Consider the following 72,089-nt stretch of genomic DNA (forward strand, 5'->3'; position numbering starts at 1 on the left):
AGCTCAATCATCTTCTGATGAGGACGTTGGACTCACTAAAGGCGGGTTCTTCTCCTCCTCCTGTTGAACTGATGCCAAGCCTGGACTCTACTTCGCCATGTCCATAGGGACAGTCTGCCCATCTCCCTCCTGAGCCACGCCTAAAGGCTACCGTTCCTCTGAAGGGGCCTCTGTCTGCCCTACGCTGTCTTTGGAATTTACAACTGGCATTACAGTACGCGAGGGGCTTGCATCAGTATGGGAAGGAATCAAGCCTCTACTTTCCCCAGCCTGCCCCCCTTCCTCTCTGGAGTCTTCGCTGTCGCTCTGGGAAGGGACGTCCCTGACAATGGGCGTAGCGAGGATTTCTGTTAGGGGGCATCGCTCCCGAGGCACCTCCAACCCCCACCGCTGCAACTGCCCTTCCTGAGGTCAGTCGCCGGCAGCTCCATGGTGGAAATCCGAACTGTGGCTCCTTTTCCTGCTTCCCCACCCTGGAAGAAAATATTGCTATGCATGACGGACAGAGAAGGGGCTTGTCTCGAGTGTAAAAGGAATGGGGTTGCTTGTGCGTAAGTGGCCGCTGCTTTTGGCAACGTTCCCTGGCTAAACTTTTCCCCGGCTGAACAGCACTTTCTCCGTGGCTGTGTCAGTCACTGGCAGAATCCGTCAGTGGGCGTTTCCTGAACTTCTTCCAACATAAAAGCTCTTTGACACCAAGTCGTCGCCTAGCTTCTCTGCGTGGAAGTTTTCTGCGCAGAGTGGGTGTGGCCAGCGGAGGTCCTGGGCTCTCCCCGCTGGTCTCTGTGGAAGAGTCTTGGAGCCATCTCTCCGACGTCCCTTCCAGCTCTCTATTCTTCCTGGTGTCACGCTGATCTCCTTCCTCCGAGGAAGTGTTCCCTCTGTCCCAGCTAGGCCCTTCTCCTGCACTAGGGAGCCTCACCTCCACTCTTGGCTCCGATGGCAGTTCCCTGACATCGAGCATCTGCCCGCCTCACTTTTGACCCCGAAGCCTGGCTGAGTCGCAAAAACCATCGCCCCCGCATGCACTATGCCAGCTGCCTGGATTCCCGGACCGTCCGCGGGCCAGATCTAGAAGGCAATTGGACCTGATCCAGCCCGTGAGCCTTAGTGTGCCAACCCATGGTCTTAACCCATGAGGAGGATGTCAGAGTCATGACAGAGCACAACATTGTAGAGGAAGATCATTAGTGGTAGATTAGCAATCTTTCAGCTATTCCTTTCTTTGAGGTATACTTTCCAGGCTTCCAAACATCCCAGATTCCTTAAAAGACTTCTGCCAGTAGCATATAATATATGGCAATACCTGATGGTTGGCATGCAATAACATTTGCCCATATTTGAAGCTGACATTCTGTAGCATTTACTGTTTGACAACATTTGATAGATACCACGCAGCGATAATTCAGTTCACATTTATTTGTCTTGGACACAAACCACAACACGGTGGTAATTAACATTTGACAGTTGGCAGCTTATGAGATGTCATATTTGAAACCTGCCAGTGTAAAAAACAGTCAAGAGAAACAGCAAGTCTAACACATTCAAAATTTAAATTCTGAGGTATCGAGTTGCAAATTTGCCTCGACATTTCTCAGTTTAAAAATGCTGCACATACAAAATTAGGAAATTGTCCAGTCCTTGAATATTTACAAATATTTGTTTCAGCTATGAACAGGACAGGGGTCAGCAAACTTTTTCAGCACGGGGCCGGTCCATTGTCCCTCAGACCTTGTGGGGGGCCAGATTATATTTTGGAAAAGAAATTTAATGAATTTCTATGCCCCACAAATAACCCAGAGATGTATTTTAAATATTAATAATAAACGTTCTACTCATGTAAAAACACACTGATTCCCGGACCATCCACAGGCCGGATTTAGGAGGTGATTGGGCCAGATCCAGCCCCCAGGCCTTAGTTTGCCTACCCATGAGATATGAAGCTGACTAAGGCTCCATGTAGGCTCAAAAACCAGCAAGGGACCTTTGGAATTCAATGGGATTAACTTCTGAGTAGCCATGCACATCACTGTACTGTGAAACCATTACAGTATAATAGAATCTTACAGCTCACACTGGAAAATCTTTGAATTCACACTGTTTATGCTCTATGAATTTTTAGCTGCAACTCAAAAACCATACAGGACAACTTAGGGGATGCACATTAGTGGCACTGAGTTTCTTCCCCCCTCCCTTCCTCCACACTGTGTTTCAAGCCATGGTTTACATCGCTGTACAGATGGCGCTGTGGCGCTGTGGGTTAAAGCCTCAGCGCCTAGGACTTGCCGATCGAAAGGTCGGCGGTTCGAATCCCTGCAGCGGGGTGCGCTCCCGCTGCTCGGTCCCAGCGCCAGCCAACCTAGCAGTTCGAAAGCACCTCCGGGTGCAAGTAGATAAATAGGGACCGCTTACCAGCGGGAAGGTAAACGGCATTTCCGTGTGTGGCTCTGGCTCGCCAGAGCAGCGATGTCACGCTGGCCACGTGACCCGGAAGTGTCTCCGGACAGCGCTGGCCCCTGGCCTCTTGAGTGAGATGGGCGCACAACCCCAGAGTCTGTCAAGACTGGCCCGTACGGGCAGGGGTACCTTTACCTTTACCTTACAGATCATTACCTGACCTGTTTTCCTGCACTTGAAATAACGCCAAATGCCTATTCCATGCGTACTCCACTCCGAACACCAGTAGTGAGAGTGCACTGGAAAAGGAGTAAATGCACAGCCTTACAAGAATAGGCAGTTATGGGGGAAATGGTAGCACATCCATTTTGTTTTTTGACGATCTACAGTACACCCCAATGCATGCTTATGCAGAAACACCCGACAGGTAAGTGTTGTTAGGTCTGTAGCTTGTAAAACGACCAAATTAAGAGCAAGCTGTCGTGAATAACATAATTTAAAAGCAAAGAGCATATTTGTTCTTTTGATTAAATAAAATATATGCTAGAAAAATACAGATTGTCCCACAATATGCTGCCCTACTTATGAATTCAAAAGAACAAACCAGCTGCACTCTATGAAACACTGCCTTATTGTTCATGGCACTTGCATTTAGATGAACTAAAGTCAGGCTGAATCCAAGCCGTACTCAGAGACCTGGAGGATGGGGCTGGAAACTGAAGCTCTTGTCTATGCACATGAAACTGTGTGAAGCAATGTACAAAATCTCCCCTAACATACAGTAAGGACAAAACACAAAACGCTATTAGTCAAGGGAAGATCTCAGAAAACGGGAGTCTGGCCTTGGTAACATGAGGGCCATTGGTACACATGCTTGCTGTTTTCTTGCATTTGGGCACCTGCCAAACCTCAGATAGAATCCACACACAAAAATTAAGCTCCTTCCTCTAGTTCTGAAGACCCCACAGTGGGAGATTGCAGTCAAATACAACTAACAAGCATAGGGCTAGTTAGTACATGAAGGGGTTAAGAAAGTAGAGCTGTGTTCCTAGACTCCCAGGAAGGGAGGAAGTGAAGTCTTATCTTCCTGCTCCCTCTCTCTCCCTGCCATGTAACTGACCAATGAAAATGTCCCTAAGCAAGCTCCAAGCTTATTTACCACGTTTGACGCTATCTCTCTGCCTCTTCTATCCAAAGAGTAATCTGCCTGTGTTCTCCTTGCTGCAACTCTGGAAAAAACGCAGAGCAGAGACTTTAGGATGGCCATTGGGGATGATGTGCACTGGAGGAAAATAGTTGCAGGCTGCAAGTCTGGAGGCAGAGGGAAGAGCACGTTTATTTTCTGTTTGAATCTAATGCTTATGTGGCTATGGGAGAAGACTTTTGGGGTGTTAATCCTGTGAGCCCCTCCATCAGAGGCTCAAGTTATATATACAGTACAGTGGTACCTCGGGTTACAGATGCTTCAGGTTACAGACTCCGCTAACCCAGAAATAGTACCTCAGATTAAGAACTTTGCTTCAGGATGAGAACAGAAATCGTGCAGCAGCGGCACGGCGACAGCGGAAGGCCCCATTAGCTAAAGTGGTACCTCAGGTTAAGAACAGTTTCAGGTTAAGAACAGACCTCCAGAATGAATTAAGTTCTTAACTCGAGGTACCACTGTATGTGTAAGTGAACCATCTAGAAAGGTAAAGGGACCCCTGACCATTAGGTCCAGTCGTGGCCGACTCTGGGGTTGCGGCGCTCATCTCACTTTATTGGCCGAGGGAGCTGGCATACAGCTTCCGGGTCATGCGGCCAGCATGACTAAGCCGCTTCTGGCAAACCAGAGCAGCGCATGGAAACGCCGTTTACCTTTCCACCGGAGCGGTACCTATTTATCTACTTGTACTTTTACGTGCTTTCAAACTGCTAGGTGGGCAGGAGCAGGGACCGAGCAACGGGAGCTCACAGCACCAGGGGGATTCAAACCACCGACCTTCTGATCAGCAAGTCCTAGGCTCTGTGGTTTAACCCACAGTGCCACCGCGTCTCTCTAGAACCATCTATAGTGAACCATCAATCCAAAAGAAAACACAGGTATATGGAACTCCTGGAATCTCGCACCGCTGGGAGACTGCGGTGGCACATAAAAATATTATTCTCTCGCTCTGCACCCCACAGTGCAATCATTCAGGTCTCCTTACATATTCATTTAAAACATTTTTTAAAATATTGTTTTCCAACCAAAAACTTTTTCCAGTGCTGCAAGCCTACAAATGCCAGGGCAGAGTCCCTGCCTGCAGGCTCACTAATGAAAAGGCAGGACAGGAAGGAAAATGAGAGCCTGGGAGGAAGAACAAAGCAATCCGAATATAGTTTTACCACCTTCTGTTTGGCTTTTTTTGTTTTTTACTGTTACTACTGGTTTTGTTTTTACCGTATTTTTCACTCTATAAGATGCACCAGACCATAAGACGCTTCTAGTTTTTGGAGGAGGAAAACAAGAAAAAAAATATTCTGAATATCAGAAGCCAGAACAACAAGAGGGATCACTGCGCAGCGAAAGCAGCGATCCCTCTTGCTGTTCTGGCTTCTGGGATCGCTGCGCAGCCTGCATTCGCTCCATAAGACGCACACACATTTCCCCTTACTTTTTAGGAGGGGGAAAGTGAGTCTTATAGAGCAAAAAATACGGTAATTAACTTACTGTTCGGTTTTGACTGTATGCCACTTTGGAAGTTGGGAGCTGAGTAAGAATATTAATATATTAACTTCCTAATTGCTTTGTCAATACAGCGAATTTGTTTTCTATCTTATTAGCTGTGTGCTTGGAATTCTTAGGCTGAATTAATATTTTTTTATTTTGCCTTCAATGTGCGACATGGGAAGTTATTTAATACAGAGACAACATCAGAGGCCATAAAATTTGTAATAAGACTCAAGGAACAAAAGAATGTATTTAAATCGAGAAGATCATTAAAAGTAACTTCCATGATACCAGTACTTGTGATATCAAACACACTTTTTACATCAACAATTTTACGGGTAATTTGTATTTTGGAAATGAATAACCATTTGAGTGTATTTCAGGATTAGAACAGAAAGAAATCTGTCATTTAATATTGTTACAATGTTAAATGCAACAATAATTTGCTGTGCTTGGCTGTATGTGTTTCACAACCGCTCGATGGCAACAACTTTTTTATAGAATCCATGGGTTGCTTTCAACTAAGTCCTACACAAAGTAGACCCCCTGAAATTAATGGACTTGTTAGAACAAGTGAGAAAGAGCCATTTGTTTCCAGAAACTGTGAGAAGATTCTTGAAGATTCTCGAAGCATCAAGGTGCAAGATTGTTTAGTCTACAGCAGTTATGAATAGCTGTGGAGCACTTACGCGGGGACATGCGCGATTCCTACAAGGGAGAAACTGCTGAGTTGTGTGCATGAAGTACTGAAGTGTGTCTTACTATCTGTGTGGTAGTAAAGTTGTAAATAGTCTCCGACTGACAAGAATAGCTATTGCCTTTCAAGTAAACAATGCTTCACTGAGCTTTACCGCTGCCATGAGTGTTTCATTGGCATTGGCCATGCTCAACTTGATCCTTCAATGTGAAGCTGTGCGATTATTCTGTAAGCTAGGAAGTGTTGCTGTTGTTGTTGTTTAGTCATTTAGTCGTGTCCGACTCTTCGTGACCCCATGGACCAGAGCACGCCAGGCCCTCCTGTCTTCCACTGCCTCACACAGTTTGGTCAGACTCATGCTGGTAGCTTCATGATCTGTCCTTCCAGGGAGCACTCAGGGCTGATTTCCTTCAGAATGGATACGTTTGATCTTCTTGCAATCCATGGGACTCTCAAGAGTCTCCTCCAGCACCATAATTCAAAAACATCAATTCTTTGGCGATCAGCCTTCTTTATGGTCCAGCTCTCACTTCCATACATCACTGCTGGGAAAACCATGGCTTTAACTACACAGACCTTTGTTGGTAAGGTGATGTCTCTGCTTTTAATGATCCTGTCTTGGTTTGCCATCGCCTTTCTCCCAAGGAGCCGGCGTCTTTTAATTTTGTGGCTGCTGTCACCATCTGCAGTGATCATGGAGCCCAAGAAAGTAAAATCTTTCACTACCTCCATTTCTTCCCCTTCTATTTGCCAGGAGGTGATGGGACCAGTGGCCATGATCTTAGTTTTTTTTTTATGTTGAGCTTCAGACCATATTTTGCGTGCTCCTCTTTCACCCTCTTTAAAAGGTTCTTTAATTCCTCCTCACTTTCTGCCATCAAGGTTCTGCCATCAAGGAAGTGTTGCTAGACCACCTTCAAGATTTACGGTTGGAGATCATGAAATCTTCTTCAAGTTAGTCATGTGTCCATTAACTTCAATGGGTCTGCTCTGTACAGGGCTTGTAAGGAACACCACTCTGTCGGTGCAACCAAATCTGTTTCTGGCCCTGGGACCACCATCAGAACATTTGTGTTCCTGAGAAGAGAGCCATTGGCCACCCACAGTTTAAAACAGAAATACAGCGCCAATAAAACTCACTGAGCTAAATCTTTTTGAGTTAGTCATTTAGATGCTTGAGGCAAGGTCTCCATCTAAGACAGAATATTTCCCCTTGGATTTTTTTCTTTCACTTTGGTTTATGAACACTTCTGGCCTGAGACGTAAAGAACAAATTAATCAAGTTCAATTTCCTCCTTTGTTACTCTCTATGGAGCGCTTTCTGGCCGAAGCAGACATTTCAAGACTTTAAAAGGTGCCAGAAAAGAGTAGAGACATCACAAACATACCTGCACTATTCACCAGGGGAAAGCATATTATTTCCAATTACCTGTAAACTTACTAACAACATGCAGTCCTCATTTATTACAATTTGGTCCTAGTAAGATGATAGAGGGAGCAGTCTCAGCCAACGACGAAACCACTTGGCAACCACTACAGAATCACCCAGCCACATTCCTGCCTTCAGTCGTGAGAGCACCTGTCTCCTAAGATGGCCACATGTCCTAATTTACAGAGGACACATGTTTGAGGATGTCCTCTGATGTAAATAAAACACTGGTCCCAAGACTCAGGGTCCTGGGATCCTTAAAATAAAATCTGAGCAAAGTTGGTGAGGAAGCAAAGAGTTTATTAATTTTACATTCTTGCAAGGATGGGTGCCTGTCTGAATGTAGGCACACCCAAATCCAGTAAAACACAAGTTTATATCACCTTCCCCCGAGCACAAAATCCCCTCCCTTCCCTCCGTATAAGTTGGGGATGTGCAAGGTTCACAACCACCTAATTAAAATATTTAACTCACCGCTCCTAGTTACGTCTCCCATTCCCCTGAATTTAGGGACCATCACCCTCAATTAAAAGGTAAAGGGAACCCTGACCATTAGGTCCAGTCGTGACCGACTCTGGGGTTGCGGCGATCATCTCGCTTTATTGGCCGAGGGAGCCAGCGTACAACTTCTGGGTCATGTGGCCAGCAAGACTAAGCCGCTTCTGGTGAACCAGAGCAGCGCACGGAAACGCCGTTTACCTTCCCACCAGAGCAGTACCTATTTATCTACTTGCACTTTGACGTGCTTTCAAACTGCTAGGTTGGCAGGAGCAGGGACCGAGCAACGGGAGCTCACCCTGTCACGAGGAATCAAATCGCCAACCTTCTGATTGGCAAGCCCTAGGCTCTGTGGTTTAACCCACAGCGCCACCCGCGTCCTCACCCTCAGTTACTTTTGCCCAAATAAGGAAGCGTGTTCCTATGCTCTCACTCATTTACCCCAGCAATAAAGCCACACATACCGGAGTTCTACCCTGCTAAAGCATCTAGATAAACCACATTCTAGCAGCAAACTGCCCTGTTTTTCTGAGTCCTTAATGACAAGCCACCCTAAAAAGAAGCTCTGCGGTTTTACTTCTGTTGCAACCTTTTAACCTCTCATGAAAAAGCAACAATTTCATTCCTTATAGCCTCCATTTGAAGGGCTGTCTGGTCCAAGTCTGGCTTAAAGATAAAGAACTATGTAAAAAAAATTGTGAAGCATAACTTCAGGGGCCTTGAAACTACCCATAGTTATCATGAAGCATGAACCCTTCCCTTCCTCCGAAATACAGTCATGTTCTGCCCATTTAGTTGCAGAAGCAATCCAATATCTTTTTTATTTTTATTTTCAGTGCTTTGGTTATTATACTTCCACCTACAATCAAAAACAGTGCCAGTCTAACATCACAGACCCAGAAGTACTAAGAACCAGCAAGATAGAGTTGTGTGTTGTGTCCAGTGGTCTATAGCCTATGCAACAGGTTTTCAACCTTTTTGAGTCCACGGCTCACTTGACCAACCACATTCTTTCTGCAGCTCTTCTAAGCACACGACTAGCAGAGTCCAAGCAGCAGAAGCTGAGCCTTGAGGTGTAACATCTAACCCTAATTTATTGCGCGCAAAATCAAACATGGCTTCTCTCTCTGTCTTTCTTCCTCGGAAAGAGAACTGCAAAAGCTATACAGAACGGAACAGCGTGTCTCAGTTTCCGCTCACAAGACTCCAACAATCAGTGCTGTAATGTAAACACAGACATGTGACATGTAACAATCCCACACATCTGCAGCGTGGGAGGAATGGAATTCCCAACATAGGGGGGAAATTAATGAGCAGACGCTTAGACTTTATTTCATCGGAACTGTCGAAATGGCGCCTGCCGCTCAAATAGGATTTTTGGATCAGCGTGAAAGTCCACACAGAAACATAATAATGCTTACTTCAACTTGCCTGTGGAAACAACTCAGAGGTTATTAAGAAGAAAAGTGATAACAACAAGAAAATTGGAAGGTGGGACTTGTGAACATTAAAGCAGCAGAAATATGAGATGACTGGACCCTTAGTGAACTCCAGGCATGGGTACCCCCAACAAAAATTTAAAAAATTCGGCAAAATATTTGGATTTTATGATATGTATTGGTATACTTCGGATTAACTAATGTGATATGATTGGATTGCTAAATGGAAAACTTAATAAAAATTATTTAATAATACAAAAGGAATTCCCAACATAGGATACAAGGGATTATGCAGGGGTTCTGTTCTGGGCCACAGCATGAGCATAGCTGGGAACTCCCAGCTGGTGGGGGGAGTTTTGCCCTGGAGGGGCACCATTGAGGCTCCCAGCCTGCCAGCCATTACTGTCTGGGCTTCAGGCATTGGCTTGCATGCCCAGCCTTTGCCATTCCTTTCCCCGTGAAGCAGAAGAAGGGATGTCCCTAGATCATTTTCAATAGGGAGAGACCTTTGGAAAACCCACAATCTCTGACTAGTAACCATGCTGGCTGGGATTGATGGGAGTTGTAGTCTGAAGGGCACCATGTTGGCTGCCCCAGAAATATAGTACGGAAAGCTACACGCTGAGGTTCTTTCTCCCACAAAAGTATGAGAAGGTGCAGGAGCCCTGACTTCTTTTGCATGGTGCAGACAATGCCAACGTCGCAGGTTTGATCCCCTTTTGGGACAGCTACATATTGTGGCATTGCAGGGGGTTAGACAAGATCATGGGTAGGCAAACTAAGGCCCAGGGGCCAGATCCAGCCCAATCGCCTTCTAAATCCAGCCTGCAGACGATCTGGGAATCGGCATGTTTTTACATGAGTAGAAGGTGTGCTTTTACAGTGGCAAGTAAAGGTAAAGGGACCCCTGACCATTAGGTCCAGTTGTGGATGACTCTGGGGTTGCAGCACTCATCTCGCTTTATTGGCCAAAGGAGCCGGCATACAGCTTCTGGGTCATGTGGCCAGCATGACTAAGCCACTTCTGGCGAACCAGAACAGCACACGGAAACGCTGTCTACCTTCCCACCGGAGCGGTACCTATTTATCTACTTGCACTTTGATGTGCTTTCGAACTGCTAGGTTGGCAGGAGCAGGGACCAAGCAATGGGAGCTCACCCCGTCATGGGGATTCAAACCACCGACCTTCTGATCAGCAAGTCCTAGGCTCTGTGGTTTAACCCACAGCGCCACCCGGGTTAAATACTTAATTTGCTCCGGAGGTCCGTTCTTAACCTGAAACTGTTCTTAACCTGAAGACCACTTTAGCTAATGGGGCCTCCCGCTGCTGCTGTGCTGCGGCTGCATGATTTCTGTTCTCATCCTGAAGCAAAGTTCTTAACCTGAGGTACTATTTCTGGGTTAACGGAGTCTGTAACCTGAAGTGTATCTAACCTGAAGCGCCTGTATCCCAAGGTACCACTGTATTTAAAATGCATCTCTGGGTTATTTGTGGAGCATAAGAATTTGTTCTATTTTTTTTTCTTCCCAAAATATAGTCTGGCATCCCACAAGGTCTGAGGGACAGTGGACCGGCTCCCTGCTGATAAAGTTTGCTGGCCACTGGACTAGATGGTCCTCAAGATTTGCTTCCAGCTCTACAATTCCATGATTCTATGATTCATTATCGTACAAGCATCCATGAAACATTTCATTAACTGCTACTGTGAGAATAATCTGATGTTACTTGCTTAGTATAATAGATGCTGTCTCCCGTCCTTCCAGGAGATAGTCCTCTACGACTGCAAAGCTCTCATCTTCTCTCAGCAGCTCCACCGCACTCCACCCCCTAAAGATGCCAACAAAAATCTAAACAGTTTGAGTGTAACAGGGGAGGGTGGGGTAAAGAACTCAGAATCTATATATTTTTTTCTTTTTTTAATTCAGTCTAAGGCTCTAATTAAACACGCAACACTCTGGGAGTGTAGAGCGCCCGTGTCCTTGGCAAGAACAAAAGCTCTCTGAAAAACCAACCACTGCTCAGGCTTCCTTCTGCACTTCTTCCTTGCAGGCCTCATAATCCGCCGGGATTTCTAGCTGCTCTTTTCATGTCTGCCTCCTTCCCCAGTAGACTCCCATACTGTTCGCACAATTAATAATCACCATCATCATAACAAAGTTCTTATTTAACTGTGTGGAGCCGTCTAGGACACGTTCTCATTGCAATTGTTGCCGTTTGCCACAGTGACTCACAAGCCACAATATATGTCATTACTTAAATCGACCTACTAAGGCAATTATGAGATCATGCAAACATCATATTCAGCGGCACGCAAGAGTCAGGAGAACATTTTGGAGAGGCTAGAACAATAGGATCCCATAGAAACGGAAGCTCAGAGGGGTTTGTGCGGGGAGGAGCACATCTTTCTCTCAAACAAGGCTTTTTATTGTGCGCGAAGACATCTGTGAAAAGGCTCACCCTACTCCAAAGTCCCCTGCGCTTTTCATAAAAGGCTCACTAAAGGCCCATGCCTATCAAGTTTCAAGGGGCAGCGGGAGAGGCATTCACTTATATGGAACAAAAGTTCCATAAAAAGATAGCAGACTTTGTTCCATGTATCTCAATGAGGGAGCACTGGGAATGAAGGCAGAATCTCCCTTGAGAGTTGGGTTCACCAGCCTTTGGAGGCAGGTAAGCACTGTCAGGAGTTCAGCCTACACTTGAGTAGGACCCTGGCAGAGACACATGCCCGACTGGCATGTTCCCTCCCTCCTGGTCGATCGTTCGGGAGCTTCATAAGCTTTCTTCAGCCCGAACATCACAGCGACCGATGCCAACAGACACCGGCACACTTAGGGATCCGCAGAGTTTGCGCAGTTGTGTAACAGACCTCAGCAACTCAGCATTTTGGCTAATCTACTTTATTTACATATAAACACACACGGAGCACTGCAACATGGCTCCCTCTCTCTCTAGCATCAAACAGCAAAGAGAAAAAACAAAGGACAATAGTCCCACTTCATGGAACAGAGTAACAGAAACATCCTGTCTCTGTCACTTCCCACTCTGTAGAGTCAAAACATATCATGTGATAGACAACAATCTCATAACTGCAATCATGGAGCAGGGATTCTAACAGGCACATGCTTGTCTTATGATGGACAGAGAGTGGTCGTAGCAGAGGTAGGGTCTGTATCAGAGCCGACCCAAGACATTTTGTCACCCGAGGTGAAACACAAAATGGCACACCACCTCTCCACCAGGGAAGAACGGGTGAGCAAAGATCTCTATCAGGAACAAGTGGGGAATACATAGCTACATTGGGGACTGCTGCCCCTCTGGATACTGGGGCCTGAGGTGCCTCCCCTTGCTTCATGGGTGGTCCGACTCTGGTCTGTATACTGTATATCCCCGAGAGAGAAGAAGAAGAAGAGTTTGGATTTGATATCCCACTTTACCACTACACGAAGGAGTCTCAAAGCGGCTAACATTCTCCTTTCCCTTCCTTCCCCACAACAAACACTCTGTGAGGTGAGGGGGCCTGAGAGACTTCAGAGAAGTGTGACTAGCCCAAGGTCACCCAGCAGCTGCATGTGGGGGAGCGGAGACGCGAACCCAGTTCCCCAGATTACGAGACTACCTCTCTTAACCACTACACCACACTGGCTGTGGTGGTACGTGCACCCAAGGGCGGACAAAGACAGATTTTGCTCTCAATGCAAAAGGGTTCTCAAAGTACACGACTTTATCTCTTACCATAGGAGTGACTGGCAGATGGGTGTGAGGGAATTAATATACAGGGATGTGTACACAGGGATTCAGTTGGGGTGGGAAGCAAGTCTACTTTATTCTCCTGCTGAGTCCTGAAAAGACAGAGGGGAGGGCATTCTTTGTGGCAGCCCTTAAAGATAAAGGTAAATGACCCCTGAAAGTTAGGTCCAGTCGCTAACGACTCTGGGGTCGCGGCGCTCATCTCGCTTTACTGGCCGAGGGAGCCGACGTTTACCCTCAGTTTTTCCGGGTTATGTGGCCAGCATGACTAAGCCACTTCTGGCAAACCAGAGCAGCACATGGAAATGTCATTTACCTTCCCGCCGGAGTGGTACCTATTTATCTACTTGCACTTTGATGTGCTTTCGAAATGCTAAGTTGGCAGGAGCTGGGACCGAGCAATGGGAGCTCACCCCGTTGTGGGGATTCGAACCGCCGACCTTCCAATTGGCAAGCCCTAGGCTCTGTGGTTTAGACCACAGCACCACCCGCAACCCGTGGCAGCCCTTAAGCTGTGGAATTCCCTTCCCACAGAGTGTCTCATCTGGCTCTGGCAACTTCATTATACAACTTCCAGTGAATGCTGAAGATGCATCTCTATACAGTGGTACCTCGGGTTACATACGCTTCAGGTTACATACGCTTCAGGTTACAGACTCTGCTAACCCAGAAATAGTGCTTCAGGTTAATAACTTTGTTTCAGGATAAGAACAGAAATCGCACTCTGGCGGCGTGGAGGCAGCAGGAGGCCCCATTAGCTAAAGTGGTGCTTCAGGTTAAGAACAGTTTCAGGTTAAGAACGGACCTCCAGAACGAATTAAGTACTTAACCTGAGGTACCACTGTACTCTGGCTTTTGACACTTGAGATGTAGAGTTATAAGACTTGCTTTATTTTTGTGATTCATCCTGGGACCTTTGGGCGAAGGCTGGGTAAAATAATAATAATTACTATGAGTTATGACACCTTACTATTAGTTTTTCCAACAGAGAACGAACAGGCTATGATTTTCTATGCACAAATTATCTTGCTTTCTCCCTCCCTCACCCTGATTATATTTGTTAATTTTACCATACATGCCATGTCTCAAATTCTAACCAGCCACTTATCAATTAGAGACAGGAATGGGCATTAACAGGTTTGGCACCTTGCCATTTTAGAAGCGATCAACAGATGAGCTGTCATTTTACAGTCCTAATTTGATATCATGTGGGGTTTTTTAGATACCTGCACAATATTACAAGGGAATCTCTAGGAAGAATTTTCATTTATTTATTTCTAGGCTTACAAAGATTCACAGCATTTGCTGACCCCTGGACCAGCCCATAAAATACTGAAAAAATAGCTCTGGGTGCCTGGCATTGCCACTTATCCTCAACGAGATCTTTCTCCAACTGGTGTTAAATGCTACCTAGCTAATACGTTGTTTTTTAAAATCTGTAAAATTAATACAAGGAGTAGAATGGGAAAACTTTGTTGCTGTTGTTGTGAGGGAACATAAAAAGCTTTGCCTTAGAAGTCCAACTGGAACTGAAAACCAAAGTTATCTAGGGGAATTTGCTGCCAAGGAGTGTGGTGGAGTCTCCTTCTTTGGAGGTCTTTAAGCAGAGGCTTGACAACCATATGTCAGGAGTGCTCTGATGGTGTTTCCTGCTTGGCAGGGGGTTGGACTCGATGGCCCTTGTGGTCTCTTCCAACTCTAGGATTCTATGATTCTACAACAGACAGTGCTATTTTTCCAGGATGAGGTTCAGGAACTGAGTTCCAGCAAGTTCTGGCTGGGAAAAAAGCCCTGATGATAGTTAAATGAAAAGAGAGTATAATGGGAAAGGCAGAGAAATAGAGAAGCAAGGAAGGGATGGACTGATGAACAAGAAAGGGGTAGAGACAAAATAATGGCTGCTGGGGGGCCAAGAGGACCTGCAGTTGCAAGCCTAGTTTGCATATCAAGGGGAATTCAGCTGGTAAGTCTGGAATATGCAGAAATGGAGAAATTACCAGAAAAATAAGAAATCAAGATAAAAAAAACCATTTTTTAAAAAGAATGGAAATAGTTTATTGGATATTTGCAGACAAAGTGTAAACAGGTAAGAACATCAGTGTGATGTTAACATATATGAGAGAGTGCTGGAGGGGAAATAGTTAAATAGGTTGCACAGACAGGACCCAGGGGGTGGAGTCAGTGGGTCTATAAAACTAGTTCTAAGAGGAGTTCTGGGGGAGTTTGTTGGGAGTTGTGGGTGGGTAGTTAGTTGGATTTCATGGGTTGGCTGGTTGGGAAAGGCAGTTAGGGCAGTTGGTCCTTGAGTGTGGGGAAGATGGCAGAGATAGAGAGAGGAACACAGAACTAAGAAAGTAAAGAGGAACACCGTTTGGAATGCTGTACAAGTTTTGTTTTATATCTGAAATAAAATACACTCTTCTTTATTAATTGAAAAGCTGACTGAGACTGAAGTGATTTTACCAGGGAGGACCAGGGAGGACCTGGTTGGCGTCAGCGGACTAGTGGCAAGGTGGTCTAAGAGGTAGAGAAGGTCTGGCAAGACCTTGGGAAGCTGCAGAGGTGCTGGAACTAGCTGGCCCACTCCCTGGCTGGAGGCTTCAATTATTGTCCAAAGTCAGCTTGACCAGCCTGAATGCTGCTGAACATACAGTTCCAGAATTGCAACCATGAAAACTGCTGCGTTCCCCTAATTCTTGCCCTGGCCCTTCAAGGGATGGCTCCTGCTCTTGCCAGCCAGCTCTTCCATCTATCACCATGGAGCCTCATGCCCACAATTAGGCAACTCTGCTTCTCAAGTTTGCAGCTTTTATTTCCCTTCTCGCTCTCTTTGTTCCACCTCCTGTTGCGCTCCCTCCTGTCTCGGTGCAATTTGCCACTGATGAATAGGGGATTCTGTTCTTTCTGCTGACGCAGATACAAAAAGAGCTCGGGCTTTTGAAAAAGAAAAGAATCTTCAATCCCAGTTTTATCACATCCTCAGCTTTCTTCACTATGAAAATGGGGGGGCGGAGAGATAAATATGCATGAGAAGACAACATTTCAGCAATAATAATTCCGTTTAAACCAAAGCGTTTGTAGCTGCAGCAAAGGTAAAACACTAATGCCAATATCCAGAGTCCATATTCAGCACCTTCCGCTGCATCATGAATAATGAGACAATGCTGAGGTTCTTCTGAGGTAGCCACTCAATGATACACAATGTACTTAAGTGGAAGCTTCTTTGGTGCTGCCAGAATGGTTTGGAAGTTTCTGACTATGGATTCATAATAGCCAATGAGGTGCCCTCGAGAATTGTTGAACTACAATTCCCATCAGCCCCAGTCAGTGTTGCTAATGGTCAGGAATGACAGGAGTTGTAGTCTAACATGTTGGCTAACGCTGCTTAAAGGTAAATATTGCCCAGATTGAGAGACTGTTAATCCAAAACATATTCCATTATATCTCTCTCACCCCTGCAATAATCCTTTGCCAAGGCCTTTAGCCCCTCAGCAACTGATTATGTCAGAAATCTGCATGTGGCCTGGAGCAGCAGGCAGTGTACAAGCCATGTTTATCCACACACAGTCCTTCAATGTGCATGCATGTTATGTACTGAGTTGAATAGGATCCAAAAGGCAGCAGTCTGATTGGTCCTAGAACAATAGGATTAAGAATGCAGCGGTCTGATTGGTCCTAGAACAACAGGATTCAGAATGCAGCGGTCTGATTGGTCCTAGAACAACAGGATTCAGAATGCAGCGGTCTGATTGGTCCTAGAACAATAGGATTCAGAATGCAGTGGTCTGATTGGTCCTAGAACAACAGGATTCAGAATGCAGCGGTCTGATTGGTCCTAGAACAATAGGATTCAGAATGCAGCGGTCTGATTGGTCCTAGAACAATAGGATTCAGAATGCAGCAGTCTGATTGGTCCTAGAACAATAGGATTCAGAATGCAGCGGTCTGATTGGTACTAGAACAACAGGATTCAGAATGCAGCAGTCTGATTGGTCCTAGAACAACAAGATTCAGAATGCAGCAGTCTGATTGGTACTAGAACAATAGGATTCAGAATGCAGCAGTCTGATTGGAGCCACCCAATCCAGCTCCAGGTGGAAGTGAATCCGCAACCTGATTGGCCTACAGGTGAACCCTGGAAATAACCGATCATGTGGGGCCCTTGTGTAAATAATGTATATAAAGCAGACATTCTGGAGGAACTTCCATTCAACCTCACCACTCTGAGCTGAATAAAGAGCATGAAATCCACCCTCGACTCTGAGTATATTTCAATGCACTTTGATGCATTATGGGCATCAGGGAACTTTAGCCAGAACAAGCCCAAATACCCCAGACATCGTATCAATTCCCACTGTGCAGGACATAGCCATTGCAAAGGCCAACAAGACTCCATGTGTCAGGGACCAGTAAGATACTGATGGGTGTGCACCGGGAAAAGGGGAGCTGGAATCTGCCTCAGAAGAGATAGGCAGCAATTTGTGGGGACTTATACCAGCTGAAGGGGACACAGGTGGCGCTGTGAGTTAAACCACAGAGCCTAGGGCTTGCCAATCGGAAGGTCGGCGGTTCGAATCCCCGCAACGGGGTGAGCTCCTGTTGCTCGGTCCCTGCTCCTGCCAACCTAGCAGTTCAAAAGCACATCAGAGTGCAAGTAGAAAAATAGCTACCACTCCGGTGGGAAGGTAAACAGCGTTTCCGTGTGCTGCTCTGGTTTGCCAGAAGCGGTTTATTCATGCCGGCCTCATGACCCGAAAGCTGTACGCTGGCTCCCTCAGCCAATAAAGCGAGGTGAGCGCCGCAACCCCCAGAGTCGTCTGCTACTGGACCTAATGGTCAGGGGTCCCTTTGTCTTTATACCAGCCGAGAGACAAGATTTAGAGGCAGGGGAAGCTTCAAAGCTGGAGCACAGGATGGGCTGGAGGAAGAGGAAGGTCAGGTAAGTGAAGGGCAGGGTGCTTCCCAACCTTCTCCTGCCCCACTATCTCCCAGAACCAGGGGTGGAGGAAGGGGGGCGGTAGGGGCAGTCCGCCCCAGATGTCACCACTGAGGGGAGTGACAAAATGCCAGGCGGCACTTACCGGGGGACTGCAACACGCCCAAACTATGTGTCTCTCCTGTGAGTGAAGCGGTGGCTTGGGTGCCCGCAGGCTCCACGCTGCCCCAAACGGTCCGCCCACTGCCTCCCCCTCAGCTGTAGGGCGGCTGAGTGGGAGGAGGCAGGCAGACTCCTCAGAGGCCCCACGGAGCATCCTGCCCCGGCTGGCACCACCCCTGGGTGTAGGGCACACACGCCGCCCCAAGCGCCCAATTGGCTTTCTCTGCCACTGCCCAGAACCAGGAGGGGACTGAAGAGGGGTGAGCCCAGGACGCTTCCATGCAGGCATAGTCTCCAGTTGCACGTGCACAGCCTACCAGTGGAAGGTGCATGAACTGGTGGAGGGGAAGTGGTTCCTTGTTGCTGCAACTGCTCCATAGAGTGCAAACCTAGGAATAGCTGCCTAGACGCTAGATTGCTGAACGTAGGTATTCAGAGCTGTAGAAGCAATTGCAATCTTTGACAATAGGTTAACTATCTGCCATGTGCATTTATTTGGCCAGGAAACACACATGACATAGTGAGACCATGATATTGGTGCATGCCAACAATGCCCTGCACACGACAAACCATCTGAGTTTCCTCTAGTTACTTTAGCTACATTATCCGTTTTAAACTTATTTGGCATCAAACAGACCGTACATTTAAGGCACATCCCCCCATCCACAAGATTCAAGTAGCAAAATATAGGAACCGTGATTCACCAGGGAGAGGCACCAGAAAAATCAGAATTGTCCTAAGCAAAATAGAGACAACTGGAGAATAAGCTACAACAGATTATCTATCCTTAGTTTCCCCATTTATTCAGCTCTCTGAAAAGATAAACGGCCACCATATCTTAAAACATGCACAGTATTAATCTTTGGCCTGCCCTACTATTTTGCAAGGAGGTTACCGGTATTCTCCTCAAAATTTACAGAATTCAATCTTCAAGTAAGCAGTCAGTCGCTGATCCCAGGGGAATGTGCCATTGTGCACTCACAGGATAACAAAGAAGCAAGATATTTAGTTGGTATTTGCTTTAGCATAGAGACATTCCCTATCATTTCAAACACTTGGCAACCATCCCGGCAAAGCTCAGCTAGTTCTATTACAGCAGGAGTTTGCAACAAATAAGATTGCTCAGCACTGCAGAACTTTAAAGGGTAGAATCCTACAGTTTTTGTTTTGCCCTTCCTAAAATCAGGTCCACACAACTTGCAACTCTCCAAGTCAAACACACCTCACTGGCCATATATAATGTGCCACAGAGGGTTTAAATAACCGCCTGCCCAACACTGGAAAGGATTGTGTGTGTTTGTGTGTGTGTGTGTGTGTGTGTGAGAGAGAGAGAGAGAGAGAGGGAGGGAGAGAGAGAGCGCTGCCTTACATGGCTCAGGAGACCACAAGTTGTGTTGGTCTGCTCTCAAAATCAGCACTACCAATGGGCAACTCTGAGGCTTCAACTTGCAGCTTCTTGGCCTGAGGCTGGGACAGACCGAGAAACGTACCTGGAACTCTGTGTGCTCATAGCTTGATAACATGACAGCTCTTACTCTCTTCTCTATTTTGTTTCCCTTGAGCAGATAGGGGCTTTGGGCTCACTGCAAAGGATCAGCTGCCCTGTTTGACATTAGCAGCACAACATATGACATTAGCAAAGGGTGAGAGAGAAGGAGCAGGTGGATTGTTTGTGTAAAGAGGGCAGGAGCCTGGAGTAGCAGCATCTGTCCGTGTGCGTGTGTGTACTCAAATGCCTGATTTCTGCATTTAGCATCAGTAGGACATACAGTGGTTGCTGTCTTGTTGTTTAGTCATTTAGTCGAGTCCGACTCTTCTTGACCCCATGGACCAGAGCACGCCAGGCACTCCTGTCTTCCACTGTCTTCCCGCAGTTTGGTCAAACTCATGTTCATAGCTTCGAGAACACTATCCAACCATCTCGTCCTCTGTTGTCCCCTTCACCTTCTGCCCTCCATCTTTCCCAGCATCAGGGTCTTTTCCAGGGAGTCTTCTCTTCTCATGAGGTGGCCAAAGTATTGGAGCCTCAGCTTCACGATCCGTCCTTCCAGTGAGCACTCAGGGCTGATTTCCTTCAGAATGGACAGGTTTGATCTTCTTGCAGTCCATGGGCCTCTCAAGAGTCTCCTCCAGCACCATAATTCAAAAGCATCAATTCTTCGGCGATCAGCCTTCTTTATGGTCCAGCTCTCACTTCCATACATCACTACTGGGAAAACCATAGCTTTAACTATACGGGCCTTTGTTGGCAAGGTGATGTCTCTGCATTTTAAGATGCATACAGTGGTACCTTGGGTTAAAAACTTAATTCGTTCTGGAGGACTGTTCTTAACCTGAAGTACCACTTTGGAGGCTAATGGGGCCTCTCGCCGCTGCCCCACCACCCCACGATTTCTGTTCTCATCCTGAAGCAAAGTTCTTAACCTGAAGTACTATTTCTGGGTTGGCGGAGTCTGTAACTTGAAGCGTCTGTAACCTGAAGTGTCTGTAACCCGAGGTACCACTGCACCTGGCTTCCTTAGTAGCATGAAATGGGAAAGGGTGCACTGTGAGGCCTAGAATTTAAGAGACATACTTTTCTGCATGTTTCATTTAGTGGAGACAAGAGGGAGAGAGGTCTGAGGAGGAAAGAGACATCTACTCATAGGCAAACTGCAAGCTCAGCCATCCCACTAATACTTGCCAAAATGGATTAAACTAATAGAAATGTTCATGGATTTTATATCTAACACTGCCTGTGTAGCCTAAGCCATCCTGTAACCATAGCCATCCTTTCACACAATGCAAACTGACGCCTGTGCCCCATAGGCCTGTAATGTACAAGGCTAAAAATGCTAATTTTGCCTCTTAATGTCTCCCTGATTAAAGGATCCCTTTCTGTGGGCCAAAAGCTTGGATCCAAAGACTTTGAACATCACCAGGCACAGCCTGGCAGCAGTTGTTACCCAATTTCAAGATACTTCTGTTAGTGACTTCTTGGATTCTGACACCAAGCCAAAGTTGTCTGCTTAGAAATTTGCATTGTTCTTGAATCTGTTCAGCCCAGAGTCTGAACTGGTACTCATTAAACCTCTGGCCAATTCTGGGTGGGAAAACATCTCCCTTGAAGCAACAAGTTTATAGCTTGGCGGTACTCCTGCACCCTGCTCAAAGGTTGCAGCTGTGGCTAAGAGTGTTTTTCTCCAGCTTTGCTCAATGTGCTACCCAGGGCTATAAAGTACCAGCCAAGGTCATATGCGTCCTGCTAACCTCTCTAAATGTTGGGCTGATATAATGTGTTTTATGTGGAGTTGCCATGGAGACAAGTTCAGCTGCTGCAACCAGTGATGTTTGGGGAATAACACGTCCACTATGCGTTTCTATAGAAAGTTTTCAATAGATAAAAATGCATTGCCGCATAAAATTCATCGGCAACGTAACAAATGGACACAACACTAGTTAAACCAGGCAGGTTCAAAGTTGTGATTAACTGTATTGATGGGGGAGATTCATAGTGACCAAGCAGGCTTTCTCCCGAGAAGACATTTATCAGATAATGTAAGGAATATAATAGACATTTTGGAGATGTTAGAAGTTAATATAAACACAAAAGCTGTTTTGATATTTGTGGACGCGGAGAAAGCCTTTGACAATATTTCTTGGACCTTTATGAAGAAGAATCTCCAGGGTATGGGGGTAGGCCAGGGTATGGGGGTTGTCCTTTGTGTTTATATGTGTCTATTCAAAACTTTAATAAATATCATTTAAAAAAAAAAGTTGTGATTAACTTTTTCGGATGGCTGTCCCTAAATCACAAAACAGCATCTTTTCTCATTTATATAAAGATCTGAACCTGATAGTGCAGTCATACCTCCATCCATTTAGGATGCTGGAAAAAATCATCAGCAACCCAAGTGGCTGAAACTGGTCCAGAATGCAATAACCCAGTTTCAGAGTAGAATACGGCTGGGCTGACCATATGAAACCCACCTTAAAACCTGGACTAGTTGCCAGATGCTTCATGGGCCCATTTCAAAGTGCTGCTTTTGTCCTTTAAAGCTTTAAAAAACCAGCTTGGGTCCTGAATAGGAAGTCCTCTACGGTTATCTGTGGAGGTTGGATATCAGGGATTCCCCACTGTTATGTATTCAGTGGTCTGTGTTTGCCTGAGCTTGAGTCTGGACTAAGGATTCTGAGCCCCTGTGTTCTGATTCGATACATGATATCCAAACACAGAACACTTCAGGATTTCGGCCTCTGCCATTGGCCCTTAAACTCTGAGTCATGATTTGCAGCTTGGAAGTTTAGGCAGCCAATCACGTTGGGAGTGGGAACGGCCCAGGCCTTCAGAAATGTAGAAAAGCAGTTCCTTTGCCCCTGTTGTCCAGTTCTGTTAGTTCAATAAAGGTTCTTGCTGTGATGACTGTGTGTTGCCTCGTGAGAACCCACCTACATTTCACCCACCATCTGAGGTACAACCACAAAAACAAGGTTGAAGGCCTTCTGGGCGCTGGTACCTGCCTTGCTGAGGAAGAACTCATTTCTAAGGGAAGCACATCAGAACAGCACACCCCTTTGTCCCACCAATCTTCAGAAACCTAGTACAGATTTACCTGTTCAGGAAAGCATTTGCTGGACCAGGGAAGGTTTTGGCTGACCACCTGCTACTTAGCAAAATTGATGTTTTGTCGAGCAATTCTTGTTACTTTAATTAAAAAGGACCCAGCTTTACAATCTCTAATTAGACGGTTCAGCTGGGTTGCATTTGTTATTGCGCGTTAAAACCCTTGCAGGATGCTTAGAGGGCTTCAGCTGTAAAACCAGGTAGGAATTAAATAATAAGTGCAGGCAGTGATGCCACATCGTGTGAGGCAGGCATGGACTACAATACCCATCACCCCTGACCACTGGTCCTGTTAGCTAGGGATCATGGGAGTTGTAGGCCAAAACATCTGGAGGGCCAAAGGTTGCCTATGCCTGGTGTGAGGTTTTGTTCAGGCCCTGTTAAGGAACATAAAGGGCTTAGCTAGCTCAACATCTGACTTCCCTGGAAGGTCCTACTTGAAATCTTCCCACACTCAGCATACAGTCTGATCCTGCTTCTATAAGCCAAAATTTGTTCCCCCTATACAGGTGGAACAAATACAGCGCAGGTGGCACTGTGGGTTAAACCACAGAGCCTAGGACTTGCCGATCAGAAGGCCGGCGGTTCGAATCCCTGTGACAGGGTGAGCTCCCGTTGCTCGGTCCCTGCTCCTGCCAACCTAGCAGTTCGAAAGCACGTCAAAGTGCAAGTAGATAAATAGGTACCACTCCAGCGGGAAGGTAAACGGCGTGTCTGTGTGCTGCTCTGGTTCGCCAGAAGTGGCTAAGTCATACTGGCCACATGACCCGGAAGCTGTACGCCGGCTCCCTCAGCCAATAAAGCGAGATGAGCACCGCAACCCCAGAGTCGGTCACGACTGGACCTAATGGTCAGGGGTCCCTTTACCTTTACCTTTTTATACATTAAATGGAAACAGTTCCCTTTAAAGTGACTCCAGATGAGGCTCACTACTGGGTTTGTCTTGGCATCCCATAGCCTCATAGGACAACAGGAGGTCAAATATTTACTTGCTGTGTACCTGTCACCTGAATTGGCAGACTTCAAATGAGCCATAGGTGTTGGTATTGGGGGCTGGCCAAGGAGGTCAGCTTGCTTCCTCTTCGCCAATATGCCCCACTGCAAAATAGCCTCAACCGACACACCAACCTCCCACAGGTTAGAGTGGGAAAAGATTTCTACACAGTCGCACGACTCTGTTTTAATTGTAGCCTGGCAACCTGACTTTATAATAAGGTAGGAACAAGACCTAACAATGTAAACACCTAAATGAAAAGCTATGCCCTTTCAACAACTTGACAGCTGAAGGGCCATGAAATCATCCCAACCACCACCACCACCCCCCCCCAAACGAAGCAAGCTCAGAATACATTCGCCGCACCAGTTGCTAACCTAGTATCAGCCCCATTACGGAGCTAAGGGAACATGGATCCACCTGCCACACAGAGATCCATTCTCAGCAAGCCCTTTTAGGAAGGCTAGAAGCTGTCTAGATGCCTGCACTGACTGGCAGTGTCTCAGCAGGGTTCGTGGTAGGTGTCTCTCACAGCCCAGCAAACAGAGGATGCAGAAAAGGAGTGGTATTATTTATTTATTTATTTGTTTGTTTGTTTCTTTATTTGTTTGTTTGTTTGTTTGTACCCCACCCATCTGGTTTCCCCAGCCACTCCGGGCGGTTCCAACAAAGATTAAAAATACATTAAAATGTGACACATTAAAAACTTCCCTGAACAGGGCTACCTTTAGATGTCTTCTAAATGTCAGACAGTTGTTGTTCTCTTTGACATCTGGTGGGAGGGCGTTCCACAGGGCGGGTGCCACTACCGAGAAGGCCCTCTGCCTGGTTCCCTGTAACTTGGCTTCTCGCAGTGAGGGAACCACCAGAAGGCACTCTGCGCTGGACCTCAGTGTCCAGGCGGAATGACGGAGGTGGAGACGCTCCTTCAGATATACTGAACCGAGGCCGTTTAAAGGTCAGCACCAATACTTTGAATTGTGCTCAGAAACGTACTGGGAGCCAATGTAGGTCTTTCAAGACCGGTGTTATGTGGTCTCGGCGGCCGCCCCCAGTCACCAGTCTAGCTGCCACATTATGGAATAGTTGTAGTTTTCGGGTCACCTTCATAGGTAACCCCCCGTGGAGTGCATTGCAGTAGTCCAAGGGAGATATAACCAGAGCATGCACCACTCTGGTGAGACAGTCCGCAGGCAGGTAGGGTCTCAGCCTGTGTACCAGATGGAGCTGGTAGACAGCTGCCCTGGACACAGAATTGACCTGCGCCTCCATGGACAGCTGTGAGTCCAAAATGACTCCCAGGATGCGTACCTGGTCCTTCAGGGGCACAGTTACCATATTCAGGACCAGGGAGTCCTCCACACCAGCCCGCCCCCTGTCCCCCAAGAACAGTACTTCTGTCTTGTCAGGATTCAGCCTCAATTTTGGTACACCAGAATGTACTTAGTCTTCATTCCACATGCATCTTTCCCTCAGCAAAAGTGACTTCTGCTCAAAAACGGATCCCGTTTCTCTCCTTCAGCTTTTCGACAACCGTTTTCCAGCACAATGGGCTGTCAACCAATTAAAGAATGTTCAGTTAATCTCTAATCGCTGCCTTTCAGTGATATTAATTTTAATTTGCTTATCATCACAACCTAAATATAGGCACTTTGAGATATCGGAGATCAGCATTAAGCTGGCTTCCATTTATTAATTTTCAAGTTGCCAATCATCAGAAGGGAAATGATCAGAAATATTTTCTTTTTCATTCTCTCTTACGTTTTGTAGCAGCACTCGAGAACAGAAACAGACTCAGAAAACCACCTGTAGTCGACTCATCATCACAGCCCCACCAATTAAAATTGGGTCCAATTAATCATCTGAATACTACATTAAGGCAGTTTAGGGGCGTTAACTCATTGAACTAAGTGAGATTTACTTATGATTACACACATGTAGGATCAGGATGCAGAATAAACAATAGTATACCAAAGGGAGTAGGAGAGACGTTTAAGTCATCTGGGGATAGGGTGGGGTCTTTTGATCTCCTGCACCCAAGGCCTCACCCATCACACCCCAGAGGCCCCCCCCCCATTTTCACAGCTCAGCTGGTAGTACAGGAGTCTCTTAGGCTGGATCTAGACACATCAAAAGAGCGTTTCAGGAAAACACGTTCAAAATTTCATGAAGGGAAATCACGTTGGCAAAAGACAGAACCCATCTGGTGTCACAGTATTAATAACGCAGATGAAGCGCTTTTTCTTTGCCAGTGTAGCTGAGTCCTTAGTCTGAGGGTTATGGGTTCGAGCCCCACAGTGGGCAAAAGATTAATGCATAGCAGAGAGTTGGACTTTATGTTTCTCGTGGTCCCTTCCAACTCTACAATTCTGTGATTCTATGATTCTGAGAAAGGAAAGAGAGCTCACTCCAAACAACATCAGTTTCTGTATGAAGAGATGAGGATTCCCATTGTTTAGAAGTCTATATTGTATGCTACTCTGAAAAGGTAAGCTGTGGAGATGAAAATGTCAGGGACACCGTTTGTTTTTCTGCCATGTTGCTTGGTGCTTTGCTTGGTCTCTATTCATTCTGTACTGTCTGCTTCTCTTCTCCAGACCTACCCACCTCACAATTTTCTCATTTTCTTTCTGCTACTCAAGCTTTCTCAAGCTTCCCAAAGAGATGGATCCATGGGGCAGAACCAAAAAGGTTAGCAGAGGCGTGTTCCACCCTTTGACATCATACACCCAGTGCCGGATTTACATACAGTGGTACCTCGGGTTACAGACGCTTCAGGTTACAAACTCTGCTAACTCAGAAATAGTACCTCGGGTTAAGAACTTTGCTTCAGGATGAGAACAGAAATCGCACGACGGCAGCAATGCGAGGCCCCATTAGCTATATTGGTACCTCAGGTTAAGAACAGTTTCAGGTTAAAAACGGACCTCTGGAATGAATTAAGTTCTCAACCCGAGGTACCACTGTATAAGCTAAACAAGCTATAGCTTAGGAACCCACTCTCTTGCCCCCCCCCATATACTTCTTCTTAATTGTATTTCACTATTAATATACTTAGGTGGCACTGTGGGTTAAACCACAGAGCCTAGGACTTGCCGATCAGAAGGTCGGCGGTTCGAATCCACGCAACAGGGTGAGCTCCCATTGCTCGGTCCCTGCTCCTGCCAACCTAGCAGTTTGAAAGCACATCAAAGTGCAAGTAGACAAATAGGTACCGCTCCGGCGGGAAGGTAAACGACATTTCCGTGGGCTGCTCTGGTTTGCCAGAAGTGGCTTAGTCATGCTGGCCACATGACTCGGAAGCTGTACGCTGGCTCCCTCGGCCAATAAAACGAGATGAGCGCCGCAACCCCAGAGTCAGTCACGACTGGACCTAATGGTCAGGGATCCCTTTACCTTTATCTTTATTAATATACTTCTTCTTAATTGTATTTCAGTTCAACAATAACTTTGATAAAATACATATTTTGTTATGTGCAAGTGGCTTTGGATACCTATTAGGTCCATAAATTACCATATAGCATATATTCAACACAAAAAACAGCGGCAATTTGTTGTTGACCAAAGACAGCTGGACACATAAAGGGCCCCATTATCTTCAATAGCTTAGGGCCTCAGCAAACCTAAATCTGGCCCTGCATACACCCCAACTCAAAGACTTCCTGACGCGGAGTTACCTCCATCACATCCTCCTGTCAGTGTGGAATAAACCAGATGCTGGGTTGAAACCAAGGGTGCAGAGACCCCATTGTCAGGGTGAAGAGACATAGCAAGCCCCTCCAATTCGGAATAGGGTCTACTTGTTTGCCCAGTCCTGTGGCTAAGACTGCTTGCCCCACCAAGTGCAATGCCCACCCCATCCTTCAAACAGGTGGCACACAAGGAATGCCACTTGCTGGATCAATCCCTTCACTTGGACCTAGCCATGCATCGATTCATCTTGCACACCTGCCGAACCTTGCGCCCTACCTATGTACTTCTCTGATTTTGCACATTAAAAACTTTGGCAGAAACCAAGCTGAGAGTTTGAGTTCTTCATCCAGGAGTGAGGGCAGGGCAACATGTAGCAAAGCCAGCTCCATTTGAGCCCTCCACATGCTTTCAGGAGGGACTGTGTCCCTGGGGTTTTTGTTTTGTTTTCTCCACTAAAATAATATATTCTCTTTTTATCCTTGCCAAGTTCTGCACTTGGGGACCATAGGCAATTGCCTTGTGCTTAATTTAAGTTCCCTTCAAGGCAGGGTCTTACTCACCAGCCATCAATATTGATGCACCCGGACATTTCCACCCGTGATTTATTTCTGTTTCCCAATAAGAATCAGAATTCAATATTGCTTGGGAATAAGAGCTATAAAACTTCCATATGCTGCCTGTGGTTTCAGGAGACAAACATCCCCCTTATCTACTTAATCTTGTCTGCGGTAATAAAGGAGACAATGAATTATTAAAAGTAATGGATGGATAAGAGAGTTCAGATGACAACAGCTACAAGTAGCTGCTTATGCTATCAGTAAAGCTAAAAATGAAAACCTCGTGACACCTCGTCTCAGCTTGTGACCCACCTAGGCTACTGTCCAACTGTAGCCACAATGGACAGTGCACATCCACACACCTTCCTGGCTGCTTACGGCCACATTCATACATTTAAAGCACTATGATACCACTTTACCATAGCCATGCCTTCCTCACAAGAATTCTGGGAGCTGTAGTTTGCAAAGAGAGCCGAGAGTTGTTTGGAGACCACTATTCCCTCACAGAGCTGCTATTCGGAGACTTCCCTGTGAAGACTGTTAAACCACTCTGGGAATTCAAGCTCTGGAGAGGTCTCTGAATGACTCTCGGCAAGCTTATCAAACAACAGCTGAGAAAGGGTTGTTTTCGGAGGTCCTATCCCCTGTCCTTCCCTCATCAGAGGCTGGATTCATGGCTTTTGGGGAGGAGGTATTCTCAACCGCTAGGTCAGAACTTTCATCCCAGGGAAAGTTCCATTCCACCTTAAGGAGCAGACGTGTGGAATTGTTGCATGTCACATGTCTGTTTACATTCCAGCACAGCTTGCTGGGAGCTTCCATTGTGTATAGCTTTTGCTTTTGCTGTTCTGACGAGAGAGAGGGAGATGACATGTTTCATTGTCCTGATTTATGATTAATAAATCTGTAGTTGTAGTATGCTTCCACAAGCCTCACGCCTATTCTGTGGGCGCAGTTCAATCTGCTGATGGTGTGCCCTGGCTCAGAAGCCCAGGTCGCTGATATATGTCGGAGCAGAGGCAATGGTCTTCGCAGCAGGAAGGAGACGGCCCAGCCAGGGTTAGCCAGCTGGCCTCCCGGCCCTCTGCATGCCAACAAAGTGTGGGTGGCACCTTCACTTCTTCCTGTCTTTCAGGAAACAATGTGCAATGGTTCAGTTTCAGAATGCTTTTGAGGGATGAGTATTTTATATTGCTGTGTCCCATCCCTCCCAGCCTGCTTTCTCTCTCTCTGTGTGTACACATTTCCATTTACTTCAGCTCCACTTTGCTCATGCTGGTATTTGAAGCTGTGTGCACATGACATTAGCTACAGTCCACATACATCCTGTGGTTTCTTGAGAAACACTTGTGTTTGATGTTTCCTCCCTTCAAACCAGTTCTCACTGAATTTGAATATATAAGCTGCTGTTAATAATAATAATTATTATTATTTATACCCAGCCCATCTGGCTGGGTTTCCCCAGCCACTCTGGTCAGCTTCCAATAAAATATTTAAAATACATCAAACATTAAAAACTTCCCTAAACAGGGCTTCCTTCAGACGTCTTCTAAAAGTCAGATAGTTGTTTATTTTCTTGGCATCTGATAGGAGGGCTTTCCACACGGCGGGTGCCACTACCGAGAAGGCCCTCTACCTGGTTCCCTGTAACTTTGCTTCTCGCAGTGAGGGAACTGCCAGAAGGCACTTGGCGCTAGACCTCGGAGTCCGGGCTGAACGATGGGAGTAGAGACACTCCTTCAGATACACAGGACCGAGGCCATTTAGGGCTTTAAAGGTCAGCATCAACACTTTGAATTGTGCTTGGAAACGTACTGGGAGCCAATGTAGGTCTTTCAAGACCGGTGTTATGTATGTGGTCTCCCAGTTACCAGTTTAGCCGCCGCATTCTGGATTAGTTGTAGTTTCCAGGTCACCTTCAAAGGTAGCCCCATGTAGAGCACATTGCAGTAGTCCAAGCAGAAGATAACTAGAGCATGTACCACTCTGACGAGACAGTCCGCGGGCAGGTAGGGTCTCAGCCTACGTACCAGATGGAGCTGGTAGACAGCTGCCCTGGATACAGAATTGACCCGTTCCTCCATGGGCAGCTGTGAGTCCAAAATGACTCCCAGGCAGCGCACCTGGTCCTTCAGGGGCACAGTTACCCCATTCAGGACCAGGGAGTCCTTCACACCCGTCTGCCCCCTGTCCCGCCAAAGCAGTACTTCTGTCTTGTCAGGATTCAACCAATTGGAATCATTGATTAGATTTTAACTCTTGCTGGAGCCAGGGATTAGAAGAGTCCCAGCATACAGCCTACCCCCCCCCCACACCACCAAAAAACAACAACAAAACCTTCATAACAAGTGAATTGGAGTTCAGCAGCAGGAAACAAATCTGGTAGTGCACATCTGGTGAAAACAGCCCTGTGCCTTCACTGGTGCCTACAGCAACTTTAAAAAAGCCACTTTAAATGCAGCAAGTGGAAACTGCCTTGCTGCATTTTAAGCCACTGGAGTGTACATAACCTATCTTTATACTTCTTCTTCAGTTTTTTAAAATGTTGGGTTGGATTTATATTTTCCTGATGCCTGTGGTTTTCGTGGTTGCTAGCTGCCTTGTGCACCTTTTTAAAAGAAGAAGTGAAACCTAAATGATGATTATGATGTTTATTATAATATTAGGATATTTGCCACATTTGCTCTTCCTTCAGAGAGCTCAGAGCAGTGTGTCCTAGCAACCCCATGGTACAGCTTTAACGTTCTTATCCCACCTTTCCAAAATATCAAGGTGAGATACCACCCAATACAGTGGTGCCTCGCAAGACTTAAAGAATCCATTCCGCGACTCTCTTCGTCTAGCGGTTTTTTCGTCTTGCGAAGCAAGCCCATTGACGGCTTAGCGGATTAGCGCTATTAGCACTATTAGCGGCTTTTAGCGGCTTAGCGGATAAGCAGATAAGCGTCTTAGCAGCTTAGAAAAAGGGGGGGAAATGCAGGAACTCACAAGACATTTTCATCTTGCGAAGCAAGCCCATAGGAAATTCGTTTTGCGAAGCACCTCCAAAACAGAAAACCCTTTCGTCTAGCGGGTTTTCCGTCTTGCGAGGCATTCGTCTTGCGGGGCACCACTGTATTCAAAGAGGGTGTCCAAGTGTCCTGCTTTACCCAAGACAGTCCTCTATTTGAAGGGAGGTCTGGTCCATCACCAGTATAAAGAACCATACAACATCAACAGTGAGCACCTAGGCAACAGACTCAGCAGCCAGCACAGGTCATCTAGCCACAGCTTTCCTGACTATGGTGAAACACATTGTAGTGCTACTTAAATTACATTGATAGTCTAAATTTACAACCACGTATCTTTTGCTGATATCTAAGCAGCCACCCTATATTCAAACCAAAATAAAAACACAGAATTGTGCTCTATCACAGTATCAATAATAAAACCATTTCCAGTTACCCTATCAACTATGACTCAAGGCAGACCAACTAAAAAAAGTGGTGCTTTTTTCCCATAATCACCTACAAGTCCAAAGGGGGGTAGTATTCACAGTAATAGCCCATATGGTGGGGTGGAACTGCTCTCCCCACACCAGCATCACTGCAACGTACCTGGAAAGGGTGAATTTTGGAAGCGGCAAAGTCAATTCTGTATGGGCTCGCTGGAAGGAGTGCCAGATGGGCTCCGCAGGTGTGCTTGTGCAGCCCAGACCTTGCTCCTACCCTGGCTCCAGCCCTGTCCAGGTACACTGCAATGATGCCAATCAGGAGGCAGGCTCCGCCCCATAACACAAGCTCCTGTGGGTGGTACACAACCACATTTCGAAGCCCTAGAGATAACCTTTGCTGGAACCATCATGCCAAATAAGGACTTAACACAGGCGATTCTGGTCCAATGACATGGCATTGGCGGAGGAGGAGGAGGAGGAGGAGTAGTAGTTTGGACTTTATATCCCACCTTTCACTCCCCTTCAGGAGTCTCAAAGCAGCTAACATTCCCCTTTCCCTTCCTCCCTCACAACAAACACTCTATGAGGTAAATGAGGCTGAGAGACTTCAGAGAAGTGTGACTGGCCCAAGGTCACCCAGCAGCTGCATGTAGAAGAGTGGGGAAGCGAACCCGATTCACCAGATCACGAGCCCACCACTCTTAATCACTACATCACGCTGGCTGAAGACCACTAAGACTGAATTTGGTAAATTAGTACACATTACATAGCTACATGTGCAGCAGTGCCCTAAACAAGTTCTTAATCATTTCCCAGCCTGGAATTTCTCCACTACAAATTGTGGCTTGATGCCTCCCCTCCACACCACAGGGTTTCAAACGCTTGTCTTCAGACAAAAGTCAGGTGGGGAGGTCTCTAAGCACTCTTTCAACACCCTGCTGTTTCTCTGCTCTGTGTTCTGTCCTCCCCAAGTTGCTTTGCTTTTTAATCATAGGTGTCAGGACACGGTTGCACACATCAGTGTGGAGCATGAAGTTAAGCTCCTTGGAAAGTCGTTTTTTGAGGCGCTTACAGTGAAGCGTCCGCTGAGGCCTGCAGGTCAAGCAGCTGCATTGCAAGTTTAAAGAGGCTGAAACGTTCAAAACTATAAGCAGCAGCTGAAAGACATGCCCAGTTTGCTCTCTCAAGTAGCCAACTGGACAAAGATGATGTCCGAGAAGGCTGTTGCATAAATGATGTGCCAGCACCAAGAGGATGCTACTGCAAACAGCACCAACCCATCTCCAGGAACGGGGAGACATGTATCAAAGCTGTTCCTCCTAAACGCAGGATGAAGGCCACCTATTGTTTTAAAGGGCATAGCCACCAAGAAGATCTTTCAAAGGCAGGCTTAAATTTGAAGCTATCGCTTAATATGGAGGTAGGATCGCAAGTGCTGCATGCAGCCTAGAACCAGATTTAGGTTTGTTGATGCTCTGAGCTACTGAAGGTAATGGGGCCCTTTATATGTCCAGATGTCCTTTGTCAACAACAAATTGCCCCTGTTTTTTGTGTTGACTATATGCTATATGGTAATTTATGGACCTAATAGGTATATAAAGCCATTTGCTGATGACAAAATATGTATTTTATCAAAGTAATTGTTGAACTGAAATACAAATAAGAAGTAGTATATTAATAGTAAAATACAATTAAAAAGAAGTATACTGGGGGGGGGGCAAGAGAGTGGGGCCCTAAGCTATAGCTTGTTTAGCTTATACATAAATCCGGCACTCATGCAGCCAAGGGCATGGGACATGCCCAATGACATTTTTTTACTTGTTTCCTTTAATTGCAGGCCCCCGTGCTGTTTTTAAAATTTGTCTCCAATTTCAAAATAGGTTTTCTAGGTTGTGTGGTATTAGAGCAATTCAAATCCGAACCTCCCTTGAGCATAATTTCCATAATAGCCAATGAGGATTTGCCATTGCCCTAGTACCATGATGTTGATTGAAGGAGATCACCATTGTTGAAGCAATGGTTCTTCAACATCAACTTCGTTGGACTGGTCATGTTGTGTGGATGCCTGATGATCGTCTTCCAAAGCAACTACACTAATCCAAACTTTAAAAAGGAAAGCATAATGCTCATGGTCAACAAAGGAGGTTTAAAGACTATATCAAGGCAAATCTTTTAAAAAATGTAGTATAAACACCAACAATTGGGAAACACTGGCCTGCAAGCGCTCCAGTTGGAGAACAGCCTTTACCAAAGGTGTCACGGGCTTTGAAGACACCCAAACTCAGGACGCAAGGGAGAAATGTGCTAGGAAGAAGGCACGCTTGGCAAATCCACACCATGATCAGCTCCTGCCCGGAAACTAATGTCCCCACTGTGGAAGGACATGTGGATCCAGAATTGGCCTCCACAGTCATTTACGGACTCATCGTTAAAACCGTGTTTATGGAAGACAGTCTTACTTGGCTACAAGGGATCACCAAAGAAGAGTCAAGGAGTGGGTAGCTCATGAAAGCTTTTGGCAATGCAAAACTGCAAGCAACTGAATCATTCTATCAAACCAGGAGGCTTGTGTGTAAGACTGATGTAGTTGGGTGGAGTATAATAATAATCATTTATTATTTCTAATCCACCCATCTGGCTCGGTCTCCTCAGCCACTCTGGGTGGCTCCCAGCAGAATATTAAAAACACAAAACATCAAACATTAAAAACTTCCCTAAACAGGGCTGCCTTCAGATGTCTTCTAAAAGTCAGATAGTTGTTTATTTCCTTGACATCTGACGGCAGGACGTTCCACAGGATGGGGGCCACTACCAAGAAGGCCCTCTGCATGGTTCCCTGTAACCTCACTTCTCTTAGTGAGGGAACCGCCAGAAGGCCCTCGGAGCTGGACCTCAGTGTCCTGGCTGAACGATGGGGGTGGAGATGCTCCTTCAGGTATACTGGGCCGAGGCCGTTTAGGGCTTTAAAGGTCAGCAAAATGTATGCAAAATGTAGGAAATGGAAAGACGATCTGGATGTTGCAGCAACAGGAGAGAATCTGCAATTGTTGGTATATTTTGATGTGGCAGCAGAAGAATGAGGTGGCCTGGCCAATAAACACCACCACACATTGTGGGGCAAAGGAGAGACCTGTCATTCAGTGACCCAAGTGCCAGTTATCATTTGGCCTGGTTATTTTAGGCATAAATATCTATTATTATTATTATTATTATTATTATTATTATTATTATTATTATTATTATTATTATTATTATTTTATTTATTATCTACTGGGTACTTGCCTGGATTTGGGGAAGTAATTGGCTGGGCAGTAACACCATAGGAAAGGATTTACTTACGGTCTAGGAAGCAACATTTTGAAGCTATAGAACAAAAAGCTAACACCATTTTAAGAACTTTCCGTCCAAGATGAAGGAAATAACCATTTGGCCTGATTTTGATCTTTGAAACAAAATAATGGTTTGCTTGTCTTTTTTTGGGTTCTTTAAGCATGACTACCTGGAGTGATGTTTTAATTTATTTTTTAAGAACCAAAGTATTTTTACTGGCCATCCCAATCTCTGCCAAGAGGTTCATGAGATCCCAAGGGGTCTTGGCACTCAACTAGGGTCTGTTTTCCTTTGGGGAAAATGAGGCACGGCAGAGCCTAAAGTCTTTGAAATACGATTTCTCTGTACATGTTTACACCAGAAGCTTTCAGTGGAGAGAGATTTCGCCGCATTCCCATCTCAGGAGGAGTCTGTCCTTCGTGGCAGACCAGCACTGGATTCCCAGATGTCTCCCAGCTTTGCCTTCAGCCATCCTGCCAAGATGGCCTCTGCCTGGAGTTCTGGATCTACTTATTCTCTTCTCGCTCCAAGCAATTCCTCATCTGTCTGCTCACCTCGCTTACCCAGACCTCTGTTTTTCAAAAGGGGCACGTTTTTCCTGTGTGACATCCCGCCTCCTGTAATTCTTCCCCTCCCAATTCTGCTATTGATCTACCCAACACACACATTGCTATTTTTCTAGAAAAAGAGGTGCTGCAACTGAACATGAGCCATCTCCCTTGTTCTCTTATAATGCCAATGGCGCCCACCTGAGAGGTGCCGGAACTGAGTTCCAGTGAGTTCCAGCTGGAAAAAAGCCCTGAACACACAGCACCTGCATGGTCAATTGTTCTTTAATGTCCCAGCACTTAGTTCTCCTTGTGTTCTTAATGGCATTGCCATCAGTGATCTCCTGAACAGGAGAACTGGTTCGGCACATATTTTAAGTCAGGGGTCAGCAACCTTTTTCAGCCATGGGCTGGTCCACCGCCCCTCAGACTATGGTTACCAGATTTTTTCAATGAATCTGGGGACACTTTTTTGTTTGTTTGTTTTGTTTTTTGAAGCTGAGTAGCAACAGGGAATCAGTAGTGGGGGTGGTGAGGCAAAAAGCCCTGGGCCCAAGCAGACATGCATATTGTATAAAGGTGCAATGCCCTTCTTTCGCACCTTGTGAAACATAAATGCACAGGGTTTTTAAAAAACTGGGCAACAGCTGCCTGCCCACAACTCCTGGGCCTTGCCTGATCAGTCAAAACAAAGGGGGAAGGGGGCAGGAGATCTGTACCACCGGACGTCCCTGATTCCCATTTGGCAGTGGCAGCAGCAGCGGCAGTCAGAAAGTCCAGAGCCGGCCTGGAAGCGCAGTTGGCTCTGGCTGGCTTCAGGAGCTGCTCGCTGCCGTGGCGCCTGCCATTTTTCCTCGCTGCAAGTTCCGGCAAGGAAAAATGGCGGGCACCATGGCAGTGGGCAGCAAGCAGCTCCTGGAGCCAGGCAGAGCCAACTGCACTACCAGGCTGGTTCTGGGCTGCTGAGGATGTCGCTGCCACGTTTCCCAGGGACAGATTTGCAAATCCGGGGACTATCCCTGGGAACCGGGGACGTCTGGTAACCCTACCTCAGACCATGTGGTGGGCCAGACTATATTGGGGGGGAGGGAATGAACGAATTCCTATACCCCACAAATAACCCAGAGTTGCATTTTAAATAAAAGCACACATTCTACTCATGTAAAAACACTCTGATTCCCGGACCATCCGTGGGTCGAATTGATCCGGCCCCCGGGCCTTAGTTTGCCTACCCCTGTTTTAAATCTAACGTCTGGCATCTTCGCATAGTATCGAAAGTCCATCATTTATTAATTTCTAACATTCACTAACTCTTAGCTGTTATGGGTTCCCTTGCACCCCCATACTCTGTTGCCCCAGATCCGTAACAGTATTTAACACTCAGGATTTTTCTTCACCATCTGTATGTGATGAGGGATACTAACAATTCCTGATAATTATATTGCGCCAAGTACAAAGTGAGAGGCTGCATTGAAAATCACAGATTTCATTGGGGGAATTTTGTGGCTGTCTGCAGCCCTGGCCTGCTCCAAGCAAGGCTGGGGTGTGAATTAATGCTTTAATTATCTAAGAATCTTCCCCAAAGGCCACATTCTCCATTTTAATTTGGACTGCGGTGGAATACACCAGCTCTTTCCCCTTCTTGATCTTGTCATCTGTAACGCTGGAAACATCCCTGAGGGAGGACACAAACGAATGAAGCCCTTTTATAAATGCTGAGAAATGTTACAAAATGCGAGAGAGAGAGAGAGAATGGGGAAGAAGGAGCGATTTCTGATGTGACATGTCCACATAGTGGTGTCATTTGGTAATTTTAGCCTCTGGACTTGATAAGTCTTATGCAGCTGTCACCTCCCACACCTTTGGGGCACCAAGCGCCAGGATACTTGGGCTGAATAAATTTAGGGTGAGAGAGTGCTAATGGGTATTGTGGGATTGGGCAGATGGAAGGGCTTGAGGCATGGACGTAGCCAACATTTTTTGTTAGTTACTTATTGAAGCCACAGATAGCTAGGCTTTGTTTTTACAGTGGGCACTAAAACACTGCCAAGAAGGAGGAAATGCGTCACCAGGAAAGAGGGCCAAAGGTGGTACAAATTTGCATATGCAAATTTAGATGTCTAGAAGCAAATTTAGAAATTATTAAAATACATCTCATAGTGGGGACGACCACTAATGTGCCTGCTTTAGTTGCACTGTACCCTGAAAGCACATTTGAAGTACATTTCTCCTATAGTTTGTTAAGTGTTTTGGGGAACTGTAATTTTGTGAGTGGAAATGAGAGCTGGACCATAAAGAAGGCTGATCGCCGAAGAATTGATACTTTTGAATTATGGCGCTGGAGGAGACTCTTGAGAGTCCCATGGACTGCAAGAAGATCAAAGCTATCCATTCTGAAGAAAATCAGCCCTGAGTGCTAACTGGCAGGACAGATCGTGAAACTTTAGCCACCTCATGAGAAGAGAAGACTCCCTGGAAAAGACCCTGATGCTGGGAAAGATGGAGGACACAAGGAGAAGGGGACAACAGAGGACGAGATGGATGGACAGTGTTCTCGAAGCTACCAGCATGAGTTTGACCAAACTGTGGGAGGCAGTGGAAGACAGGAGTGCCTGGCGTGCTCTGGTCCATGGGGTCACGAAGAGTCGGACACAACTAAAGAACAACAACAATTTTGTGAGTGGGAAACTACCGTGACCAGCATACTTTGAGTTTGGGTATGTGCTTCAAATGTGCTTTACTGGTATTGTACAAAAACAGCCTCAGGGTGCTGTCCGGGTGCTAACCATTAACCGGCCACTTCAAGGCCCCTGTTTTCTCTTCTTACAGTTCTTCATCCTGAATAGCTTTGACAGCACTTTGAAAAGAAGACTGTCCTGTGTAGTAAAGTAGGGCACATGATGGCTGCCCTACCTGCATTCTTTTCAAAAGGTCAGCAAAGAGGAAAACTGATTAACCACCTCTGCAAGACTATGGAGAACTTCGGGGCCACCACCAAAAAGGTTCTTTCCTTTCCCACAGAGATTTTCAGCACTGTAGAAAACTGTAGGCAGAGCAGAGCCTTTCCTGATGTTCTGAACAGGTGATGAGGTTACATATCTGACACACAGAATATGCTTTATATAAATTTGCCTGTTTCTACATGCACAAAAATTAAGTTCTTAAAAGGTTGGTCATCCATTTTATACATTTATTTTCTCCGCAACAGTAATCTCTGCATTTTTGCACCACTTTCCACCATCTCAGACAAAACAGCTCTTCCGTTATCTAATCAACAAACAGTATTAAGCGATTCATCTTCTATTTAATTGTATTCATCAAACAATATACAAAACTGCCTGCTTAATAAATCAGTCTTCCCCATTCCCCAAAATAAGATATTAACCAGTTTTATGTTGTGCTTATTTAATATTTGGCCAAAGGGACTGCCTGCTTTATTGGTAATGTTCCTGTGATGTTCAATTAGTAGCATTTTTGCTTCCTGGCTTCTGTGATATATAATTACACAATACACAAAAAGGTGCCAGGCATGTAGCAAATTTTCCGTAACAGTATTTATACCCATCTGGTGATGGATTCAGAGGGGAAGTTGGATTTTGGTGCACAGGCAATTCCATTGCTACATGATCATTTTTCTCTCTTTGCAGTTGTGTGGAGCATAGCACAAGCTTGCATTTTATACAGGTTTTATTTAGGCTTACCCAGATTTCCCAGGCTGTACAGTACTGCCAGTCACTGCTCCCTGAAAAGGACAGGTGGTTTAAACCACTGTGCTGCTTGCAGTTGCCGGTCGGAAGGTCGGCAGTTTGAATCCCCACGACAGGGTGTGCTCCCGTTGTTCGGTCCCTGCTCCTGCCAACCTAGCAGTTCGAAAGCACACCAATGCAAGTAGATAAATAGGTACCGCTCCGGCGGGAAGGTAAACAGCGTTTCCGTGAGCTGCTCTGGTTCGCCAGAAGTAGCTTAGTCATGCTGGCCACATGACCTGGAAAAACTGTCTGTGGAAGCGGACAAACGCCGGCTCCCTTGGCGAGATGAGCACTGCAATCCCAGAGTCGTTCGTGACTGGACTTAACTGTCAGGGGTCCTTTACCTTTTTACCTAGATTTCCCAGACTGCACAGTACTGCCAGTCACTGCTCCCTGAAAAGTATACCTGTAAGATACACATGTCTGCAAATTTGTCCTTTCAAACACTATAACCAATATCCATAAGGGGCCAAGCTTATAGCAGGCTCTGTTCTCGACCTATGCACACTTGTGTATTTTATAAATGTATATACTGCATATCGGGACGTGGGTGGTGCTGTGGGTTAAACCACAGAGCCTAGGACTTGCCGATCAGAAGCTCGGCAGTTCAAATCCCCGCAACTGGGTGAGCTCCCGTTGCTCAGTCCCTGCTCCTGCCAACCTAGCAGTTCGAAAGCACGTCAGAGTACAAGTAGATAAATAGGTACTGCTCTGGTGGGAAGGTAAACAGCGTTTCCGTGCGCTGCTCTGGTTCGCCAGAAGCGGCTTAGTCATGCTGGCCACATGACCCGGAAGCTGTACGCCGGCTCCCTTGGCCAATAAAGCGAGATGAGTGCCGCAACCCCAGAGTCGGTCACGACTGGACCTAATGGTCAGGGGTCCCTTTACCTTTACCTTTTACTGCATATCAAGGGAGAACTCTTTTTTATATAAATTTTGTTTATCATTTTCAATTTTACAACATTTGTAGACACACACACACACACACACACACACACACACATATTTTAAAATCCCTACATTTAACACTGACTTCCCTTCCCCACCTTCCATGGTTCGTTTCAGTTTTCCTTTGCTGCTGCATATTCTAATTGTTCCTTATTCTTTCTCTTCCCATTCTTTCTCAGTTTATTTTTACTGCTAAATTTATTCCGATCCTATGGATGTTTTGAGTTATTTACAATAATTTTTCAAATATTCCATACTTTCCCCCCCAGTCTTCTTTAAAGAAGGGGGGGTTTAAAAAAAAAAGGTAAAGGACCCCTGGACGGTTAAATCCAGTGAAAGGCAAATATGGGGTTGCAGCACTCATCTCACTTTCAGGCCGAGGGAGCCGGTGTTTGTCCACAGACAGCTTTCCAGGTTATGTGGCCAGCATGACTAAATGCTGCTTGCCTTCCCACCACAGCAGTACCTATTTGTCTACTTACACTGGTGTGCTTTCGAACTGCTAGGTTGGCAGGAGCTGGGACAGAGCAACAGAAGCTCACCCCGTCACGGGGATTCGAACTGCCAACCTTCTGATCGGGGGTTTAGACCGCAGCACCAAACCTTATCTAAGTGTTGTCATTAATAAAATCAGTGTAATATTATAAGATGAAAAATAAGAACTTCTGAAAGGGGCACTGTGCATACAGGCATATGCATAGGATTCTCTCTCCGTATAAAAGTCAAGGTCGCATCTATCTGGAAAGAGATCTCAACTTTGTGTGTACAATTGTACACATAGGGGTTCTCTACAGTTCTGACAAATATATTTAGGCTGGGGTAGTGCCTGCCACCACCGCATTATGCCCACCCCTTCCACCCTACACAAACATTCACTATGATAATGGGTCATCTGAAAGAGGACACCTTCCATTTTTTAGGTAAACACCTAACGTAGAAAGTGGTCTGATACCTGTGGTAATTTGCTGACAGCAGTTTGCTGGATAGAGTGTGAAAACACTCATTGTGTGGATTCCAACATCATCCCTGTATGCCTTCAAAAACAGGAGAAAGATTGAATACAGTCCTACGTTGGTTTTCGAACGGCTTAGTTCATGGACAACTTGGAACTCGGACGGCGCAAACCCAGAAGTAGGTGTTCCGGTTTGTGAACTTTGCCTCGGAAGCTGAACATCCAGTGCGGCAGAGGCGGCGGACGTGCTGTGCATGTGGGGGCAGGCCGAGCTGCCCCTGGGGGCAGGCCAAGCATCCCAGGGGCACAGCTTCTGTGACGAGCATCCCAGGGGGGCACCACAGCAATGTCACACACACACACCCTCAGGGATGACACCCGGGGCAGGCCGCACACACCCCTTCCTCCACCAGTTTCTGCAGCTTCCTTTTATATATATGAGGTAAAGGGACCCCTGGCCATTAGGTCCAGTCACGGACAACTCTGGGGTTGCGGCGCTCATCTTGCTTTGCTGGCTGAGGGAGCCAGTGTACAGCTTCCGGGTCATGTGGCCAGCATGACTAAGCCGCTTCTGGCAAACCAGAGCAGCGCACGGAAACGCCATTTACCTTCCCGCCGGAGCGGTACATATTTATCTACTTGCACTTTGCACTTTGCTTTCGAACTGGTAGGTGGGCAGGAGCAGGGACCGAGCAACGGGAGCTCACCCCACTGCGGGGATTCGAACTGCCGACCTTCTGATCGGCAAGTCCTAGGCTCTGTGGTTTAACACACAGTGCCACCCATGTCCATATATATATATATATATGTGTGTGTGTGTGTGTGTGTGTATATACACACACATATATATTAAACATTCAACACATATTTACACAATAATTTGTCATATTACAGTTTATGCACAAACACTACACAAGAAAAAGAAATATACAACAAAAAATAAATAAAAAGGAAAAGGAAATACAAAATGAAAGTAAGAAGGATTGTTCTCAAAAAAGTAAATCTCATTTGTTATTTTTTACACAATATCATAGTATTATACTTTGTTTCCTTAATTTCCTTCAGAAAAATATTCTTTAGTTTGTTGTCTATGCATTACCAGAATCATTTAAGGTCTGCCAGGTGGTTTTTGCTATCATAATAGGTTTTCAAATATTCTTTAAATACTGCCACACATCCCTTCCTCCACCAGGAAGCTCCTGCAGCCAATCAGAAGCCGTGCCTTGGTTTCCGAACATTTCGGAAGTGGAACAGACTTCCAGAATGCATTCTGTTAGAAAACCAAGATATGACTGTAGAGGGAATGGGAAAGAAATCAGAATTTGGCTAAGCATTGAGATAAGTGATAAAAACACACATACAACTTATGTATGACAGAGTTGTTCCGCCTGGCCTTTGGCTTGGAGCCAATTTGATTCCCTCCCTCCCTCTCTTTTTTTCTTTCTTTTCCTTCTCCTCCTGCGATGAGGCTACATTTTAATATTTTAATGTTCCATTATTTTAATGTTGGATTTTATTTTTGTTTTTAAGTTGTAATCATTCATCTTGTTTTTATTATTGCTTGTAAGCCGCTCTGAGCCCGGCCTTGGCTGGGGAGGGTGGGGTATAAATAAATAATTATTATTATTATTATTATTATTATTATTATTATTATTATTATTATGTGTTTCACTGTTTACGGTAATCTGCCAATTGATCTTGATATAAGTGTTGCCTCACTGGGTGATGACATTATTGTAACGAACCAGTGTGGCTTCCTACACTTTGTGTAGATCTAAGCCATTGCTAACCAATTAATTTAACACATGCAAAACACACAAACACACAAAGACTAGGCACTCCAGCCCCACTGCTTCCCACAATTCCTTCCCAGATTTATCTCTCCCTAGCCATCCTCACAGCTGACTGACAGCCGTGATGACTCTTGTTGCAGGCAGCTTCTCTAGGTTCAGAGGGAAAAGTCTTGCTTCACGCAGTATACGCTGGGCTTTGGGGCTCTCTTCCTGGCCTCCATTTCCCTGCAGGTTCAGCAGACAAGAGATCTCCTTCCAGGTAGGGTCTTCTGTCACAGAGCTTTTGCAGGTTTCAGACAGAGCCCTTCCCAGCTGACTGTTTTCAACCATCACTTTACACTTTCCCTGCTCAGGGGTCTCTCTCCCAGTTGACCTCTCCTCCTCCGATTTCTTCTGTTCCCGTGGCAACCAGAACCCAGCCAGCAGCCTGCCTTTCATCCTGGATTAATTTGTAGCCAGCCAATCCTTGCACAAGGTTCACCACAGCCCTAAACATTCGTAATTAGAAGCCTGACTCCCTAGACGCAATACTTGGGACCTCAAACTTGTCTCTTCCCTAAAATGCCCCACCTACCCACACAGGTACACAGGTACAAAATTCCATTGCAGGCAAAGAGAATTGGATGGGTTCTCAGCAACAATGATAGCAATTATTACGATGATCTTTGCCCTGCTCTTAGAGCACCCAAGCCGGTTATATTAAAAGGAACGCAATACATTTAAAATCAAAACTCATAATTTCAAAACAATACAAATGAATCTGAAGGCAACAATCAAATTAAAAAACAGTTTAAAACAGGGGTCAGCAAACTTTTTCAGCAGGGGGCCAGTCCACTGTCCCTCAGACCTTGCGGGGGGGGGGGGACTGGACTATATTTGGGGGGGGGAATAATGAACGAATTCCTATGACCGACAAATAACCCAGAGATGCATTTTAAATAAAAGCACACATTCTACTCATGTAAAAACATGCTGATTCCTGGACCATTCGTGGGCTGGATTTAGAAGCCCCTGGGTCTTAGTTTGCCTACCCATGGTTTAAAACAACAGCAGAAATTGCCCGTCAAAAGCTTGTCAAAAATAAACATGTTTTCGGTTTCAGTCATAAAGAGATCAGGAACCCAGCAAACCTCCTCCGGGAAGCTATTCTAGAGTCACCAGTAAAAAGGCCCTGTATCTTTCTCACTTGCCCAGCAGTCTGAAATAATTACACCATGAGCAGGCTCTCTGAGGCATATCTTGAAGTTGGTCTGTGTGGAAGCAGACAACCTTTCAGATGCCCACATCCAAGGTGGATCTTTAGAGTTGAAAACCAGCACTTTAAAATTGAGCCTAGAAATGAATAGCAGCCAATGGAGATGAAATAAAATTGGAGCTTTATGCTCCAGTTGGTCAGGCACCCAACAAAAATCTAACCACCACGTCTCAGAACAAATGATTTTTTTCTGAGCCGTTTGCAAGGGCACTGCCCCATAGAGAACATTGTAGCAGCCCAATCTGGAAGTAACTTAAGCACTCGATACGATACGATAATTTTTATTGTCACTGTCTCATACAGAACAACGAAATTGAAAAAAATCTACATCAGACATTCAAAAACCAACAAGCCTGCTATCTCAGCTATCCCAGCCTGGTTAGCCCCCTAAAAACTCTGATACCCCATAATTAAACACAATATACTCCCATAGAGACTACCTTACACTGCGTTTAAAACCAAAATCACATTTGAATAGAAACTGTTTCTCAGGCGGCTAGTCCTAGTCTTTATAACCCTGTACCTTCTTCCAGAAGGCAGAAGCTGAAAGAAATCATTTCCGGGGTACGCACTGTCCTGCAATATCTCTGCAGCTTTCCTATGGCACCTGGAAGCATAGATTTGCCCGTGCAGCTCCCAAACCACACACAGGCCATACACATTCAGGGCTGTCTTAAGCATATGTGGCACTGGGGTGCAAACATCCACCCAGTGCCCCCCCAGGTTGCCCAGAATTGTCAACCTTTTTTAGGGGGGCAGCACATTATGGGCTGGCCATCGAGGTGCGCAGGCAGGGCAGAGCAGGGCACAGAGGAGCGCGAGGAGGTGGCGCTAGGCCGGGAGCCTTGTCGGGTGGGCCCTACGCCAATCCCAGGTGCACAGGAGGGCGGAGTCGGCCGGCCACCTCAGCGCCTCGCTGGCTCGCTCACCCCTGAACTTGCTGTGTAGAGCTGCCCATAGCAGAAGAGCCTGTTGCGGCGCTCTAATGGGCGGGCTCTTCCCCAGACTCCAACTCTCGGGCCTCGGACTCTCAGCCTGGCGCCCCTGAGAGCCCACGCCCGGGTGCCCAGCACCCCTAAGACCTATGGTTAAGACGGCCCTGTAAGCACCGATAGTTTACACCAGGCCCATCTTCTCTGAGAAAGCGTGTTCTCCAATAAATGAGAGCACGTGTTGCGGTGTGGGCCACCAGCCAGGCCTTTTGTTGCCAGGCAGGTTAATAATTGTTGCCTGGCATCATGATTGGGTAACCGGGTTGCTGGGGCAAATTGTATGTTGCAAATTGGGTGGGTGGGACCATAGTCTTTAAATATTGGTGCACTCTGGTTTCTCTTTCTCTTTGCAGAGTGCATCGGATCACCCGCCCGCCCGCCCGCCCTCTTTTCCGGTTGACCTTGCTTTGCCTGTCATGGGGTCATCTGCTTTGGAGCAGGGGCCTAGTAGGAATTTTGCCATTTGGTGATTGGCTGTGCCATTTGGTTTTTGCCTACTACTCAGCAATTCGTCACAACTTGTAAGGTTGCGGTTAGGCATTGGTTATAATATGCTGGTGGTGGAGGGGTCAGGCTGGGCCGGCCCCTCCTATTGCGCTGAAGAGAATTCCGTTAAAGGAATCCTGGGGCTTGCCATGATTTCATCCAATCCCTGTTATGGGACCAGGGCCGCCCAATCCCTGTTATGGGAATCCTTGTTATAGGACCGGGCAGGCAAGCTTTCGGGGAGCTGCTGGGGTGAGCGGTGTGGGTCCGACGCGTAGCTCAAATGACCCCCAAGTTTAACTTTCTCTTCTACTGGCTACCGATCAGACCTCGGGATGTCAGTTCTGTCCCAGGCAGGGGGACAGATAGTCATAACCAATGTCTAAACAACCACTCACTGATTTTGTATTTTAATAAAGTTGTGGCCAAAATAGTGCCCAAAAACCAAAACTAAAATTACGTGTTATGTGTGAAGTTATTTGAGGGGTGGCCTGGGGACCTACACACGCAAAGGTCACAACTAATGAATCAGCTGAGCAGCCAAGGGAAAAGTCAGACCCCAAGAAGCTTACACAGTTGAGCCTTCAGAGGGAGTGCAACTGAAGCCAAAAGAGGCTGTCAGAACACAAGAACCCCCTCATCAACAGTGCCTCTGTTTTGCTTGATTTAAGTTCCACCTTGTTCACACTCATCCACTCCACATTCCCGACACGGATTTATCACTTCCATTACCTCCCTGGAATCAAATGATGAACATGAGACACAAAACTGTACACGTCATGGGCTGGGACCTCCTAGGAGGGTGCTGACTCTTTGCTTGAGACCCACCCAATGAGTCCTTGCACAGTCATCTTCCACCCACATGGATGAGTTATTTAAAACAATATTCCAGCCACGTCATGTCACTGCAGCTCTTAGGCAAGGGCTGGGGACTCGAATACAGCTAGGAAAACATTTTGAGGGTCCCACAGGTGGGTCGGCTAATGAAGCTTGATACATCATCCTCTTCCTCTTAGCCAGATTTGGTTAAAAGGCTGAGGGCAAAGGGCGTCTCAGCATTGGCAGGAAGGCATACATGCATGTGACTGCCTAGCAGTGAGCCCAGAGAATGGGAACAGGGGCAGGAATTCTGAATGTATGTTCATCTCTGAAGCAGCCAGGCCAGTCTGGACTTAAGATCAAAATTAGACCTGGCACTTGCACTGAAAACTCAGTTTTGGAAAATGCAAATAGCTGCTGTTGGGGGTGGAGTAATTAGCCAGATTGCAGCTGGCAGGGAGAAGGAGTTTAACCCTTCCCCTTTCCTGCTGTGTTAACTGGTTAGAATTGCTTCTTCAAGTATGCTTTTAGAATTGGGAGGAGAGCTTCAACTGATGTCAGTGAGACCTTTCCTTCCAGTAGATAGAGCAGCTTTGGTGGAGCTATTTTAGTCAGTTACACAGCAGGAGAAGGAAGGGGTTAAACCCTCCCTGCCTTCCTGCCTGCCTGCCTGCCTGCCTGCCTGCCTGCCTTACATGCAAGGAAGGAAACATTAAACTGTCAGATGTAGCTTGGCCCTTAGCCAGCACCTGGATGGGATGCCTCTGCTCCTTGAGGAAAGGGTGAGATATAAATGCAACAAAAATTAACAGCTCCCTCCATGCTGAGATTGTCAATGGAAGGAAATTTAGTTAGGACAACTGTGAGCAGGGAATTGAAAGAAGGAAATGTCTTAGGAAATGTCAGGGAACTGCCATCAGGGCCGGAGGGAGAGAACGGGCTCTGGAGGGGTCCCAGAGAGCGTCCCGGGATGGGGAGAGGCAGTCCATCTTCTGGGGAAGAGAATCAGTGTAGCACCAGTGGAGAAGGGGGGCAGATGGGGGAATCGGCGATGCGGTCCCATGACTCTTCGCCGGGGACCAGCGGGGAGAGTAAGGGTCCTCTGCTGCCTACACCCTCCCTGCGCAGAAGGCTTCCACGCAGGGAGAGTAGGAGGAGACTAGGCGTCAAAGAGCTTCTTTGCTGGAAGAAGTTCAAGAAACGCCCACTGACGGATTCTGCCAGCGATTGAGACAGCCACGGGTGAGTGGCTGTCCGGACAGAAAAGGTTCACTCAGGCAACCCAGCCAGCTGTTGCACCGGTTTACACATGAGCAACCCCTAGACCCATTACAGGAAACAACAAGGTAGGATGCCTGTTTTTGCCAGTTTGACAGCGGCTAGGCTTCCTTCTTTGATATCTTGTCTGCATTGCTTCTTTGTCCAAGTATCCTTTGGTGGCAGCACCTGGAGCACTGGGCACAAACCGGAGAAGTCCTCAAAGGGCTTCCTTAATCTTCCTCTGAGACCTTTCTGCCTCTTGCAGCAAAACCAACTGAGAGCATTGTGGCACCTTAAAAGGCATTTTATTGTGGCATAATACCTTTTGTTAGTCTGGAAGGACGCGGGTGGCGCTGTGGGTTAAACCACTGTGCCGCTTGGGCTTGCCGATCAGAAGGTTGGCGGTTCAAATCTCCATGACGGGGTGAGCTCCGGTCGCTCAGTCCCTGCTCCTGCCAACCTAGCAGTTCAAAAGCATGTCAAAGTGCAAGCAGATAAATAGGTACCACCCCAGTGGGAAGCTAAACGACATTTCCGTGCATTGCTCTGGTTTCGCCAGAAGCAGCTTAGTCATGCTGGCCATATTGTTGGTTTCTGCTTCCTTCACTGAGCAGCGAAGTGCTTGTCACAAGACAATGTTTACATTCCACAGTCAAGTGCTGTTGGGTTTTCTCACGGGAAAGGAGACTGGATGTGACGTACACTGGTTTCCTGTTTTCACTGTTCTTTGCAGTTCAGTTGTGATTCTCTCCGTGCTTTAGAGGAGAGAGGATGCCTTTCTCTGCTCCGGCAGAGGGAAAATGTTTTTCTGTAAATTACCAGTTTTGAAGTGTAAATAAAGTAATATAGAGCATGTTGGCACGTACTTTTCATCATTCCGCTGTGCACTGGACACTGCTTATCTCCAAAATTTGGTTCCGGGCCCAGAAAAACGCAGTGTTTTGAGAATGGACTCCAGAAGTCGGGCTCCTGGCAAAGGAACAAAGGAGCAAAGAATTGGAGTGCCGGCAAAGGATCGGAATGCAGAGGGCCGGATCGGACGATATCTCTGCGCGTCAAGATGATTGATGAGGTATGTGCTACAGCTCCGGGCAGCCTGCCAGCTTCTAATTAATGGCTTTATGGCTGGACTTTGAACTTTTATAGCCGGTTTTGCCGTGGCACAGGCAAAAGGCTAGAAGGATAAATTTTTCCTATGCTGGGGGAAATCGAAAGTAAAGCAGCTGCAGCAGTGTCGCAGCATGAATTTAAGACAGCAGAGAGAACTTTCACTTTTGAACTTGCCTTTCGAATGCGGTTTGAAGCAGCTGCAGATAAGCAAAGCAGTTAAGCAGAAAGGCACAGGCTCACAGGCAGAAGCTGGAAATCGAAAGTACTTTTGAATTTGCTTTTGGATTGAAGCAGCTGTACACAGACGCAGCTTGTATAAAGCAGCCTGATTTAAAGCAGCAGAGATGACGCAGAAGGCTAATGCCATAGTCATGATGGCTAGCTGCAGAAGGCTGGATGAGGCAAGTGGGGAATCTGATGCCAATCAGCCACATGCTCAGCTCAGAGTAGCCTGTGATACTGCCATGATTCAGAATGAAGCAGACCGCCAGGGTGATAGCTGCATGGGCAAGGGGGAGTCTTCACAGACGTCATCCCATAGTGCAGTGGAACCACCAGATGGCGCCAAAGCTTTGAAGGCAGTGAAATGCTACTCGTGTGGACGTCTAGGCCATATGAAGAGGGAATGCAGATATCCCAGGGCCAAGACAGAGCAGCGCAGCGAAAGCTCATCGCGTGGAAAAGGCCGAGGCAAAGGCAAAGGTCCGGTGTCCAGGACAACGCAGCACAAGGCAATGGTCTCACGCTTCACTCCAAAGGTTGCAGAGGTCCAGAAGACGTCTAGATCTTTCTTCGTTGTTGATTCAGCGGCGACCCACCACATGTGCAACGATAAGCGACTGTTCGTGTCTTTTACACCGCAGGAAGGTGCGATTCACCAGGCGGATGACCACACAATTCCCAGTAAAGGCTACGGAACTGTTGTTCTTCACAGTTTGGACTTATCGATACAGGATGTGCTTTATGTGCCAGATGCCAAGCATAATCTGCTCAGCGTTGGACAGCTGAATGAGCGGAAAATTGACATTTCCTTTAAGAACAAAAGGTGCATCATCACAAAGAAAAATGATTATGTATTGCATGCTGAATATGTTGATCGTTTGTATGTTTTGTATTTTGATGATGTTGTGCAGGATGACACTTGTTGCATTGCAGGTTCTAACAAAAGTTTGCATGCAGAATGTATTCACGATTTTCATCGAAAATTTGGTCATTTGCATTTTGAGGCAGTATCTAAAATGCCTGCCTTGGTTGAAGGTATGACTATTAAACCCTGCAGGTACCACATGAAGTGCAAGGCATGCGCAGCAAACAAGGTAAAAATGGCTGCGAAAGGTAAGGTGTCTAGTAGGCAAGCTACAGAACCATACCAGGTTGTTCATGCTGATTTGGTTGGACCACTAGCGCCCTCTTTGGGTGGAAACAGGTACTTCATGGTTCTCATTGATGCATTTCCCAGGTATATTTATGTGTACAATCTCAAGCAGAAATCAGAGGCTTTTCCAAGGTTCAAGGAATTCTGTGCTTGGTTGGAAAATGTGCATGGTAAGAAGGTAAAGACTCTTTTCAGTGATCGCGGGGGAGAATTCACTTCTCAGCAGTTTGAAGCTTTTCTGACTGAGAAAGGAATTCAACACGATTTGTCTAGTCCTCGCTCGCCATGGCAGAATGGACTTGCGGAACGAGCAAATCAGACATTGCTTCAAGGGTTAAAAACCTTGCTGCATGATGCCAATCTTCCAGAGAGTTATTGGGCCGAAGCTCTCTCATGTTTCACTTACAGTTATAATCGCAGGTTATCTTCAGCGATTGGTTGTACCCCCTATGAGAAGATGTTTGGCAAGAAGCCATACATCAAACACATGAAAATTTTTGGTTCTGACATGTGGGTTCACTCACCACAAAACTCCAAGTTAGACAAGCGTGGATTGCATGGTATCTTTCTAGGTTATCAGAAAGGGTCTTACAGAATAATGATGACTGACTCTAAGGCAATTAAGCTCACAAGAAGTGTTGAGTACAATGCCAAGTGGGGGGAGAATGTGGGAATTTTCCAATGTTATCCTGATGACAGTGATGAGACTGAGGATAGTCAAAAGCAACCACAACAACCCACACCCACTGATGAAGGTTCTGATTCTGAGTCTGAAACTGAATCGGGTGATTCAGAGGATTTCAAGAGTGCGAAAGCCTCTATGCGACCCTCTGAAAGCTCTGATCAAGAATTGGAGGAACCATTGTTCACAATAGGTCACTTTTCTCCTAAGAAGGAAGAGGAGAGTGTTGAAGACTTAAGGCTAATTCGCAGGTCACAGAGAGCAACAAAAGGCAGACCTCCAAAGAGATTTGCTGATGAGTTTGCTAAGATAGCAGTAACAGCTGTTAAAAGCTCCAAGAAGGTGTTTGAACCTTCAAGTTTCCAAGAAATCCAGGATTTGGATTCAAAGGAAGCTGAGCCATGGTTAAATGCCATGAAGGCTGAGCTTGATTCCTTGGAAAGGAACAAAACATGGGACCTTGTTCCAGTAGTTCCAGGAATGAAACTGCTTGGAAGCAAATGGGTCTTCAAAGCGAAGACAGATCAAAATGGCAAGATAGTCAGACACAAAGCCAGATTGGTAGCCAGAGGTTTTGCACAGGTACCAGGTGAAGACTATCACGAGACCTACTCACCCACCGTGAGGTATGAGAGCATTAGGCTTATGCTCAAGCTAGCTGCAGAAGAGAATCTACACATTAGTCACCATGATGTGAATACAGCTTTTCTGTACGGATCTCTAGATGAATCACTTTATATGCTTCCACCTGATGGCGTACAGGTAAAACAGGGATTTGTTTGTGCTCTGAAGAAGTCCCTTTATGGTCTCAAACAAAGTGCACGGTGTTGGCACACAAAACTCACTGAAGTATTGTTTTCTCTAGGTTTTAAGCAAGGGAAAGCTGATCCATGTGTATTTGTCAAAGAGGAGGGGCAAAAGAAACTGTATTGTTTGTTTTATGTTGATGATCTTTTATTCTTTTGGAAGGATATCACAATGTACAATAATGCCCTAGCTCAATTGAAAGAGCACTTTGACATGAAAGATCTTGGTGAGGTAAACAACTACCTATCTCTGGAAATAGAGAGAGATCAAGATGGTAACATTCTAATACACCAGTCACGTAAAATTGCTGATGTGTTAAGCAAACTAAACCTGATGGATGCTAACCCTGTAGACACACCGATGACAACAGGTTATCAGGTAGATGACACTGGAGAAGCATTTTCTGATACTACACTGTACAGAAGTGTGCTAGGCAAGCTAAACTTCATTGCCAGATGTTCAAGACCTGACATTGCTGTTAGCTGTAATTTGCTAAGCAGACAAGTCAACAATCCTACTGTTAAGGATTGGAAAGCTCTGAAACGCATAGCGCGGTATTTGAAAGGCACTATGCATTACAGACTGAGATTTAACAATCAGAAGTCTGGTGGTCTTGAGATATTTGCAGATGCAAGTTTTGGAAGTGACACTACAGACAGGAAAAGTACGTCTGGAGTTTGCTATAAGTACAATCAGGGTCTATTTGATTGGTCATGCAAGAAGCAAACAACAGTTAGCTTAAGTACTTGTGAAGCTGAACTGAATGCACTGTCTTATTCACTTAAGGATTGTGAATGGTTGTTACAATTGTGCAAAGACATGAAAATTCCTGTCAAATGTCCAATCCAGGTTTACCAGGACAACAAAGCATGTTTGGCTTTGCTGAATTCTGAAGGTTGTAAGCAAAGCACGAAGCACTTGCAATTGAAGTTGCAACATGCTAGGGAACGTATTCAAAAGGGACTCGTAACGGTGTCCTATATGCCAGGTAGTGAAATCCCTGCTGATGTATTGTCCAAGATTGTATCAAGGGATCAACACTGTACCTATGTGCAGAAGTTGGGTTTGTACTGATATTGTACGAACACGCTGCCCAGTGATGTTCACAGAAAGGGGGAGGATGTTGGTTTCTGCTTCCTTCACTGAGCAGCGAAGTGCTTGTCACAAGACAATGTTTACATTCCACAGTCAAGTGCTGTTGGGTTTTCTCACGGGAAAGGAGACTGGATGTGACGTACACTGGTTTCCTGTTTTCACTGTTCTTTGCAGTTCAGTTGTGATTCTCTCCGTGCTTTAGAGGAGAGAGGATGCCTTTCTCTGCTCCGGCAGAGGGAAAATGTTTTTCTGTAAATTACCAGTTTTGAAGTGTAAATAAAGTAATATAGAGCATGTTGGCACGTACTTTTCATCATTCCGCTGTGCACTGGACACTGCTTATCTCCAACACGGGTGAGTGGCTGTCCGGACAGAAAAGGTTCACTCAGGCAACCCAGCCAGCTGTTGCACCGGTTTACACATGAGCAACCCCTAGACCCATTACAGGAAACAACAAGGTAGGATGCCTGTTTTTGCCAGTTTGACAGCGGCTAGGCTTCCTTCTTTGATATCTTGTCTGCATTGCTTCTTTGTCCAAGTATCCTTTGGTGGCAGCACCTGGAGCACTGGGCACAAACCGGAGAAGTCCTCAAAGGGCTTCCTTAATCTTCCTCTGAGACCTTTCTGCCTCTTGCAGCAAAACCAACTGAGAGCATTGTGGCACCTTAAAAGGCATTTTATTGTGGCATAATACCTTTTGTTAGTCTGGAAGGACGCGGGTGGCGCTGTGGGTTAAACCACTGTGCCGCTTGGGCTTGCCGATCAGAAGGTTGGCGGTTCAAATCTCCATGACGGGGTGAGCTCCGGTCGCTCAGTCCCTGCTCCTGCCAACCTAGCAGTTCAAAAGCATGTCAAAGTGCAAGCAGATAAATAGGTACCACCCCAGTGGGAAGCTAAACGACATTTCCGTGCATTGCTCTGGTTTCGCCAGAAGCAGCTTAGTCATGCTGGCCATATGACCCGGAAAAACTTTCTGCGGAAGCGGACAAATGCCGGCTCCCTCGGCCTGTAAAGCTAGATGAGCGCCACAGCTCCAGAGTCTTTCATGACTGGATTTAATTGTCAGGGGTCCCTTTACCTTTACCTTTACGCTTAAGGTGCCACAAGACTTCTGTTGTTCTTCCCCCTTAAGATTGTCCCCTGCTGCAGTCAAGTGAGTGTCCGGTCCTTTAGCATAGATACCACTCTTTCTCTTCTCCCCATGCCCCCTTTTCTTTTGTTTAATGCTGAAAAAGAGTTCTGTGAAAGCAAACTCACTACTAGGGAGCTTTCAGTTAGCCCTGGTTAAGTTGAGTGCTGCTGTTTGAGTGTATCTATAGTATAGCTCAATTTGTAGAGCATCAAACTCTTAAAACTCAGGGTTGTGTTTTTTGCCCTTCGTTGGGCAAGAGATTCCTGCAGGGCAGAGGGTTGGACTCGATAACTCTTGGGGTCTCTTCCAACTTTACAATTCTGTGATTCATATGATGGATTCAAAAAATAATAATTCACATTGTTATTATATGCTATATCTCACTTTTCCTCCCAAAAGCTGTTGCCAAGCTTCTCCAAGGAGGATATTGATGAGCTGGAACATGTGCAGAGGAGGGTGACCAAGATGATCAAGGGTATGGAAATTAAGCCTAATGAAGAACAGTTGAGGGAGCTCGGTGTGTTTAGATTTAGATTTTAGATAATTTATTACGGTCAAAGACCAGCTCACATAACACAATCAAAACAGCGTTCATAAAGATAAAATATACAATCAGAGCAGATTGCAGCAATAGCTCAAGAGTTAAAATTGAGATATATACATACACCCGTACAACTGAGATTTGGGCTACCATAAAAATTGACCCTGAGGCACCCCAAAGGGTGACTTCAGCATTTCCCTAGTCAGTTATTTTATTCTAGAGGATGATCTGTGCCTACAAAATCTGGGCGCAGAAACTGGCTACCAGCCAGGTGGTCTTGTGATCTTTGCCTAAGAGGAGAGAATTAAGTTTAGACTTGTCTGAAAGACTGGCGAGCCTCTTCAGCAAAGGATCAGTGGTGTCTCTACGAATCTCAACATGAAAAGTGTTGAATAGTGGAAAAGATGGACAAAGGACACAGCTCTGTTGGATTCACAGCTCTTTATTGCAGCAGTTAGAACTGCTCCTGGAATCAGACTGACTGCAACCTAGCTAGCTGCTTTATATAATACTAAGTAACTTGAAACAGTAACAACTCACAACAAGCTAACCAATCAGGAGCGACAGTTTTCAATCCTTCATTTACATACTGGTGGCCCTGAGTGAGAACTGCCACTAATCTTAATACATAACAAAAAGGACATCTGAAAAATATGTGTTTGGGGCTTCCTATTTCCCCTAATGGGCAGGCTCAAAGTCTCTGTGCGTACGGGACTCTTCTATAGGAGCCTTCCAGAACCGGTGAGGGCAAGGCCGAGCTTCTAGCAAGAGTGAAAGCCCTTCCTGCGTTTCTGGATGCGAGGAAATAGAGATATGTTGATGGAGCGGCTACGTATCTCCCCTTTTCTATGATTTTATAATCCTGTTGTCTCTCTATGTCCAAGATTCTTTGCCTAACCACGGATCTAGCTTGCCCCGGGCCCATAGCTATGAAGGTTTGGGGAGAAGGCCCAGTTTCTGAAGAGTGTTTAAGACTGCTGTCTGCCAGCCAGACTGAAACTGGTTGCTCAGAACCAGTGGAGCTATTCCTCGGGGGAGCAGTTTCAGAGTTAGCCACTTCTATATTGATGTTAGACTAATATGAACTTCATGGGTGTGTTTAGCCTGGATGAGAGGAGACTGAGAGGAAATATGATAGTCATCCTCAGATATCTTCACGGCTGCCACATGGAAGATGGAGCAAGCTTGTTTTGCGTTGCTCCAGAGGGTAGGCCCCAAACCAATGGATTCAAATTTCGACTAAATATCGGGAAGAACAGTTGAACAAAGTTCCCCGTGTAAGGTGGTGGACTATATCCAACGTTTCAACTTTGCTGTGAAATCTTGCCTCCCGCCTCTCAAGCCTGAAATGGTACCCTGACTCAAAAACATTTGCTTAGCCTGCAACTCAAGTTTCCTTTCTAGATCAGTCATCACCACCCTGACTTGGGCAATTCTGCATGGTAAAAGACCCTGAGAAAACACCCAACCTGGTATGATAAGAAACGAGTGCATAAAGGTTTTGAAAACCACATTATTCGAAGATCTCTCATTGAAGTATGAGACAGGTATAAAAACCTACTGGAGCCAAAAATTCCACATTGGTTATCTCCTTTGGAGGTGATGAGTGTTAAGAAGATCAATATGAGGGGGAGGTGGATAACATATGGGAATTTAATAATTAAAGAAGGAAGTAAATGGAAATTGAAACCATATGAGGAAGTAAAAGAATATGTAAATGATTGGCTGCATTATTTTCAGATTAATGAGATGTTTAAAAAAGAAGTATAAGAAAGAGGTTTTTCTGATAAAGAATCTAAGTATCAACAGGAAATTTTGAACAATGATGCTAAAATTTTATCTAAGAGGTTAAATCGGTTATGATTAATTGGGCCAAAGATTTTGGATATAATATGCAACTAAATGATTGGATAAAACTGTGGAAAGAAGGAATGAAATTAACTGCGTGTACTACAATATAAAGAAAATGTGATGAAAATGATATATAGATGGTATGTAACACCAGTAAAATTAGCAAAAATGTATAAAGTAAGTAATAAATGCTGGAAATGTAAAGAAAAAGAAGGAACGTTTTATCATATGTGGTGGGAGTGTAAAAAAGTGAAATGTTTCTGGGAAATGATATATAATGAGTTAAGAAAGATGCTGAAATATACGTTTGTTAAAAAACCAGAAGCATTTTTGTTAGGAATAATAGGAAATGAAATTAATAAAAAAGAATGGAAGTTGTTTTTATACGCAGTAACAGCAGCAAGAATTTTGTTGGCCCAAAAATGGAAACAAGAAGAATTACCTACGATTGAAGAATGGAGAATGAAATTAATGGGCTATGCAGAACTTGATAAATTAACAGGAAGGATCCAGAACTGGCGAGACCAGAAATTTACAGATTATATGAAAACTATATGTGATGATCAGATAACGTTTGTAAGCTTTCAGGAAGTTCTGTGAAAATGTATTGTAGAAATATTGTTTTAAAAAGAAGGTAAAATAAGATACTAATGTAGTGCAATATTTAATTAAGAAATGTGGAGGAAGTGATCAAAATGGAGAATTATCAGACATGCTGATGGAAGTCCAAAAAGAAGACGTTGGTGATAAATAGGATGTATTGTTTTGTATAATTTTATATTGGAAATTAATAAAAATATATTTTAAAAAAGAGAGAGAAAACACCCAACCACTTGGAATCTTGTGATCACATCAATCCCAGTGACTTGTGAGCAAGGCTATATTAGGTGCTGCTGTGCAGTGGCGTAGCGTGGGGGGTGCAGCGGGGCCGGCCGCACTGGGCGCAACATCTGGGGGTTAGGGTTAGGGGGCGCAAATCCACGGGTTAGGGGGTGCAAATTACTTGCCTTGCCCCGGGTGTTGACAACCCATGCTACGCCACTGCTGCTGTGTTCCCATTTGTTCTGTAAGCAGAATTTGAACCCCTAGAGGGTGAGATCACACAAGTTGAGACTCAAAATAAAATGACATTTCATACACACACAGGATGAGGAGGAGGAGGAAGAAGGAAGTTAAGTGCCTTCCTTCAGGACTGCCATGGAAAGTTTCCTATCCCATAAACCCAGAAAAAAGTCAGATCATCATAATGACGCTTTGTTTCTTCGTGACTTTACCAACAGACAGGGATAATAGCAGTGGCATTTGAGTCTTTGCTACATCATCTTTGCAAGCTATTTCACATACGCAAGCCTTCCAGCCCCCACTTCCCTTTCACTCAAGTCACATTTCAGTATGTACGCAAGGTTTCAGAGCAGAAACACTTTCTTTCTTCCCACGGCCTGTAATGATTGTTATTGCACAATGACAGCAAACAAAGAAATGTGGCTGCGTCTTCTCCTGAAAAGGCTGGAGGGCAGCACCATGAAGAACATGCAGCACAAACACAGCCCCCTCAGACATGCTCAAAGGGAGCAAACCTAGGCTTTTAATTCCACAAGTACGTGTGTGGCAGGTGAGACGTGAAGTTCGGCTTATCCATATAGCAGAATCAGAAGTTATCTACGTTTTCCCTAGGCTGTACCATTTCAGTCATCAGAGGGAAGTCGGCATGTTTTAATAATAATAATAATAATAATAATAATAATAATAATAATATTTACTTTTATTATTTATTCCCCAGCCACTCTGGGCAGCTTACAACATATATAAAGGTAAAGGGACCCCTGACCGTTAAGTCCAGTCACAGACGACTCTGGGGTTGCGGCACTCATCTAGCTTTACTGGCCGAGGGAGCCAGCGTTTGTCTGCAGACAGCTTCCGGGTCATGTGGCCAGCATGATGAAGCCGCTTCTGGCGAAACCAAAGCCACACACGGAAACGCCATTTACCTGCCCGCTGGAGGGTATCTATTTATATACTTGCACTTTGACGCGCTTTCGAACTGCTAGGTTGGCAGGAGCAGGGACCGAGCAACGGGAGCTCACCCCGTCGTGGGGATTCGAACTGCCAACCTTCTGATCGGCAAGTCCTGGGCTCTGTGGCTTGACCCACAGCACCACCTGCATCCCTATGGCAAATGCAGCCACCAAAAATATAAACGTATCAACCATCACCGGCGTTGAGCTTTTTGAGGAAGGTATGTAAACCCTGTCTCCAGTCTATTTCAGAATTTCTTTCTAACCTCGGAAAAGCCAAAGAAAAGAAGGAAAGTTTTTCTTGACTGGAGTGACAGCTATACAGATGACTGTCAAGGCCAGGTTAACTCCAAAGTGATGTCACCAGCCCACACACACAGCCAGAGCAAGTGAGAACATGTTCTGGCCCCTGGGGGCAGAGAGAGAGGTGGCCTTCAGCCACTCTATTTTAAGGAACAGGAATCAATTTGCACTCATTAAAAGGAATAAAGCTAAAAAGTCTCTTCTGTTTACCCACTTAGTAATCCCCTGGGCAAGCAAGGAAATGCCATTTAATCGCCTCAGTTCAAGGGCTGTTCAGTATTATAGCACATCCCTTGTTTGGCAGAGCATACGCTTTTGCTCTGACTCTGTCATTCCTTTTCCCCCTCCTTGCTACCTGCCTGAAATTAGGCTGAGTCAATGGTTTCAGGCAGGGGCACAGCTAACTGCTCCGGCACCCACAGCAGCGGGGGCAAGGCAAGTCATTCTATGCATGGGGGCACGGGGGACGGCGCGGTGAGCTGCCCATGGAGTCCGCCTGGTGGACACAAGCCCCACACTGCTGTTTCAGGCAGCGCCAGGCCCCGAACCACCATGTCACTCCCAGGAGAGATGTGTGGCTCGGGCAAGCTGCAGGCCAGGCCCACCACGGTAAGTGCCACCCCCACCCCCCGTGGTGTGCTATTTTGTCACACACACCCCCAAGGATGACACCCAGGGGGCTGTACCCACAGCACTCCCCATCCTATGCCCTGGTCTCAGGTTGCCTTCCACAGCCAACATCCATGCAGGAACAGCTGGCAGGTGACAAAGAGGGAGATCCCCGGCCGCGTCCTGGTTTAAATAAGGAGGGCCACACCCCCAGAGCCAGTTGATTGGCCAGCCCAGAGGTGACACAGCCAGGAATCCGCCCAATCGTGCAGGGGCTGGGTTCCAGCCGCTGTGCGCATGGTGGGGGCGTGAAGCCTGCGACTCCACCTCCTCTGAAGTGGCTTTTTCAAAATGTCTTTGGGGGCATCTATGGGCTCTTTGACACAGTACATCACACACAAAGGTACGTAATGGTAACCCAACGTCCCCTTTCAAATTGAAAAGAAGCCATTTGGGGAGAGGAGGAATTGAACTGGAGAAGAGACGGGGGGGGAAGTGCCTGACCCTTTTTCCTGCTCACCATTTTCGTGCCCCAAACAACCTCCCAGGTCCTCTCTCCCCCCCCCCCCACACACAAAAAGGTTCCAAACACACATGAGGTGAGTGGTGGGTGGCAAAGGATTAAGGACCCCATCTCCCCCAATTCTTCCCCACTTTCAATCCCTCCCAAACAGAGTTGTTCCAGTTTCAAAGGGGCACTGGGTTATATGGCAATTGGCCCTCAAACTCTGTGGTTCTGTGTTCAATCCACCAGCAGCCCTTTCAGGGAACTGTCGTCTCCTTGGAGCCTTCTAGTCCTGAAGTTTGGGGAGATGGCTTTCCATTCCATGTGAACGTATGAAAAGTGTAATGTCCTCAGATTGTGGGTCCGCCTATTTTTTTTATTAAAAAAAAATTATATGCACCACAATAGCCTACACCCTTGAAGCAGCTATCCAATCCCAATTTTGTCTAACCTGATGGACAGCATCTCCCCAAGGTCTCAGCTCAGTATTGCAAGATCCTTTCGATGAGAAATGCAGGGGACTGGACTTGGTGGTTCTTGTATATAAACATGAACATGAAATTTATTATGGTCAGTGACCACCTTGAGAAACACAAATGGAACTAGAATCCCAATAGCAAAACAAGCATTTAAAACAATATACAACAATGGGTTTTAAGTTTAAAAGTGTGATAGGCATATAAGTTCTTGTATATGGCTTTATCCATTTATATACAGTATAGACATGCTCCTAGCTCCCCTCCCTTTAAACATATTAGCTTTATTAAATTGTTATAAATAGTTTAATCAAGCTATCTTATGAGTCATCTTGACATTATGGACAAAAATCAAATAACACACATCAGCCACTTAGAGAACATCAAATAAAGCATATTGGTTCTATTCAGTTCTATATTAGCTGCCTATTATTTCAGTACAGAAGAAAAGACAAAGAGAAAAAGAGGGTTTAGGGGGTGGGAAACAGCCAAGCAGAGCTATCCTTGCAGTGTGAAGCAAGCCAAAAAGGGCTGTTCGATTTCCACATAATTGCTTTCCCTCTGAATAACCTCCTCCCCCCCCCCCACCCTCATTGGCAGCTAGAAGACTGACAACTCCAGGAGCCAAGTTTTATAACTCAGGAGAGTCCTAGATTTCCAAGCCCTTAAAATAATTTGCTTAGCAATTAAGGAAGACCTGATCAGCTTTCTGATTAATACCAGGGACCCAAATGGGTAGGAAACATCATAATATAAGATGCAGTGGCATAAACGTACATGGAGCGCAGAACACATAATTTAGCCATCTAATCATGCCTTCTCACAATGAGTAAATGATTTTACAAGTCAACAGACAGCATATGCAACAAATCTGCCTCTGGGGCATTGGCGTGCGAAACAGGAAGCAGATTCAGTTACTGGAGTCCTAACCAGTAGGAATGGTTTAAGAAGTAAAAATAAACTTTGCTGTATGAAGCATAACCAATGATATCTAACTGAAAGAAGATGTCCACAGGTGTCCACCAAACCCTTCACTCCACACCTGTTGCAAAGATTCAAAGCTGAAGAAGCATTCTTTTGGCATCCAGCTATATTAAAAGACGCAGTGGATCCCAATGGATGAAATTCTTCTTAGGGTGTTCAGACCCAGAAACCTCCCCCCTAAATAAATTCACACTTGACTCAAAATTTTGGTTTTGGTTTTTGGCAGAATTTAGGCCACAACTTCATTGATCACAGAACGTGAATGGTTGCATAGGCTCTGGTTCGACTAGCTCCCTGCCTTGCAGGTAGCGCTGACCCAGGGTTCCAGCATAGGTCAGCCAAGGGTGAACACCTGGATAAGCGGAAAGCTGGGAACACCCAAATGTCCCCCTGGACTCAGGCATGGGCACAACCCCCTCTCAGGGGCTGACCAAACCATCGAGTCCCTGGATTCCTTTAACGGAATACCCTTCACATAGGGAAGGCGAGAGCGTTCTCCCATCCCTGTCACCTGAACCAGAGCCTATCTGCAACCTTACAAGTTGTGATGATTTGCTACGCGGCAGGCGAAACCCAAATGGCAACAGCCAACCAGCCAAGTGGGGGAAATTCCTGCCGTGCCCCTGTCCCAGCAACAGACAACACATGACGGCATAGCAAGGTCAAGTGCAAAGCCGTAAAAGCAGGGAGAGGTAGGCGAGTGTTCCGAATGCACACACCGAAAGAGGACGCTCTGGGTCACGTGCATGGGCATAAACAGGTCCCTTGAACCATTTGAAGTGCATCCCATTGGCCAGATTGAACCCAGCTTTGAGGGACCTACCAATCGGGTTTTGTGGCTGACCAATCGCACCCACCCACAGCACAGGGTGTCGGTTTTCCAGGTCTCACCACAATATGTGCCCTCTTTAAGGGAGGACCCAGAACAAAGCAGAAGGAAGATCAGGAATTTATCAAGGCAGATGAAAAATTTGAATAAATAGTGTACTCCTATTATGCATCGTCAAAGAAAGCTGCACGGGCAGCTATCTGATGTAGATCGTGCCTTCTCCCTTTTCCTCTCTCCACCCCACCCCACTCGTCAAAGGAAGCCACACAGGCAGCTATCCAATATATATCCCTCCTTCTCCCCTCAGGGATGACACCCGGGGCGGACCACCCCCACTGCACCCTTCCTCCACCACTGTCTCCTTCACCTCGCTTACTGAAGAAGCATGAAAAGGGAGCACTGCTATACCTTCCTTGCGGGGGGGGGGGGGGGGACAAAATTCATCTCCAAATAGCTCATGTACTTCCACACCAACTAGGAAATGGACATTTGCTAACACACGCAGCTGAAGATAAACAGTGTACTAAAGGACACGGCAAGCCTTCAAAATGCAGAGGCCTGTGCACTTGTGCAGAGAGTGTGCTAGAGTCAAGCGCAGCCAGGCGAGGACTAGAAGAGTTTTGTTTTCGCTTTCCACATTTTAATCAAGCCTCATATTTGAAATGTCATTCCTGGAGCATCTAGGAACTTGCAGAATGGAGGCTGTATTTACAGCTAAGCCTAAAGATCCCTGGGCTTCCTTGTTTGCTTGTCTGATTCACTGATGGGGATTGCCAACATGGTTGAAATGCTTCCATGACTGGAAGTTAAGATTTGGTGCATGGGAAGTCGGCTCAACAGACCTCAAATGCTAGAAAGGTGTGAAAACAGGGTATTATTTGCCCCGGCTGTTATGTACTGAAGTTCTCACCCTGGGCCAGCAGGGGGATACTGTAGATAGTTTTCACTCAGGTCTGCATATGCAAATACAGTGGTGCCCCGCAAGACGAACGCCTCGCAAGACGAAAAACCCGCTAGACGAAAGGGTTTTTCTGTTTTGGAGGCGCTTCGCAAAACGAATTTCCCTATGGGGTTGCTTCACAAGACGAAAAAATCTTGCGTCCCCCAGCGGTTTTTTTTTGCTTTTTTTGCCCTTTTCCTAAGCCGCTAAGCCGCTTATCAGCTGTTCCGCTGATAAGCCGCTTAACAGCTGATCGCTGGAAGCCGCTTGACAGCTCTAGCACTAATCCGCTAAGCTGTCAATGGGCTTGCTTCGCAAGACGAAAAAACCGCTAGACGAAGAGAATCGCGGAACGGATTAATTTCGTCTAGCGAGGCACCACTGTAAGGAATTGAAAGTGACGTTCAGTGATTGGATAGTTACAGAAAGTTGTTACTGTTGCTTTGTAGTTGAGCTCTATATAAGCAGGTTGACTGAACCCTTCAGTTCAGTTCAGTTCTGGCCTGTGAATAAACAAGAGCTGTCTGAAGAATCGCTGTGTTGTCTGATATGTTCACCCACAACCCAACACCGGCCTCCTTTGGAACTCAACACAGAGCATACCCTCCAGGTGTCCTGATTTTCTGGGGACAGTCCTGGATATAAAAGCCATCCCAGCTTATGATTTGATCCCAGAATGTTCCACTGTACCAGAGAGGAAGATGAGCCAACACTCGTTCCAAGCACAAGCGGTGGCGGCAGTGGCAGCTAAAAGGCAGCACCCTGTTGCTTCTCTACGGCTGCCACTGCTGCCCCCTCCCTTGGGCAGCTTGTAGCAGCTGCTGGAGAGCAAGCGAGGAGGATGAGGCCACCAATACTGAGGCCCTGCCTTGCATGATGCGTCGGCTCTGAGGGGCAGGACCGTCCTGGGTGGGAAGAAAGGAGGAGCGGAGCGGGGCCCAAGGGGTCTTAATTTTCTTAAGGAAATGCTTTGCATGCCCACATCTACTCTTGCCCCTTTCTAAAATTTATTTATTGGTGTGTGTTTTCCTTTTTGTAAATCTACCAAAGAATAAAATAAAACAGAATCGGGATAAAGGGGTTTTCTCAGGACAAGGGGTGGGGTGCATGTGCTGTGTCCTGTTGGTTTCATGGTGGGGGCACATTCCCTTCTTCAGACAGGAAATGCTCTGCAGGGGGAGGACACATATAAGATGGGGGGTCGAGGAAAGTCAACTGGGAGGGGAGTAAGAAATATTGGCAGTATGCAAGGGTTTGTCTCATAACAATGGCCAGCACCGGCAACACAGAGCAAACCACAGCAGCTCCAGATGGGAGCTCCTGGTCCTCTGCTTTTTGCCTTCCTTACATGCCAGCTGCCTGGCAGTTTCTGCATCCACAGTACCATTCTATTTCTTTTTTTAAAATAATATTTTGTATTGAGTTTCCTTTTCATAACACTTAAGCACATCCTCATCCACTTAAATTTTTTTGCTCTTATGAGCTTATCGACTTCCCTCCCTCCCGCCTCTTGGTTTTCAGAGTTAATCTTTATATCATGGCATTTATACATTCTGTTTCGCTCCTTCAAAATATCCCAATTATTAAATAAATATAAAAAGGTAAGAACACACTACATGTCTTCTTACAACCCTGCTAGTGTTGTTAGTTGTTTACAATGGTCCTTCAAGTATTGTATAAATTTACTCCAGTCTTTTTGGAAAGCTTGATCACGTTGGTTTCAATTTTTTTCCGGTCAGCTTCGCCAATTCCACAGAGTACATCATCTTCACCTGCCACTCTTCTTTCATTGGTATTTCTTGTTGTTTCCAATTTTGGGCTAAAAGGATTCTTGCTGCAGTTGCTGCATACATAAATAATTTTTTATCTCCCTTTGGTATCTCTTCCCCCACTATTCCCAGTAAAAATGCTCCCGGTTTTTTAACAAAAGTATTTTTATACATTTTCTTTAACTCATTATATATCATTTCCCAGTACGCTTTTGCCTCTTTACAAGTCCACCACATCACAGTACCATTCTAGGTGGTTATCTTCAGAACAGGTTGCAAAATCCTTGTTTTTGGAGCATGCATCCACTTTCTCAATGCCACACTTATAACTTCATAAACATCTATCATATCTCCTCTTGCTTGCCTTTTCTCTAAGCTGAAAAGTCCCAAACACTGCAACCTCTCTTCATAGGCGAGTCACTCCACGAATACTTCAAAACACATCTGAACCACACTTATCCCGCTCAAAGGATTCTGGGCACTCCAGCTGAACCCTTTGCAGAGATCCACATTTACCTTTCCTCTGCTCTTTACATTATCTGAGGGCCACAAAAATAATAATTAGTGCTTGGACACAGAGCTTTAAAGTCCAGACTGTGCCTGGATAGGTGGAAGAAAAGTAAGGGTAGTTATGCCCCAAATCCCCAGCAACCCTTAAGAAATCACACTGCTCAGAATTGTTTGAGGAGGGAAATGTGCTTCAAATGTGCTTTAAAGGTTTAGTGCATGGGTAGGCAAACTAAGGCCCAGGGGCCAGATCCGGCCCAATTGCCTTCTAGATCCGGCCCGCAGATGGTCTGGGAATCAGCATGTTTTTACATGAGTAGAATGTGTTGTTTTATTTAAAATGCATCTCTGGGTTATTTGTGGGGCAAAGAAATTCGTTCATTATTTCTTTTCAAAATATAGTCTGGCCCCCCACAAGGTCTGAGGGACAGTGGACCAGCCCCCTGCTGAAAAAGTTTGCTGACCCCTGGTTTAGTGCATGCACAGCCAGCTAAAGTAACCTAGGCCTTTTCTCTCTCTCTTTTTTGCTCAGGATGTCAACTACCTAGCACAAAGGTAAAAAATGGGGATAGGGATAAACGGGAGCTCAGTATCAGACTGGCAGTTTGACACACATTCCTCTGCGCACGTGCCTCTCTTTCCCCCTGCAAACCAAGCTTGTTGCTCAGCCTGACTCACACCTCCCTGGCAGTTCCCTGGGCAGGAGGCCTCGCAGCTGTGACTAATGGAATGTTTTGACACCTCCGAATTATTCTTGCGGTTCTTTTCAGCTATAGGGAATAGGAACGGAAGAGGGGGAGATGCAGCGATGGAAGCCCCAAGGAGCCACCCCAGTGCTAGGAGCGGTCTTGCTTGAGAAGACCCACACACAGCAGGGGCATGCACACACAACAAAACAACAGCATTATTATTATTATTATTATTATTATTATTATTATTATTATTATTAAGACAAAATGCTGAGGGACAGAATCTCTATCTCCCCTGCTCTTTTCTTCCAAAATTAGAGCAACTAAAAGCAAAGAAGGACAGTCAGTCCAGTTCATGGGTAGGCAAACTAAGGCCCGGGGTCTGGATCCGGCCCAATCGCCTTCTAAATACAGCCAACGGATGGTCCAGGAATCAGTGTGTTTCTACATGAGTAGAATGTGTGCTTTTATTTAAAATGCATCTCTGGGTTATTTGTGGGACATAGGAATTTGTTCATTCCCCCCCCCAAAATATAGTCCGCCTCCCCCCACAAGGTCTGAGGGACAGTTGACCGGCCCCTTGCTGAAAAAGTTTGCTGACCCCTGGGTCCAGTTCCTTCAGCTTTCCGGCATTGGGTATTTCAGGAGACAAGCTATACCTACCCCAAATCCCTTTTCCACAAGAGTGTGGTTATGTATCAGCTATTCCCTCACAGTCTTCACCATGCATATGCAACACGCATGTGCGCACACACATTGCAGAGCAGGCAAAATTTCACAAGAGTTGGTACAGGAGGTACCAGGATTTAAGAGTCACCAGTCTACAGTGGTACCTTAAGAACTTAATTTGTTCCGGAGGTCTGTTCTTAACCTGAAACTGTTCTTAACCTGAAACACCACTTTAGCTAATGGAGCATCCCGTTGTTGCCGCCGCACAATTTCTGTTCTCATCCTAAAGTAAAGTTCTTAACCTGAGGTACTCTTTCTGGGTTAGCGGAGTCTGTAACCTGAAGCATCTGTAACCTGAGGTACCACTGTACTTTCAAAAAAACGCAAGCTGCTGGAGGCACACACTCTCTGCTCCAGGACCTCTTCCCTTTTTCGTTATCCCTTCCACAACTCCTCCCTCCTCCTCTGTCCTTCACTCACCAAGGGTGGGGGGAGAGGGAGGGCTGCAATCGTGGGGGGAACCTTGAACAGAGAACACAAACCACTTTTCCAGCGTACAGAAGATTGTGGTGGGGGCAGCAACAATAATTTTTGCCGAAGACAGCATCATAAACTAGTCTCCTCACGCCCACTAAGTATCATGGAGGGGTGGGTGGTCGAAGCTAATGACCTACGTTGCAGAGTTGTAAAAACTACCGAAGGAATGCGTGTGAGAAGCGTTATATAAACCCTGACAATGACGGGGATGGTCGTTGTTCTTGTTGAGGCAGGGACTCCATCCTACTCTGCATCTGTTTACACGATCCATAATGCTATTCAATGAACTCTTTCATATCCCCCCTCTGTTTTCTTAGTAATCCTCCTCATATGCTTTCCTCAGGGAGCATTTAGCAAGGAGGACGCGGGTGGCACTGTGAGTTAAACCACAGAGCCTAGGACTTGCCAATCAAAAGGTTGGCGGTTCGAATTCCCGCGACGGAGTGAGCTCCCGTTGCTCGGTCCCTGCTTCTGCCAACCTAGTAGTTCGAAAGCACAACAAAGTGCAAGTAGAAAAATAGGTACCACTCCACCGGGAAGGTAAACGGTGTTTCCGTGCGCTGCTCTGGTTTGCCAGAAGCGGCTTAGTCATGCTGGCTACATGACCTGGAAACTGTACGCCGGCTCCCTCGGCCAATAAAGCGAGATGAGCGCCGCAACCCCAGAGTCGGTCATGACTGGACCTAATGGTCAGGGGTCTCTTTACCTTTACCCTGGAAAAACCACCCAGGAAAACGTCTTGACCCTGCTCCTCTTCTCTAAGTTGTATTTGTGATCTATATTTCAACCTGCTTTGTATTGTATGATGTGCATCGCCTAGTTTGACTACTCCCACTATTGAAACTTACATTGGCCTGAGTTCTTGGTGTGCTTTCTTCTTGGTATATTTAATAACAAGAACTCCAACTTATTTATCGCCTAGTTTGAGGCCTCTATATCGCACATGTGTTTCCACAAACAAACATATTATGCCTAGCAGCTCCATGACCACTGATGTAAAAATTGGGGTTTGGCTTTTGCTGCCCAACTCCCCATGGGGCTCTGAGTCCCCTAAGTCCATGTTTGGTCAGAGAAGAATGGATGGAGGCAGGATCCAGTGGAAAGCAAGGCACATCTTTCTGTTTCTGTCACAACAGAGTTCTCTCCCCTCCTTTCAAGGAGGGAGAGACCCTGAACAAAAGTGTGCAAGAACCTTTAAAGACTTTGGACATCGCCCAACCCCCTTAGCCAAAGACCACCACCCCCAATACATCCATACATCATAGGAGGCGGGTCTACAGCAGAAATTCTGTCTGCCAGGATACCTGAAAATGGTCACTGATTGCATTACCTGGGCAGCCTGGCCATTCTTTTGTGCTGTTAGTATTGCTTGAATCCAGGTCACAGGCTCACCCTATTCAGACACAAATACGCCCTGAAGACAGGATTGGTAAGCGAAAAGACAGTGGGAAGGCTTTCCACATTTCCTTCCTCCTTGCAGAGAAATATTTGAGGTCATTGGGAGAGTCAAAACGGCTTCAGGATCGTTCTCCTGCACTATTTCAGGCACATGGTTTATATATATTTAGATATGTGTGCTTTTATGAATATTCATTCTATATTTGAGACCTTAAAATTCTCCTAACACCGCAGTGCAGAGTGTCTTCTCTTTGCACTAGATTGTGAGCAGGGGCCTTGGAAACCGGAGCCGCGTGGGTTCATCTGGCTTAATTGCCAGAGTGACTCCTCTTCCCAACAGGGAGAAAACAGCGTGATTGGAAGGCAAGAGGCCAGCCCTAGCGCAGCCCAGAGCCTCATCCTGCAATCCAACCCAACCTGACAGGGGCACAGCTGGGGGTGCAATCAGCACAGCATCGAGCCAGCGCACCCCCTCCAAGCTCGCTTGCTCCCTCCCCTCCTGCCACTGGAGTCTCTGGAATCAAGCACAGTACGAAGGAGTGGGGTGGGGAGATAGGCAGTTAATTAACAAGCCTCTTCTCCTTGTGAAACCCACTTACGTCCGGTCCCAGGAGGCAGGCTCAGAGCAGAGGAGAACAGAGTGCTCCAGCCACCAGCTGAGCAGCTGACTGTCACCATCTGGTGTGGCAGCAAACCTGAAGGGAGGGGGGGGTGAAAAAGAGCAATCAAGAGCATTTTGGCAGCCCCGGACTGGCAGGAGGGGAGCGTTCCACTTGATCAGCAAGATGGCTTTTGTCTGGGGACATTGTCTCTTGTGCAGAGATGCAAGAGACAAGACCTATCTCTTTGCTGCAGATAGTGGGTTCTTGGTGTTGTTGTTTAGTTGTTTAGTCAGGGTGGTGTAGTAGTTAAGGGCGGTGGACTCGTAATCTGGGGAACCGGGTTCGCGTCTCCGCTCCTGCACATGCAGCTGCTGGGTGACCTTGGGCCAGTCACACTTCTCTGAAATCTCTCAGCCTCACTCACCTCACAGAGTGTTTGTTGTGGGGGAGAAAGGAAAAGGAGAATGTTAGCCGCTCTGAGACTCCTTCGGGTAGTGATAAAGTGGGATATCAAATCCAAACTCTTCTTCTTCTCTTCTTAGTCGTGTCTGACTCTTCGTGACCCCATGGACCAGAGCACGCCAGGCACTCCTGTCTTCCACTGCCTCCCTGCAGTTTGGTCAAACTCATGCTGGTAGCTTCGAGAACACTGTCCAACCATCTCATCCTCTGTCGTCCCCTTCTCCTTGTGCCCTTAATCTTTCCCAACATCAGGGTCTTTTCCAGGGAGTCTTCTCTTCTCATGAGGTGGCCAAAGTATTAGAACCTCAGTTTCAGGATCTGTCCTTCCAGTGAGCACTCAGGGCTGATTTCCTTCAGAATGGATAGGTTTGATCTTCTTGCAGTCCATGGGACTCTCAAGAGTCTACTCCAGCACCATACAGTCATACCTTGGAATAAATTTGCTTCAGGATAAGTATTTTCTGGTTGCGCTCCGCAGTGACCCGGAAGTAATGGAGCGTGTTACTTCCGGGTTTCGCCACTCACACGTGTGCAGAAGCGGTGAAACGCGACCCACGCAGATGCGCTGTCACGTCTTACGTTCTGTTCAGGATGCAAATGGGGTTCGGAACGGATCCCGTTCGCATCCCGAGGTACCACTGTAATTCAAAAGCATTAATTCTTTGGCGGTCAGCCTTCTTTATGGTCCAGCTCTCACTTCCATTCATCAATACTGGGAAAACCATAGCTTTAACTATACGGACCTTTGTCAGCAAGATTATGTCTTTGCTTCTTAAGATGCTGTCTAGGTTTGTACCAATATTCATTATGCGCACATGCTACCTCTCCAACCACAATGCCAAGCAGGTTGTGACAAGCGTTAAAAGGATTCTTCCAAAGCGGATCAACTTGGTGAGGGAAGAGCCGATGAGATTCAGCAGAAGGAAATGCAAGCAACAAAAATAACAATCCGAATTTCACATTCATGCTTCTTAGATCTAATTTCCCTCTAAAATATGAACAGTGTGCACAGGAAAAATTCCTCTCTCTCTCTCTCTCTCTCTCTCTCTCTCTCTCTCTCTCTCTCCTAGACCTCCAAGTCGTCTAATGAATGTGATTGGCAAGTGGTCTCCAGAGAAACAAAAGGAAGTACTTATTCATGCAATGCATAATTTGATTATGGAAGTGATTGCTAGAGAATGCAATAATGGCTACTAGCATAGGTGGACTCAAAATAAGGACTCTTTGGTTAGCCATCTAGATTAGTCATGGATAAGTAATAACGGAAGCTGCACACTTAGAAACTGTGAGCTTCTGAGCAGCAGATTTAGTGCTTGAACTAAAAGCGCAGGAAACAGTCTGGCCTGTTCTTCTGCTTTCAAGAGTGGCTTGATATGTGCAGAACTCTGCAGGTGAAGCTTTCAACGGCACAGAGACTAAGCATTTGTCACCTGCTGGTGTCTGCCGTTAAAGGCACAGCAACAGAGGCCAGATGAATATGTGCCAATCCCAGAACTAATGCCACAAAAAAGTAGCATGGGGTTACCTGAAATTGTGCATTTACATGGTACTTTAGAGTGCTCAAAGCACTTCAAAATCGCTCATTAACTCTTACAACAACCCAATAAGCTACTGCCATCACCTCCATATTGTAGAGGAAGGGTGGCTTGCTTAAGACTAAGGTTCAAGGTTGAGATTTGAAATCAGTCACTTTCCCAGTTCACACTCTTACCACACTGTCCTAACCATGTCTACTCAGAAGTAAGTCCCATTGAAATTACTGGCCAAGGTCCACAAAAGATGAATGTATTTCAAGGTGAAAACTTGAATGTTCACTTTAAGTCATTAACTGGATATTTTGGAAGGGATTGGAAGGGGCAACTTTTATGATATGGTACCAAAAGGTGCAGCAGATTGCTTTAAATGAAAACTTACAAATAAGCAAAAAATGGCAAGAAGATATATAACATGGATAAACTTATGGCAGAATGGTGGATTACACACATGAACAAGCCATACAACAGTGGGCTTCCTATGGCATAAAATATTTTGCCTGGTTTGGCTTCTGATACTGAGCAATTTTTCTTTTCTTTTACTGGGTAACCTGGATTTTGTACTTTCTTTAGTTATGTTCTATAACATGGCTATATTCTGCATTGCATCATAGTTATTGAGGAGTGGAGGATTTGTGTGTTGCTGTTTAAGCTTTACAAAGAAAAGCAATATGTGTCTTTTTAATAAAAGTAAGTCCCATTGAATTCAGTGGGGCTTACTGCCAGGCAAGTGGGGTTCAGACTGCAGCCTAAGCCACTATGTTGTGCTAGCTCTCGGTTCATAAGAAAAGTCCAGCTTCTCAGCCTGTTGTTTGAACTTGTGGTTATCAGTGCCAGTCCCTACGTGGCTTGTGGCTACAACTTGTGCCAAGTCAGAGAAACCCTGCATCTGAAAATGTTCTTCCCACACACTTTGGCGATGCTCAGAGATCTTCTCCTCGTGCCAAGAAAGCATCTTTTTGAATGGAACCAAATTTAGTATGTAAACTGAAATCTCTCAGGTACAATGAGCATCCTTCCAGGTGCAAGGTCTTTTAAAGAAATAAAAATTGGCAAAATAAAAATTGTGCCTTTGCAGGGATGGGAAGGTGAGAGTTCACCGGCGCAAAGCAATCACAACATTAGACAGTTAAAACGGTGTGGTGTTAAAGTGTCAAAGTGTGCTGCTCAGTGAGATCTCTCTGTCTTCCTGCAGGTCTCACTGAAATCTTCTAGATTTGTAGGCGTCACCACAAAAATGCCAGTTTGTTTGGGACA

Source organism: Podarcis gaigeae (genome assembly GCF_964106915.1).
Source record: "Podarcis gaigeae genome assembly, chromosome: 6".
Taxonomy (NCBI): Eukaryota; Metazoa; Chordata; class Lepidosauria; order Squamata; family Lacertidae; genus Podarcis; species Podarcis gaigeae.